Source organism: Trichosurus vulpecula, chromosome 7 (genome assembly GCF_011100635.1).
Source record: "Trichosurus vulpecula isolate mTriVul1 chromosome 7, mTriVul1.pri, whole genome shotgun sequence".
Taxonomy (NCBI): Eukaryota; Metazoa; Chordata; class Mammalia; order Diprotodontia; family Phalangeridae; genus Trichosurus; species Trichosurus vulpecula.
The window spans coordinates 62,427,674-62,499,762 of NC_050579.1; the positions used below are offsets into that span (position 1 = coordinate 62,427,674).

Below are 72,089 nucleotides of genomic sequence, written 5' to 3' on the forward strand. Positions count from 1 at the left end.
GAGAGACTCGAGCTCGGGGACTTGGAGCTCCCTGTGATTCCAGAGCCCTGCGCCACCATGCAAAACCAGTAGCAGTCCCCCAGTTCTGTCCTGCCCCACCTCGGGGAGCTGCCCTGCAGTAACTTGCCCTCCGCGGACAAACGGACGCTGGACTTTAAGGGCCTCTTCCTCCCTGCGTTCTGACAGCGCCCTGAAAATGTGCCCCTGCAGGACCCTGCTGACCCCGGCCGACCCCGAGGGAGCCATAGCTAGACCGGCAGAGCTTCCTATCCAGGACGCTCACCTCGGTGCAGAGGGGCTAAGTGAGCTCCGCAGCTCGCTGGCCGCTGTGCCGGAGCGGGTGCAGCGGCCCTGCCTCCGCGCGGACAGAAGTCTCGGGCCGCCTCGGTCCACAGCCCGAGCCGCCCCCGCGGCGGTAGTCGGCTGGGCCGGGCGAGGGGCAAGGCTGGGGCAGGGCCAAGGAGGGCAGGCTGGGAGGCCGGCTGGTGCCTGGAGGAGGCTTTTTCCACGTTCCCCAGGGTGTACCCCACTGCCTCTGGGCGCGATGCTCCGATGGGTGCGTGGCTTCGTGCTGACCGTCAGCAGTAACGACGAAGACGAAGAGTCCAACCGCCGGTATGAAAACTTGTTTCGGCAGCTGGACCGCAACGGGGACGGGAAGGTGGACATCATCGAGCTGCAGGAGGGTCTCGGGAAGTTGGGCGTTCCCCTAGGAAAAGACGCGCATGAGGTAGGCATAGATGAGCAGGTGAATAGCGGGCAAAACCACTCTTTTCCCCAACATCAAGCGAGACTCATAGCTCAAGTGAATTTCTTTATTAAGAAAAACACCTTTTCCCCATCCTCATTCTTATATTAATTTGATGAATGAAAAATAATGAAAATCTGACCTATCTTGACCTCCTTACCACATTAATCCATGATTTTGTGATGGAGTGAGCGAAAGTGCAAAGATTTCGATTTGGGAGTACCTTAAGAGTGTCTGCTGTGGTTGACAGTGATAACACACTGTAGCCTTCTCTAAGTGTGTTTCAGAAATTGTGAGGCTCTGGGAGAGGGGCTTCTTCAAAGTACTGACCGCTGCTTTTTAGGAAATCTCTTTAAGACATCTAGTGGCCTAAATATGTCTTCATGGCTGCTGCTTGCTGGGAGTACATATGAGAACTCATAGGTGTAGTACTGGAGCCCTTGATAAATGGCTTCCTAATGAAGAAAGTGCTGGGTAGGATCTGGGTTTGAATCCTTGTGGTACCCACTTATTATTACCTGGTGATCTTGGGTAAGTCACAACCTCTCTCTAGGCTTCCTTTTCTGTAAATGAGAGGATTGGATGAGAGGACTTCTAAGGTCCATCAAGACTTTTGTGCGATTAAACAAACGTTTGTTAAACAACTATTCTATGAAGAGCAATATGCTGGATGCTGGGTAAAAGACAAAGTTTTGATAAGAGGTTTCTGCTCTCATGAAACTTACAAGTAGGGGAAAAGACACATAGGACAAGTAGCTATAATACTAAGTGATATATGGTGAGCACATGGATGTGCCAGCAAAGTGATATATGGGGAGTAACGGGTGGAAAGATGTGGTAATAAGTCAAGGTTTCTTGGAGGAGGTGACACTTGAGAGAACTAGAGACTGGGGGTGGCCTAGAGGTAACCTCTTAATAGAGCTTACATTGCACTGGCTAAAGAGAATGGTAAAAATATGTGTGTTCCCTCGGTATCTGAATCCAGGATATTATTTCTCACATTCTCCCATTTTTCCATCCTTATAATGCTGGTGCTATTTCTCTTTCCCCTTTCTTCTTCAAATGCCACTTGGTATTTAATTAATTAAATTCAATAATCATTTATTAAGTACTTACTATTAACAAGTGCTGGGTGGTGGGGATACAACTGTGCTAGGTATTGGGATACAACTACCAAAACTGTAATCTCCCAGAACTGTTGTGAGGATTAAACTAGAGAATAATTGTAAAGCACTTAGCACAGTGCCTGACACATAGTAAATAATTTATTATATGTATGAACCACATTTTCCAACTTATTTTTTTTGCTATCTCTCCATATCTTTGCTTTAAAGTTCTCTAGTATTAAACTATGAATGCTTTTGTAGAGACGTGTTTAAAATTAAAAAAAAATATTGTTTGAGTAAAGTCATCATAATGGATTTGCTGGGTTGAAAAGCATTATAAGTTTTTTTAGTCACTATATGTTACTATATTGTTCTCCAAAATGTTTGCACTAGTCTTCAGTACTATAAATAATGTAATAGGGTACCTGTTTCCCCATAGTTCTACCAATATTAGATTTTTATAAATTTTTTTGTATTTTTCTATGAGATCACAACCTTGGTTGTCTTCACATTTCTCTGATTATTAGGAATTTGGTCTTTTAGCAACACTTTGCATTTTCTTGTCCCCACATTTCCTGTTTGTATCATTTGACTCTTGTTCCATTGGGGAATATTTATTTACATCAGTTCCTTCTAGATTCTTATGCACTTAATAGATATTTTTATATTTTGAGAGCAAATATTTTCCCAATCTGTTTCTTTTCTTTTAACTTTAGAGATATTGCTTTTTGTTTTACAAAGTCTTTCTATTCTTATATAACCAAACCCTTTTATTTTGTGTTCAATAAGTTCTATTTGTTTGATAAAAGTCCCTACTTCCAGCTAGGTAAGAAAAATATTTTTTCTTCCATTTTTTTAATGAATTAAAAAATTTAGATTGTGGATCCAGTTAATTTATTTTGATATGTGATATAAGATGTGTATCTAAACTCATTTTTTTTTTTTTTGCTGTATTGTCATCCATTTTTTTTTAAAGAGTTTCTTTTTTTGAATGGTGATTCTATTCCTAATGTTTCTAAAATGTGGGCTTATCAAACATCAAATCTTTCAAATTCATTGGGTTCTATTTCTTGGTCCTATTATGTTTCCTTGACTCTCCATTCTTTTCCCAGTACTAGACATTTAAAAAAAAAACTATTGCTTTGTAGCATTTTGAAATTTAGTGGTGTTAGCCCCACTTTGCTGCTTTTCTTTTTGACTATTCTTTGTGTTCTTGTTCATCTTTTTATCTCCCTACTTTAACACCTTCATTAACTCTTGTTGTTCAGTCATGTGTGACTCTTCATGACCCCATTTGGTGTTTTCTTGGCAAGGATACAAGAGTGGTTTGCCATTTCCTTCTCCAGTTCATTTTACAGATGAGGAAACTGAGGCAAACAGGGTTAAGTGACTTACCTAGGGTCACACAGCTAGTAAGTGTCGGAGGCCAGATTTGAAGTCAGGAAGATGAGTCTTCCTGACTTCAGTCCCGGCACTCTAGGCACTATGGCGCTGCCTAGCAGCTCTATCTTTGTAGCCTTTTTAAATAGTCTCCTGAGCTCCAATGTCTCCCTTCTTTAATTGATCCTTCTGATGGTTGCCAAAGTGATTTCAGTGTAGTGTGTTTATTGAATGTCTCTGCTGCTCAAAAATCCTTGAAAAACTCCCCACTGCCCTGTAAATAAAATAAAATATCAACTCCTAGACCTGGTATTTAAGGCCTACCATTCTCTGGCTTCAACCTACCTTTCCAGTGTGAGAGTGGCATAGTGGACAGAGAGGAGACTTTGAACAGGAAAGCTGGGATCAAGTCCTGACTCTAGCACATATTGGCTTGTGTCACCCTGGTCAAGTCATTTAACCTCTTTGTGTTCTAGACAACCCTCTAAGACTCTTAAGTTGCTAATGAGGTACTCAATTGGTAGAGAGGGAATTTTCTCATGTGGGAACTCTCTATCCTTGTGAAGATCACAGATGGAGTCCTTATCACCATTTTACCATATGACATTTGTTATGACTTTATCTAATTCAGTGAAATCACTTATTGGTATTTTACATGGTATTGTATTAAATCTGTAAGTTGGTTTGGGATATATTCCCTGTTTTTGCTATTTTTACTTGACCTGTACAGGCAGTATCTTGCTATTTAGTCATTTCTTCCTTGATTTCTGTTAAGGAAGTTGACTTTGTACAGGTTCCTTATATGCCTCAGGTCAATATTTGGTGCATTTTTTGATATTATAAAGGCTATTTTTCTTGCTATTAATTTTTTTATCCTTAATTCTGGCATATGGTACAGATGACTGGGGGGAATCATCTTATGTCTAATTTCTTTAGTAAAGTCATTGATCACCATTAATTTTGCTTGTTGTTGACTCCATTTTTTTAGATATATGATCATGTATAAAAAGCAGAGATATTTTAACCTCTTTGACAATGATTACTCTTTCAATTTCTTATTGCCTTATTGATAAGACTTCTAAAACTATAATAAATACAAACGGCATGTGAAAACTTCTCTTTTTAATGGGTATGCTTTAATGTTTTTCCATTTTCCATGATATTAGACCGTCACTTTGAAATATTAAAATTATGGAAATCCTCATTTGGTTTGTCCCTTCCCCACATTGCTCAGATTCCTTTTAATCTGACCAACTTTCTACATTTCATATCATTTCACAGTTAATCAGCTTTATAGCCACAAACAATTTTATTATACCAAGAAAACGAATAAAACATTTGTTAAGAGAGATTCTGTGGAAGGGTCAACTTAATCACCTTCCACCAATTCTCCTGGCCATTTCCCAAAGCAGAAAACCAGCTCCTGATGTCTTTTATACTTTCCCTGGGTAACGAATGGATTGATGGATTAAAGGAGTTTGGGGCCTTAATTAATGGGTGCAAGGAAACAATGTAGGAAGTAGAAGTTTGTCCTTCCTCTGTCTCTCCCAACCCCGCCCCCCCCCCCCCACCTCTGGTTTAATTTCATTTACTTATTTGTTACATTTTGTTTCAAAGTCTCCCTGTCTTTTCCCCCACCCCACACTAGAGAAGGCCACCATTTGATGTACACACACACACACACACATACATGTAAAACCATACTATGCATACTTCTATTTATCAGTTCGTTCTCTGGAGGTGGTAGCATCTTCCTTCATAGGTCCTTTGTAGTTGATTTGGGTATTTATAATACTAAGAATAACTTAGTCATTCACACTTATTCTTTTAACAGTATTGCTATTCCTGTATACAATGTTCTCTTGCTTCTGTTCTTTTGACTCTTCATGTCTTCCTTTCTTTGAGCAGCTGATAAGATTCTCAAAAGCTTTTAGTTCCAAGCTCGTTCATATCCTACCTTTCCAGCCTTCAGTTGTTTCAGTCGTGTCTGCCTCTTCCTGACCCCATTTAGGGTTTCCTTGGCAAAGAAACTGGAATGGTTTGTCATTTCCTTCTCCAGCTCATTTTACAGATGAGGAAACTGAGGCAAACAAGTGTCTGAGGCTGAATTTTAACTCATGAGGTTGTCTTCCCGATTCTAAGCCCAGTGAATTCAATGAACCACCTAGCCACCCCTTAGGCAGTATAAGTCATCTTTGCTTCTCACTTCCTCTATAACAAGCCACATTATGCAACTTTCAAGAAATGTTCCTTAAATGAATGAGGCCTAAGAGAAGGATAAAAAGAAAATGTTCCTCTCTTATGGGGGAAACACAAATGACAAATAGGATTAAAAAGGCAGGAGTTTTTTAATTCCATTTCTCCCTCATCGATCCTTGCAATAAAGATAATGCAGTTGTGGTCTGAGAATTGCAATGAGCAACACTGAAGTTTGGAGGGCAATGACTCAATCAGGAAACAGATTACTGACTCAGACTACTTAAACTACATGTGGTTGAAACCATAAGAACTGATGGTTTTTATCTTTAGAATATTAAAGAAAAATTGGTCAAAATCATCAGAATCACTTGAACTTTTGAGAATTTATGCCTTTTTAACTTTCTTAGGTTGAAGATGATAAATACCAAGGTAGGGATTGTGCATGCATTTTTACAAGAATGTTCTTAGAAATTATTCACCTGTGGCCTTAATTTATATGTCCACACAATAAATTGGTAGGAAGGAGAGGGAAAAAGAATTTATATAGCACTTACTACATGCCAGGCACTGTAGTAAATTCATTTACAACTATTATTTCATTTGACCTCCTTGACAACCCTGGGAGGTATGTGTTATTATTTTATAGTATACAGTGGAGGAATTTACAATTGAGGAAACCTAGGCAAATGAGGTTAAGTGACTTGCCTAGAGTCACACAATTAGTAATTGTCTGAGGCTAAATTTGAACTACTTCTAACTCCAGGCCCAGCACTTTATCCAGTGTACCACCAGCTGCCTCTGGAAAGAGTGTAAAAAATGAGGATCCTATCTCTACAACATTTTTTTTCTCGCAACATCAGATGTATGTGAGTTTATAAAAGGAAATTGCTCTAGTTCTGAAGAGTAAGGTTTATATACGGGTAGAGAAGAGGGAACAGGTGAAGAGTGTGTATCTGATAATAAGGAAAGTCATTAGATAAAAGGTATAAAGATAGTGCAGACAGCCAGGGATGTTTCTAATAGGCAAGTCAGTTAAAACTTGGTCTAGATATGGGTGAACCAAGCTGGGATAGAAAGAGCAAGTCATTTTGGCTTCAATAATATTTTATTGTGCCTTTTATTTGCAAATTTTTTATAGACAATTTATTGTTACATATTTTGAATCCTCTCTTCCATTCTACTATGCATATAACATGCTTTTTCCCCCCTTTCTTACTTTGTATTTAAGTGCCAATATTTAAGTTTATGATATGTTTTTTTCTTCTCTATTCTGCATTTGTGTTCTGGGGTTTGAGTCTAAAATATTATTTAAAAAAAATCTTCTCTTCAGTGGATTTTAGTGCCTCTTTTACCATTGGGCCTATCTTTTTTTTTTTGACTTCTTAGTCTTTTTAATTTTTTTTAAATTAAGATTTTTTTATTTTTAGTTTACAACACTCAGTTCTGCATGTTTTTGAGTTCCAGATTTTCTTCTCCTTCCTTTCCCCCCCCCCCCCAAGATGGCATGGAATCCAATATATCTTCTACATATACCTTTGCATTAAACTTATTTACACAATAGTCAAGTTGTAAAGAATTATCACTAATGGAATGAATCTTGAGAAAGAAGAAACAAAGCCAAAAAAAAAAACAAAAGAGGAAAAAAAAAAGAAAAAAAAGAGAAAATAGTATGCTCCAATCCTCATTCAGACTCCATGGTTCTTTCTCTGGATGTAGATAGCTCTTTCCATCATGAGTCCTTTGGAGTTGTCTTTGAACCTTGTGTTGCTGAGAAGAGCCAAGTCTATCAAAGTCAGTCATCACAGAATCAACATATCTGTGGTTGTGTACAATGTTCCCCTGGTTCTGCTCCACTCACTCAGCATCATATCATGTATGTCTTTCGAGGTTATTATGAAGTCTGTATCTTCCCCATTTCTTTTTTTTTTCTGTTAACAATTACTTTATTATTTAATATTTTAGTTTTCAACATTGATTTCCACAAGATTTTGAGTTACAAATTTTCTCCCCATTTCTACCCTCCCCCCCATTCCAAGATGACATATATTCTGATTGCCCCATTCCCCATTCAGCCCTCTCTTCTGTCACCCCACTCCCCCCACCCCTTTTCCCCTTACTTTCTTGAAGGGCTGGATAGATTTCTCTGCCCCATTCCCTATATATCTTATTTCTCAGTTGCATGCACAAACAGCTTTTTTTTTTGAGCATCTGTTTTTAAAACTTTGAGTTCTAAATTCTGTCCCCTCTTCCTTTCCCACCCACCCTCCCTAAGAAGGCAAGCAATTCAACATAGGCCACACATGTATCATTACACAAAACACTTTCACAATAATCATGTTGTGAAAGACTAATTATATTTCCTTCCATCCTATCCTGTTGCCCTTTATTCAATTTTCTCCCTTGACCCTGTTCCTTTTCAAAAGTGTTTGCTTTTGATTACCTCCTCCCCCATCTGCCCTCCCTTCTATCATTTCCCCTTTTTTATCCCCTTCCCCCTACTTTTCTGTGGGGTAAGATACCCAATTGAGTGTGTATGTTATTCCCTCCTCAAGTCAAATCCAATGACAGCAAGATTCACTCATTCCCCCTCACCTGCCCCATCCTCCCTTTCAACAGAAATACTTTTTCTTGCCACTTTTATGTGAAATAATTTACCCCATTATATCTCTCTCTTTATCCCTCTCTCAATATATTCCTCTCTCACCCCTTATTTTATTTTATTTTTTTAGATATCATCCCTTCATATTCAACTCACCCTGTGCCCTCTGTCTACATATATGTATATTCCCTTCAACTACCCTAGTACTGAGAAAGGTCTCATGAATTATACACATCACCTTGCCATGTAGGAATGTAAACAAAACAGTTCAACTTTAGTAAGTCCCTTATGATTTCTCTTTCTTGATTACCTTTTCATGCTTCTCTTGATTCTTGTGTTTGAAAGTCAAATTTTCTATTCAGCTCTGGTCTTTTCATTGAGAAAGTTTGAAAGTCCTCTATTTTATTGAAAATCCATATTTTGCCTTGGAGCATTATACTCAGTTTTGCTGCCTAGGTGGTTTTAATCCTAGCTCCTTTGACCCCTGGAATATCATATTCCAAGCCCTTTGATCCCTTAATGTAGAAGCTGCTAGATCTTGTGTTATCCTGATATGTTTCCACATACTCGAATTGTTTCTTTCTGGCTGCTTGAAATATTTTCTCCTTGACCTGGGAGTTCTGGAATTTGGCGACAATATTCCTAGGAGTTTTCTTTTGGGATCTTTTTCAAGAGGTGATTGGTGGATTCTTTCAATTTCTATTTTACCCTTTGGTTCTAGAATGTCAGGGAAGTTTTCCTTGATGATTTCTTGAAAGATGATATCTAGGCTTTTCTTTTTGATCATGGCTTTCAGGTAGTCCAATAATTTTTAAATCATCTCTCCTGGATCTATTTTCCAGGTCAGTGCTTTTTCCAATGAGATGTTTCACATTGTCTTCCATTTTTTCATTCCTTTGATTCTGTTTTATATCTTATTTCTCAAAAAGTCAGTAGCTTCCACTTGCTTCAGTCTAATCTTTGAGGTGATATTTTCTTCAGTGGTCTTTTGGACCTCTTTTTCCATTTGGCTAATTCTACCTTTTGAGGCATTCTTCTCCTCATTGGCTTTTTGGAGCTCTTTTGCCATTTGGGTTAGTCCATTTTTTAAGGTGTTATTTTCTTCAGTATTTTTTTGGGTCTCCTTTAGCCAGTCATTGACTTGTTTTTCATGGTTTTCTTGCATCACTCTTATTTCTCTTCCCAATTTTTCCTCTACTTCTCTAACTTGCTTTTCTAAATCCTTTTTGAGCTCTTCCATGGCCTGAGACCAATTCCTGTTTTTCTTGGAGGCTTTTGATGTAGGCTCTTTGACTTTATTGACTTGTTCTGGCTGTAAGTTTTGATCTTCTTTGTCACCAAAAAAGATTCTAGAGTCTGAGTCTAAGTATTCATCGTTTTTCACTGCCTGGCTATGTTCCCAGCCAACTACTTGACCTTTGAGCTTTTTGTCAGGGTATGACTGTAGAGAGTACTTTGTCCTAAGCTTTAGGGGCTGTGCTACTGTTTTCAGAGCTACTTCTACACCACTGTCACTGCAAGCTCTGCCACAGGAGCTCTCCTCCTCCCCCAAGAACCGCCAACCAGGATTTCGACCCAGATCCAAGCATGGCAAAGCAAGCCCTGCACTCCTGCTCTGATCTGCCTCTTGATTCCTCCCACCTGTGAGCCAGGGTCTTGGGAAGCAGCTGATACTGGAGCTCTGAAAGCAGCCACAGGAGCTTTCTGCTGCTGCTGCTGCTGCTGCTGCTACCACCACCACTGCACCACCTCCACCATCCCCAGGGCTGGGCTGGACTGCTCTCTAACCTGATCTAGCAGTTTTACCACTAACCTGTTCTGTGGTCTTTGGCATTTGTGGGTTGAGAAATCTGGTAACTGCCACAGCTCAATGATTTATGGCTCTAAAGCCTGCTCTGGCCCACTCTCAGTCTCATCTATCTTGGCGCAGCCCACGCTAGGCTGTGCTCCACTCCCAGCACTGTGCGATAGACCCTTCCCAGGGACCATCCAGGCTCTCCTGGACTGGAGACCTGCTTCCCTCTGCTATTTCGTGGGTTCTGCAGCTCTAGAATTTGTTCAGAGCCATTTTTTACAGGTGTTTGGAGGGATTTGGGGGAGAGCTTAAGCAAGTCCCTGCTTTCCAGCCACCATCTTGGCTCCACCCACTTCTATTTGCAAATTAATCTGTTAGGCATTGGGGATTCAGAGATAGTTGATGATACAGTCCCTGATCTCACTTAGCTACAGATTAGATTATACTACATTCACAGAGGAGACTATGAAATATTTGAGGAGAGGAGGATCAGGGGAGGCTTTAATGATGATAGCTGGTTTGAACAAGGAGAAAAATTTCAACTGGTGGATATATTGGGGGAATCTGTTCTGGTCATGTTGTTGTTCAGCCATTTTCCCATCATGTTCAAATCTTCGTGACCTCATCTGGGGTTTTCTTGGTGAAGAAAGTAGTTTGCCATTTTATTTTCCAGCCCATTTTACAGATGATGAAACTGAGGCAAACAGGGTTAAATGACTTGCCTAGGGTCACACAGCTAGTGTCTGATGCCAGATTTGAACTCAGGAAGAGCTGACTCCAGGCCTGATACTCTATCCACTGCATCACCTAGCTGCCCTTATGTCCTCTACATTTTCCTGGGGGCCTTTGGTGGGTCTCAAGTGGTATGTTGTCCAGGCCTGTTCTAGTCATTGGGGATGACCGTTACAAATTTAGGCAGGATGAGTCTTCTAGTTTCCTCTAGGAAGAAGAGACTTGTGACTTTGCTTCAGAGTACTGCTTTTGCTAATTAATGTGGCATTCAGGCAGCCCAAAGTAAACTGCAATAGTCATACTTTTGGGTGCTTTGTCCAGTTTCTTGTTTGTGCTAAGAGTATTCCAAGTCTATGCTGCCAATCTGTACTCAGAAGCACTATGAATACATAGTTGAAAAATAAAAGAAACTGATAGAATTCAAAATGCAACTTTCCTTTCCATTCTTATCTGGATGACCTAAATTCAGCATGGATTTATTATATCTAGTACATGGAAGACATTTAGTTTCTGAGGGTATAAGGACAAAAAACCAAATATAGGCCCTATGCTCAAGGGGCTTATGTTCTTCAGGAGCATACATAAGTAGTGGGTAATTAGATATGTAAACAGATGTGTAAGTACTCTAAGGACTATGTTTTTTCCACTGTATCATGCTGCCTCTTCTCTTAATTCTGTAAAATAAATAGGATGATTTGGGAATGGGATCTACATTTTGCAAAGAGGGGCATAGCCAGCAGAATGAAACCTGTGATATGCTTGGGCATCGGTTAGAAACATCTCTACCTTTACGACTTTTAATGTGCATATCAGAGAATTGAAGATATGACTATGATTTGAAAATATGCCTTTTATTATGCAAGTCTTGGCTTCATTGTTTCAATAAAGAATTCATTCTGAAACCTAGATTTGTTTGCATCTGATACAATGGTGATTTTTCCAGTGTTTTATAAAATTAAGAAACTGTGGAATGTCAAGTGAGAGGTTGGTCTAGGTGACTGTTAAAGTCACTTTTCATTCTAAAACAGAGGTGTCAAATATGGGGCATATGGCACACTCCTGAATGTGGCCCAAACCAGGTTAAAATGTAATTGGGAAATAAATAAACAAAATAAAGAAAAAGGCAATAAAACATGGATAATATTAACATGTAGATTTCTATGTCATCATGTAATCTACAGAGATTCTTATGTGGGATTTAGTGGTCCCTATTTCTGTATGAGTTAGACACCACTGTTCTGGAAGTCTGTAATTTTCATGTCTTTGGTTGGTTTAGACATGGCCTGACAAAATTGATTTACTTAATAGGACCAGTCCAGCTATACAATAGTATTGAAGAATTTCTCTAATGGTTTTCTTCTTTCTTGTAGGATCTTTTAAAGGCTAGTGATACTAACAAGGATGACCAGCTAGACTTTGAAGAATTTATGCAGTACCTTGAAGACCATGAGAAAAAAATGAGGTTGGCATTTAATAGCCTGGACAGAAATCAAGATGGTGAGTTTCATTTTTTCCATTTGCTACTGGCTTAAAATACACACACACACACATACATTTACATATACATATTTATGCATGTATTTGCTACCAGTATTGAAGGGTGTTTCATTGTCTAATATGAAAGCTTTTAGCTTTCTTCTTCCCCAGAGATTAGAATTAATCATCTATCTATCCATCCATTGATCCATCAATCCATCGATCCATTGATCCATCCATCCATCCAGAACCATTTATTAATGGTTCTATATGCCAAGTATGGTGCTGGGCACTAGAGATACAAAGACAAAAGTAAACTAGTCCCTGTACTCAAGAGCATAAATTCCATCTGGGGAAGGAGACACACATATGGATGCATATGTAAAATACAGGCAAAATAAATATAAGGTAACTTTTTTTTTGTAGAGTGGGGATGGAGTAGTGGAGGCTAGAGGTATTAGCCACTGGGGAATTCAGAAAGGCTTCATGTAGAAGGTGGTGCTTGAGCTGATTCTTGAAGGAAACAAGAGATTCAAAGAGTCAGAGATGAGGAGGGGGTACATTCCAGGGACCAAGGACAGCCAGTATGAAGGCGGGAGATTGAATGTCATATATGAACAATAGCAATAAAGACAGTTTGGTTGGCCTATAGAATGTGGCAAGGAGAGTAATGTATTAATACTGGACATATAGGGTAGGGCTGACTTCTGAAGGGCTTTAAATGTCTATTAAAAGAATTTATATTTTATCCTAGGAGTAATTGGATTTTATTGAACAAGTGAGTGAGATGGTCCAACCTGTGCTTTAAGAAAATCACTGGTGGCTGTATGGAAGATGGATTAGAGAGGCAACAGGCAAAATAGGGAGACCAGTTAGGAGGCTATTGCAGTAGTCCAGGTGAAAGATGGCTGCGTGAGTAGAGAGAATGGGACTGATAGACAAGATGATGTGTAGGTAGAAATGAGAATATTTGACAACAGTTACCACTGACATTCACTCTGAGCCAGGAAGGCCCAAATTATAGCCATTAAGTGGAGCTTGGCCAGGGACCTATTGTGATCTCATCTATAAGCTTCAGAGTGAAATGGGAAAGAAAGAAAGAAAGAAAGAAAGAAAGAAAGAAAGAAAGAAAGAAAGAAAGAAAGAAAGAAAGAAGGAAAGAAAGAAAGGCAGGAAGGCAGGAATATAGCCAGTAAACCCCAAGTTAATTGGGGAGCTTCCAGCCATCAAAATTTACCTCACTCAAAGTGAGAACCTGAAGAGGCCTTAGCCTGAAAGGGCTAGGGTCTCCCATTGCATCCTGGGCCATCTCCAGTTGTCCTGATGAATATCAGGCCACTGGACACAGATGGCTCTGGAGGAGAAAGTGAGGCTGGTGACCTTGCACAGACCCTCCCTCACTCAAATCAAAGTCAACTTCAAGTCATGTTATCATTTTCCTGATGTCGTGATCCTCTTAGAAAACGAAGGACAAACACAACAATTTGACAACTAATTAGATATGGGGAGCGAAAGAGAGAGAGTGAAGAGTCAGGGACAAAACCAAGGATGTTGAAATGGGTGATTAGAAGGATAGTGGTGGTCTGAAAGAAATAAGACATTTCAGAAAGAGGGGTATGTAATGGGCCCAACTATGGGTATACTGGGGGGAAATGATAAGGAGGGCTATTTTGGAAATGTTAAGTTTGAGATGCTTATGGGATATTTTGTATTAAATGTCCAATAAGCCTTTAGAGATACACAAAAGCTCAGGGGAGACATTTGTACTTCATATTTAGATCTGGGAGTCATCTGCATAGAGATGATCATAAAATCCATGTGATGGAACAGGATAGAGCCTTAGGATACACCCACAGCTAGGGTATATATTGCTGAGAATGACCCCCAGAGGAGACTGATGGCAGTTATCAGACTGGTAGGAGTAGAATCAAGAAAGCACAGGCTCATGAAAATCCAGAGAGGAGATGGTATCCAGGTGGAGAAGATAATCACCATTATCAAATACTGTAGAAAACTTGAGAAGGATGAAGGGTTGAGCAAAGGGCATTTTTTTGTAAATAGTATTTTATTTTTTCCAATTACATGTGAAGATAGTTTTCAATATTCATTTTTTATAAGATTTTGAGTTCCAATTTTTTTTCTCCCTCCCTCCCTTGTATCCCCTTTCCCTAAGATGGCAAGCAATCTGATACAGGTTATGTATGTGCAGTCATGTAGACATATTTCCACATTAGTCATGTTGTGAAAGAAGAAACAGAAGAAAAAATAGTATGCTTCAATCTGTTTTAAGACTCCTTAGTTCTTTCTCTGGATGTGGATAGCATTTCCGTCATGAGTCTTTTGGAATTGTTTTGGATCATTGTATTGCTGAGAAGAGCCAAGTCAATCATAGTTGGTCATTGCACAATATTGCTGTTACTGTGTACAGTGTTTTCTTGGTTCTGCTCATTTCCCTTTGCATCAATTCATGTAAGTCTTTCCAGGTTTTTCTGAAATTTGCCTGCTCATCATTTCTTATAGCACAATAATATTCCATTACATTCATATGCCACAACTTGTTCATCCATTCCTCAATTGATGGACATCCTCTCAATTTCCAATTCTTTGCTACCACAAAAAGGGCTGCCATAAATATTTTTGTACATGTAGCTCCTTTTCCCTTTTTTAATGATCGCTTTGGGATGTAGACCTAGTCGTGGTATTGCTGGATCAAAGGGTATGCACAGTTTGATTGCTCTTTGGGCATAGTTCCAAATTGCTCTCCAGAATGGTTGGATCAACTCATAACTCCATCAAGAGTGCATTAATGTTCCAATTTTTCCACATCTTCTCCAGCGTTTATCATTTTCCTTTTCTGTCATATTAACCAATCTGATATGTGTGAGGTGGTACCTCAGAGTTGTTTTGTTTTTGATTTCTCTAATCAATAGAGATTTAGAACATTTTTCATATGACTATAGATAGCTTTGATTTCTTCATCTGAAAATTGCCTGTCCATGTATTTTGACCATTTATCAATTGAGGAATACTTGTATTCTTACAGGTTTGATTCAGTTCTCTATGTATTTGAGAAATGAGGCCTTTATCCGAGACACTGGTTGTAAAAATTGTTTCCCATCTCTCTACTTTCCTTCTAATCTTGGTTGTACTGGTTTTGTTTGTGCAAAACCTTTTTAATTTAATCTAATAAAAGTTATCCATTTTGCATTTTGTAATGTTCTGTATCTCTCATTTGGTCATAAATTCTTCCCTTCTCTGTAGATCTGACAGGTAAACTATTCCTTGCTCTCCTAATTTGCTTATGGTTATTACCCTTTATGTCTAAATCATTTACCCATTTTGCCCTTATCTTGATACATGGTGTGAGATGTTGGTGTATGCCTAGTTTCTGCCGTACTATTTTCCAGTTTTGACAGCAGTTTTTTTTTTGAATAGTGAGTTCTTATCCCAGAAGCTAGAATCCTTGGATTTATCAAACAGTAGATTACTATAGTCATTTAATACTGTGTCTTGTATACCTAATCTATTCCACTGATCCACCATTCTCTTTCTTAACCAGAACCAAATAGTTTTGATGATTGCTTATTTATAATACAGTTTTAGATCTGGTATGGCTAGGCCATACCTTTGCATTTTTATTCATTAATTCCCTTGATGGTCTTGACTGAAAAAGGGCATTATTTTTGTCAATTAAGAGATCATGGGTAACTTTGGAAAGAATAGTTTCAGTTGAGTAATAAAGTTGGAAACCAGACTGCAAAGGATTGAGAGAAGTGAATGAAAAGAGAATGTGACAGGGAATGTAGATTGCTTTTTAAAGGAACTTGCCAGATAAAAGTAGGAGATATATCAGAGTATTACAGTCATGTAAGGTTTTTTTCTTTTCAAATTAAATTATTTTTTAAAAAATTAACCACTAATTTTCTCTCCCTTCCACATTTTCCAGTTCCCAGTAGCACTACGACAGAAAAGAAAAAAAAAACCACTCATAACAAATATTCATAGTCAAAGCATACTCTAGTATTGTGCCAGAGTGTATGCCTATTCTGTATGGTTAGTCCATCACCTAGCTTGCTTCATCTTTGGTCCTCTGGAATTGTGATTTGTCATTGCATTGATCTCAAGTCTTTGAGAATTATTTTTCTTTTTTTTTAACTAATTTTTTTTTCTGAAAATAACAAATACTAAGTAGAATAGACATTTTTATATTCACGGTGTAACAGAACAAGAGGATGGTACATGAAATTTTTTATACTTCATGATTTTTTTTACAGTATATAATAAGATCAGTCTGTAGCTTTGAAAGATATCCTGCTTGCCTGGACTTCCTTTTGTTCTTTTCTCTCCATTAAAAAAAATGCCTCAATGACTCTCTCTCTCTCTTTTTTTTTTTTTTTTTTTTGCTACTTTATGCTTGTCTCCTTCCTTCCCACCCTCTCTCCCATTGGAAAAAAAGAAAAAAGAAAAAAAGAAATCCTTTATAATAACTATGAACAGTCAAGCAAAACAAAATCCCATATTGTCTGCATCTGAAAATATATCTCGTTATGCATCTTGAGTTCATTATCTCTCTGTCAGGAGATGAGGAACACATTGAATTGTTCAGATTTCTTAAGTCTTTCAAAAGTCTTTTTCCCCATGTTACTATGTAACTAGTTTTTCTGGTTCTGCTCACTTCTGTCTACATAATTTCATACGGGACTTTTAAATTTTCTCTGAAATCAGCCATTTCATTATTTCTTGTGGTGTTCCATTCCATTCCATTTAAGTACTCTAAATTATTTAACTATTTCCTCAATAGATGGGAACCCCCTTAGTTTTGAGTTCATTGCTGCTACAATAAGAGATGATACATTTACTATTTCTTTGATCTCTTTGGAGGTAATAGATTTGGTAATGATCCATTGGTCAAAAGGTTTGGCACAGTTTGTTGCCTTTTTGTACATGGTAGTAAATTGCTTTCTGTAGTGACTGTACCAGTTCTTAGCTCTATTCTCAGTGTATTCGTGTGCCTGTTTAGCTCTAACAATTCTACTTTTCTTTTTTTTGTCATCGTTGTCAATCTGATGGATGTGAGGTAGAATCTCAGAATTACTTTGATTTCTTTAATTAGTTGTGATTTGAAGCATTTTTTTATGTTTGCTGGATTTTCTTCCTTTGAAAAATGCCAGTTTGGCGATTTTTGGAGGAAGAAATCTGAGCAACCAATAGCTGAGTCTTGTGTGCTGCTGACTGATTTCTTGATGCTTTGGATGATTGGTGAATTCTTTCTGCTTTCATTTTGCTCCCTAGTCCTAAGATATCTGGCAGTTTCTATTTATGATTTCTTGAAATATAATATACAAGCTTTTTTTGGTCATTATTTTCAAGTAGTCCATTTATTCTTTGATATTATTTTGTTTACCTGTTTTCTAGTCATGAACAATGAGTATTTCTCCAATTGTTTGGATCTATGTTTTCTTTTGTAAAAAAAAAAGTGTTTTGTAATTGTGTTCATACAGTTCCTGTGTGTGTCCTGGTAGGAAGGCCCCCAAGTATTTTTATTGTCTTTATTTATTTTAAATGGAATTTCTCTTTCAATCTCTTTGTGCTGAGTTTTGTTGGCAATATAAAGAAATGCTGATGATTTATGTAGGTTTATTTTGTATCCTGCAACTTTGCTAAAGTTGTTTATTGTTTGACTATTTTTAGTGTGTACTCTTGAGTTCTCTAAGTATACTATCATATTATCTGCAAAGCGTAATAATTTTGTTGGTTTTGGAATTGATGTGATCAATTATGCTTATAATTTTCCTAATATTGAGTAAGCCCCGCATTCCTAGTATAAATCCCATCTGGTCATAATGTATGATCTCTATGAGACATTATTATAGTTACCTTGCCTAGCAGTTTATTAAAAATTTTTGCATCAATATTCCTTAGGGAAATTGGTCTATAGTTTTCTTTCTTTGTTTTTGTTCTCCCTGGTTAAGGAATCAAAAACATATTTGCATCATAGAAGGAATTTGGTAAGACTCCTTTACTTATTTTTTCAAATAGTTCATATAATAGTAGAATTAATTGTTCATTAAATATATTGCAGAATTCACTTGTAAATCCATCTGGTCCTGGGGATTTTTTTCCCTTCTTAGGTAGCTCATTTATTGCTTGTTTAATTTCATTTTCTAGTGTAAGGTTGTTTAAGTATTCTATTTCATCTTCTGTTACTCTGGGAAATTTGTATTTTTGTAAATATTCATCTATTTCACTTAATCAGTTTTATTGCCATATAATTGGGCAAAATAACTCCTAATAATTGCTCTAATTTCATCTTCATTTGTGGTTTTCTTCTTTCCTTTTTTGATCAAATTAATGAATAGTTTGTCTATTTTATTGTTTTGTTTTCCATAAAACAAGCTCTTATTTGTATTTATTAGTTCAATAGTTTTTATTTTGATTTTATTAATCTCTCCTTTGATTTTTAGGATAACTATTTTGCTGTTTTAATATATTCTTTTTCTAGTTTTTTAGTTGCATGCCCAATTCATTGATCTGTAATTTATCTCTTTTGCTGATATGAACCTTTACAGATACAAATTTTCCTATAAGTACTGCTTTCACTGTAGTGAAATTTTGTTATGCTGCCTCATTGTTGTCATTTTCTTTAATGAAATTAGTGATTATTTTTATGATTTTTTTCTTTGACCCATTCATTCTTTAGGATTAGATTATTTAGTTTCCATTTAATTTTTAACTTATACTACCAAGACATTTTGCTGAATGTAATTTTTATTGTATTATGGTCTGAAAAGTGTACATTTAGTGTTTCAGCTCTTTTTTTGCATTTGTTTGTGGGTTTTTTAATGCCCCTATACATGTTCAGTTTTTATGAAGGTGCCAGGTACAGTTGAGAAAAAGGTATATGCCTTTTGATTCTCATCCAATTTTCTCTAGAGGTCTATCATATCTAATTTTTCTAAAATTCTATTCATCTCCTTACCTTATTCCTTATTTATTTTATGGTTAGACTTATTTAGTTCTGAGAGAAGAAAGTTGAGTTCTCCTATTATTATAATTTTACTGTCTATTTCCTCCTGTAGTTCATTTACTTTTTCTTTAAGAATTTGAGTGCTTTGAGGGATTCCCATCAATTAGAGAATGGCTGACCAAGTTGTGGTATATGACTGTTGATAAAGTACTTTTGTGCTATATGAAATGACAAGCAGGTTGATTTCAGAAAAACTGGAAAGACTTATAAGAACTTATATAAAGTGAAGTGAGCAGAAGCAGGAGAACATTGTACACAATAAACAGCAATATTGTATGATGATCAATTGTGAGTGACTAACTATTCTCAGCAATACAATGATCCAAGACAGTTCCAAAGAACTCATGATAAAAAATGCTATCCATATCCAGAGAAAGAATTGATGGAGTCTGAATGTAGATTGAAGCTTACCATTTTTCACTTTCTTTCTTGTGTGTGTGTGTGTGTGTGTGTGTGTGTGTCTTAGTCTATATTTTCTTTTGCAACATGACTAATATGGAAATATGTTTTGCATGATTGCACATGTATAACCTCTATCAGTTTGCTTACCATCTCAGGAAGGTGGGGAGATGAAAGAGATAGGGATAAAATTTAGAACTCAAAATTAAAAAAAAAATGAAAAAAATGTCTTTACATATAATTGGGAAAAAACAAAGTATTATTTAAAAAAAGAATTTAGATTCTATACCATTTGGTACATATATGTTTAGCATTGATATTACTTTATTGTCTATGGTACCTTTTATCAAAATGTAGTTTCCCTGATTATCTGTTTTTAAATAGGTCTGTTTTTGCTTTTGCTTTGTCTGAGATCATGATTGTTACCCTGCCTTTTTTCTTTTACTTCAGCTGAAGTATATAGATTCTTCTTCAGGCCTTTATTTTATTTTATTTTTTTTAGTTTATCTATCTATCCATTTATTTATATATCTATCTATCTATTTATTTATTTAATATATTTAGCTTTCAGCATTGATTTTCACAAGAGTTTGAATTACAAATTGTGTCCCCATTTCTACCCTCCCCCCCACTCCAAGATGGCATATATTCTAGTTGTCCTGTTCCCCAGTTAGCTCTCCCTTCTGTCACCCCACTCTCCTCCCATCCCCTTTTCCCTTCCTTTCTTGTAGGGCAAGATAAATTTCTACGCCCCATTACCTGTGTATCTTATTTTCTAGTTGCATGCAAAAACTTTTTTTTTGTTGTTTTTGAACATCTGTTTTTAAAACTTTCAGTTTCAAATTCTCTCCCCTCTTCCCTTCCCACCCACCCTCCCTAAGAAGTCAAGCAATTCAACATAGGCCACATGTGTATCATTATGCAACACCCTTCCACAATACTCATGTTGTGAAAGACTAACTATATTTGCTCCTTCCTGACCTATCCCCCTTTATTAAATTTTCTCCCTTGACCCTGTCCCTTTTTGAAAGTGTTTGTTTTTGATTACTTCCACCCCCATCTGCCCTCCCTTCTATCATCCTCCCTGTTTTTGATTTTCTTCCTCCTTCTTTCCTGTGGGGTAAGATACCCAATTGAGTATGTATGGTATTCCCTCCTCAGGTCAAATCTGATGAGAGCAAGATTCACTCAATCCCCCTCACCTGCCTTCTCTTCTGTTCCTACAGAACTGCTTTTTCTTGCCACTTTTATGCGAGATAATTTACCCCATTCGATCTCTCCCTATCTCCCTCTCTCAATATATTCCTCTCTCATCCCTTAATTTGATTTTATTTCTTTTACATATCTTCCCTTCATCTTCAACTTACCCTGTGCCTGCTCTCTCTCTGTCTCTCTCTCTATATATACACATACATATACACATACATACACACTCACATATACATATATACATAAACATATACATAAACATATATATATATATATATATATATATATATATATATATATATATATATATATATATATATATATATATACGCTAATACTGAGGTCTCATGAATCATGCACATCATCTTTCCATGTAGGAATGTAAACAAAACAGTTCAACTTTAGTAAGTCCCTTGCAATTTCTTTTTCTTGTTCTTTTTCTTGATTGCCTTTTTATGCTTCTCTTGATTCTTGTGTTTGAAAGTCAAATTTTCTATTCAGTTCTGGTCTTTTCACTGAGAAAGCTTAAAAGTCCTCTATTTTATTGAAAATCCATATTTTGCCTTGGAGCATGATACTCAGTTTTGCTGGGTAGGCGATTCTTGGTTTTAATCCTAGCTCTATTGACCTCCGGAATATCATATTCCAAGCCCTTTGATCTCTTAATGTAGAAGCTGCTAGATCTGGGGTTATTCTTATTGTGTTTCCACAATACTCAAATTGTTTCTTTCTGGCTGCTTGAAGTATTTTCTCCTTGAACTGGGAGCTCTGGGATTTGGCGACAATATTCCTAGGAGATTTCTTTTTGTGATCTATTTGAGGAGGCGATCGGTGGATTCTTTCAATTTCTATTTTGCCCTGTGGCTCTAGAATAGCAAGGCAGTTCTTCTTGATAATTTCTTGAAAGATGATATCTAGGCTCTTTTTTTGATCATGGCTTTTGGGTAGTCCAATAATTTTAAAATTATCTCTCTCCTGGATGTATTTTCCAGGTCAGTGGGTTTTCCAATGAGATATTTGACATTGTCTTCCATTTTTTCATTCCTTTGGTTCTGTTTTATAATATCTTGATTTCTCATCAAGGCACTAGCTTCCACTTGCTCCAATCTCATTTTTTTTTTTACATGAAAACTTTTTTACTATGACAAAGACATCATACAATTTTTATGATCTTGGTCTTTCCTTCTTGCCTTTGTACAAGGCCAGAAGAGAAACATTTGCAACTTTCACAACCTTGAATCGGACTCCAGGAATATCACCAACAGCATGACCTTTTCAACCAAATCCAGCAACCAAAACTTCATCATTTTCCTCAATAAAGTTCAAGCAGCCATCATTGGGAACAAAGGCAGTGATTTTTTTGCCATTCTTAATCAGCTGGACTCTCACACACTTCCTGATGGCAGAATTGGGCTGTTTGGCTTCCACACCAACTTTTTCCAAGACAATCCCTTTGGCATGAGATGCTCCTCCAAACGGGTTGGCCTTCAAGGCAGTGCCCAAATGAGCTTTCTTGTATTGTTTGTCATGCCACTTTTGGTCTCTCCTGTGGCTTCGGAGTTTTCGAGCAGTACGAAGACCACGGCACTTACCCATGCTGCTGCCGTCCGGGCCCAGAGAAAAGAGAGAAGCTCCAATCTCATTTTTAAGATAGTATTTTCTTCAGTGGTCTTTTGGACCTCCTTTTCCACTTGGCTAATTCTGCCTTTCAAGGCATTCTTCTCCTCACTGGCTTTTTGGAGCTCTTTTGCCATTTGAGTTAGTCTATTTTTTAAGGTGTTGTTTTCTTCAGTATATTTTTCAGTATTTTTTTGGGTCTCCTTTAGCAAGTCATTGACTTGTTTTTCATGGTTTTCTCACATCCTTCTCATTTCTCTTCCCAATTTTTCCTCTACTTCTCTAACTTGCCTTTCCAAATCCTTTTTGAGCTCTTCCGTGGCCTGAGATCAGTTCATGTTTTTCTTGGAGGCTTTTGTTGTAGGCTCTTTGACTTTTTTGACTTCTTCTGTCTGTATGTTTTGGTCTTCTTTGTCACCAAAGAAAGATTCCAAAGTCTGAGACTGAATCTGGGTGCGTTTTTGCTGCCTGGCCATGTTCCCAGCCAACTTACTTGACCCTTGAGGTTTTCAACGGGGTATGACTGCTTGTAGAGAAAAGAGTACTATGTTCCAAGCTTGGGGGGATGCGCCAGCCCTGCCACATCAGCACTCCTCCTTCCCCAAGAACCCCAACCCAGACTGGACTTAGATCTTCAGCAGGCTCTTCACTCCTGCTCTGATCCGCCACTTAATTCCTCCCACCAGTTGAGCCTGGGGCCAGAAGCAACTGCAGCTGCAGTTCTGCAGCTGCCCCACCTCTGTTCCCCCAGGGCGGTGGCTGACCCCAAACTCCATCTTTCACTCTATACCCAGCCTTTCCCACTAATCTTCTCTGTTGTCTTTGGTGTTTGTGGGTTGAGAAGTCTGGTAACTGCTGCAGCTCACTGATTCAGGGCGCTAGGGCACGCTCCGCCTGGCTCCTGGTCTGGTTGGTCCGTGCCACCCACATTGGGCTCTGCTCCACTCCACTCTGCTCTGCTCCCAGCTCTGTGCGGGATAGACCTTACCCAGAGACCATCCAGGCTGTCCTGGGCTGGAGCCCTGCTTCCCTCCGCTATTTTGTGGGTTCTGCAGTTCTTCTCTGTTGTCTTTGGTGTTTGTGGGTTGAGAAGTCTGGCAACTGCCACATCTCACTGATTCAGGGCGCTAGGGCATGCTCCGCCTGGCTCCTGGTCTAGTTGGTCTGCGGGACTCATGCTGGGCTCTTCTCCTCTCCGCTCTGCTCCCAGCTTCATGCACGAAAGACCTCACCCAACAACCATCCAGGCTGTCCTGGGCTGGAGCCCTGCTTCCCTCTGCTATTTTTTGGGTTCTGCAGTTCTAGAATTGGTTCAGAGCCATTTTTTATAGGTTTTTGTAGGGTTGGCGGGGAGCTCACGCTAGTCCCTGCTTTCCAGCCGCCATCTTGGCTCTTCCCAGGCCTTTATTTTTAACAGTGTGTGTGTGTGTGTGTGTGTGTGTGTGTGTCTTTCTATTTCAAGTGTGTTTCTTGAAAACAATATAGGGCTGGATTCTTGATTCTAATTCATTTTGCTGTCCAATTCCATTTTATGGGTGAGCTCATCCCATCCATATTCATAGTTATGATTGCTGACTGTATATTTCCCCCTATCCTATTTTCTTCTGTTTATTCTTCTCTCTCCCTCTCTCTCTGTTTTTAAATCCTGTCCCTCCTCAAAAATATTTTGCTTCTGACCACTGCCACCCTTAATTCACCTTCCCTTTTGTTACCCCCTTCCCTATTACCTTACCTCCTTTCTCTCCTGCTTCCCTGTTGGGTAAGATGAATTTCCATACTCAACTGAGTGTGTATATGTGTGTATAATGTGTGTGTGTGTGTGTGTGTGTGTGTGTGTGTGTGTGTGTGTATGTTCTTCCCTCTTTGAATCAATGAAGATGAGAGTGAGGTTCAAATGTTGCCCCCTCTCCCCATTTTCCTCTCCATTGTAAAAACCCTTCTTTGCATGCCTCTTTTAAGTGAGATAATTTTCCCCCTTTTTTTCTTTCCCTTCCTTCTTCTTCCAGTACATCCCTCTTTCTCAACTTTCACAACATAATAGACTTACTCATGTTCATTGTCTAAATAGACTTCTAACTGCCCCAATGATGGTAAAGTTCTTTGGGGTTACATGTATCATTTTCCCACTTGGGAATGTAAAAAGTTTAACCTAATTCTAGGTTCCTCATGATTTCTCACTCATGTTTACCTTTTTATGCCCCTCCTGACTCTTATGCTTGAGTATCCAATTTTCTGTTTAGCTCTGGTCTTTTCATCAGTAATACCTGGAAGTCCTCTATTTTAGTTGTTAAATTTGCATTTTTTTCTCCATTGCCTCTAAAGCAGACAGCTAATGTCTTCTGCTGTACTACACCTCCAGTCAGCCCTGACCCCAGCGCCACAAACCTCTCCTTCTGACCTTTCACATTGTCCTGGGCTGAAAAAATGTCTCACTCTGACCTTTTGTTGGTTATGGTGCTTTAGATTCAATTTGACATGGTTATTTTAAGGTTGTTTAGAGGAGAATTTTGGGAGGGCTTAGCTAGAAAGCTCCCTTTGCTTCATCATTTTGGCTCCACCAAGTTTTTTGCTTTCCTTTCCAGTAATCTTTTGTTTTATTTTCAGAATTTCTACTTTTGTGTTTAGTTGGAGCTTGTTAGTTTTCTAATTTTTTTTTTTAGCTCCATGCTCAATTCATTGTGTCTGTCTCTGTTTCCGTCTCTGTCTCTGTCCCTCCCTGCTCAGTTGCCCCGCCCCTTCCTTGGATGATGAATGTGTTTGGAGATATACATTTTCTCTAAATACTTCTTTGGCTGCATCCCAAGTGTTTTTGGTTTGTTGTTTCACTGTCGTAATTTTCTTTGATTAAATTTTCCATTGTTTCTAGGATTTGTTTTTTGACCCATCATTTTTTTTAAGGATTAAGTAACTTAGTTTCCAATTAATTTCTTAATACTTTCTTCAAAGTCCCTTTATTGAATATTATTTTTTATTGTATTGTAAAGGATATATTAGATATTGCATACTTATGAAGTTTTTATGCTTTATTACATGGCTAATATTTATATGGGTACTATTCTGTAAAGGTAATTTAAATTTGAAGATCTTTCCCACTCATTAATAGGCCCATGTGACCTGCTTATGTCACAGGCAGCCCAAGTCACATGTGGTAGGAGGAGCTTGCTGAATGAGTGGAACTGGAAGAGTGGAGCAGGAAATGCTCAGAGCAAGTTAGAACTGTAGGAGGGGAGGACATAGGCAAGCAGTCAGCTAGGATTTGTGAGTGAATGTTTATGGGAAGGCCCCAGCAGGGGGGGAAGGTTATGGGATGGCTTGGCTCCCTGCTGTGATATTGTGTTTTAAGTTCTTTGCTGTTATAATAAAGTGGACTTTGGTTTTGGTATTTGCTTGCTGCTTGGATGGGTTGGACTTATTGGTTTTGGGATCTGGTTCTCTGGTGTCTGAATAAATGTTTTACTTCTACCTTCTATATGGAGAGTCTCTTATATTTTGCAGTATAGAATTACACAGGCATATTCACAATTATCGTCAGTGTTGTGATTATTGCCTTGCTGATACACATGCACAGCTGAGAAATAGATATACACCTTTCTATTTCTATTCAGTAATCACCAGAGACTTTTCATATCTAACTTTTTTTGCTTATCTTTTGGTTAGATTTATTTTAGGTCTAAGATGGGTACATTAAGAGCCCCTAGTATTATAGTTTCACTCTATATTTCTCCTTATAAACTGACAAACTTTTCCTTTATTTATAATCTATATGTGTGTGTTTTATATATATGTATATACTCATTTATAGTATATACAAAATATTGATGCTAATTATCTATGGTCACTTTAAGAATAAGTAATTTTTCTTTATCTCTTTTAATCAATCGTATTTTTACAGTTGTCTTGTCTGAGACTATGTTTACTATCCCCGATATTTTGAGTTCATGTGAAGCATAATAGACTTTGCTCCAGCTCATTATTTTTAACTCTGTGGGAATCTTCATGTTTCAAGTGTTTTCTTGTAAATAATATATTGTTGCATTCCTTTCTTTGCCCACCAAACCTCCCTCTCTACAAAGAAGAGGGTAGTGAGAGAGGAGTATTCTTAGCTCTAACAATATATATTTTATTCAGTCTTCTTCCATTCTCTGTACCTCTTCTATCTTTGTCTAGTCCCCAGTCACAAGTTCTTACATTTTATTTCCTTTTATTCCCTTTTCACATTATCTACCCTCTGAAGTTGGAGTTTGTTTTGTTCATGATTAATTCTTTCTTGAATTTATTTTCTCTTTTAATCTTCACTGCCCCTCTGTCTGTTCCCACCTTATTCCCTATTGAGTTTAGTGTCTTTCTAGACCAAACTCTGTGTATATTTGTTTAACCCTCCCTTGTCTGGTTCAGATGAAAGGGAGGTTTTAGATGTAGTTCATTAATCTGTTCCTCCCACTCTTTTTTGATAGTTGTATGATCTTAGGAACCATGATTATGTGAGATAAAAAATAGTAACATCTTCCTCCATCTTTTTTTTCCCTAGTTGTATTCCTTTTTCTTCTCTTTGCTATTTTTCTTAAGATCTTAAAAATACATCTAAACTGTTCCCCAACTCTGTTTTATTTACGCTCTCTGTGACTCTTGAAGATATTAGATGATTACATTGAAAAATCATATGGCACATCAGATATCTTTCACACTTATGACTACAGGAGAATTTTTAACCAAATTATATGATATCAAAACTGGTAAAGGTCAGATATGCAAGATATAGAGGGATCTAACCAAAATACATAACATCAAGAGCCATTCTTTGATGGATAAGTGGTCATAGGATGAGGGAAAGTAGCTGTCAAGAGAACTGCAAACTATTAGCAGCCATGTGAAAAATTGTTCCAAATAACTACTAATAAAAGGAGGGTAAATCAAAGCAACCCTTCGGTGTCACTTAACAGCTGGCAAATTGTAAAAGGTGATGAAAGATGGGAATGGTCAGTTCTGGAGAGGTTGTGGAAAGGTAGGCACACTAATGGATTGTTGGTAAAACTGTGAATTAGTCTTACTATTCTGGAAAGCAATCTTGATTTAGGCTAATAAATCAACTAAGGTATCTCTGATCTTTGACCCAGAAGGCCCATTGCTAGGCATATGATATACTCCAAGGATGTGAGTGTTAAAAAGAAATGCCCCATATACACAAAAAGATTTATAGTGGCATTTTTCAGTATTAGAAAGAAGCAAAAGTAGATGTCTCTTAGGTTGAGAGTGTCTATACAAATTGTAGTACCTGAATGTAATGGAATGTTATTGTGTTATAAGAAATGATGAACATAGCTAGGTGACCCAGTTTGAAGTGTGGGACTTTGAGCCAGGAAGTCCTGAGTTCTTATTCTGTCTAAACTAGCTCTAAGCAAGTTACCTTATTGCTCTCAGTCTCATTTTCCTCGTGTGTAAAAAAAAGGAGTTGGTCTCTAAGAAGGTCCCTTCCAGCTCTAGAGCTTTGATACAATGAATATGAAGAATAAAGAGTGACAGGGGAACACTTGTACACTGATAAAAAACAAAGTAAGCAGAAGCAGGAAACTAGTATACAAACAATGGCTATACCATTGTAAATGGGAAAGAACAACAACAAAGAATCCATACTGACTGCTCTATAATTATAATGACCATTCTTGGTCCTGAAGAAGAGCTATGAAAATACGCCTCCCATCCTTCTTTACAGAAGGCTATATATAGATATATATCCATATATATGGATATATACACACACACATATATACCGCAGACATATGAAACACAGCATACAATTAATATCAGACTTTGTTAATGTGTTGGTTAGTTTTGTTAAACTGCTTTTTCCCCTTCATTATATGAAATGACAGCCTTGAAAGGTGAAGAGAGGAATACATTAGGAAATGAAGGTGATATGAAAATAAAAGATATCAATAAAAATATATACATACACATATACATATACATACACATGCATACATATATGCATGTATATAGAGCTGATTGTTTTCTTTGATGTTTCTCTACAAGTTCACATGGGGTCTTCATTTTTGATGCTTTATTTAACCTTTGCATATAAAGGCCAGGTACTATCATATCCCTTGGAATTTTATAGATTGTTATAGCAATGCCTCTAAAATGTTGGTATCAGTGTCTTTTCAAAGGCTTTCAAATGGAATATGTTTCTTTTCATTCTTTTAAAGGAGTAATTGAAACCTCAGAAATTATCCAGTCTCTCAAGATACTAGGTATAGAAATTTCTCAACGACAGGCAGAGAGAATTCTTCAAAGGTTAGCCCATATTTTTATTTTTGATAATTTTTTTAAAGCTTTCATTTCAGTGTTCCATAATAGAAGCTGTTATCCATAGAAATATGGTCCTTTCCCCCCTTTTCCTTAATCTAATGAAACGCTTATTTGACTCATGTATGTTGTTTATTGGGTTGACTCTGTTATGTGTGTATAATATATATGTATATAAATGCATATACTTAAATATACATATATATGGACTTGAAAAAAGATACTGTGCAAACTCAATCAGATAGTCAAAAGCATTTGTTATGCCCTTACTATGTGCCAGGCACTAAGTTAAGCAAAAAAAGGCAAAAACAATCCCTGCTCTCAAGTAGCTCACAGTCTAGTGAGAGAAACAACTTGTAAATAACTAAGTAATACAAGATATACAAGGTAAATGGAAGGTAATCTCAAAGGGGAGGGCACTAGCACGGAGGTGATTGGGAAAGGTTCCCTGCAGGGGATGGGAATTTGAGCTGTGTCTTGAATGAAGCCAGAGAAACCTAAGAGGCAGGGGAGAGAAGGGAGACAATCCAAGGCATGGGAGCCAGCTGGTTCAAAGGGAGGTGTAGTTTGCCAGCATCAGTAAGTAGGCTAATGTAGCTGGATTGTAGCAGTTCTGGAGGAGAGTTTAAGTGTAAGATAACTGGAATGCTATGGTAGGACAAGATTGTGAAGAATTTTAATGCCAAACAGAAGATTTTTTATTTGAACTGGAGGTCACAGGGAATCACTGGAGTTTATAGAGTACAGAGGTAGAGCCATCAGACCCATTCTTTTGGAAAATGCAAATATCCACCTTCCAACCTGAGGAGCTTTATTAGAATGAGCCAAAACTAAGTGCCACTAACCCAAAGATGCTAGTATATGAGGGCAGGGAGAGGGAAAAACAAACCCAAGATGATTAGGATCCCAGTAGATCAGAAGTCATGTTCCAAATGAGCCCAGTGAATGGGGCTTTCTTCAATAATAAGAACAACAGGGGGAAGGTTTTGCTCTGAAAGAGGACATTTGCTTCAGAAGGAAAGTGACTTCAGTTTATTTCAGTTAGCGGGTAGTGGTGGTTATGAAACTCCAGAGAAGATACCTGACCCAAGAATACTTTCAACTTTGTGGCTTGTAACAGAATGGTATATGGAAAACCAATTTTAACTTTGAATCATCAATGGAACATAACTATTTAAAAACTGGCTTTGAGTAGCCTGAGAGTGGGGAAAAATAAAACACCATTTCTTATGTTTAGCTTTTATTTTGCCTTTGATCTTCATCGACTCAGTTATAGTTGGTAAAGTGAGTTAACACACTTGAATTTTTTGTTTTTTATCCTTTAGTGGATTGGTGATCTCATCACCTGTTAATTCCTTCTACCAGCCAAAACGACTTCCTGCTTTCACCTTCTGTTTTTTCACTGTGTATATAGCTCTATATATGTATGGCTAACATTCCAGTCTCTGATGGACTTTATGAGAAAAGTAGAAATGGAGCAAGATGACAGAGATAGGAAGAGTAACTAGTCTTGACCAGGTATACAAAGAGGAACTTTATGCTATAGGCAACACATTTTGAAGGTGTTGAGTGAATGGCAATCGAGATATATGAAATAGGGGAGGGTCCTGAAAGATGGAAAAGAATTCACTAAGGAAAGGTGATCAAGAGAATACTAATTACTACTGACTCATCTGCCTACTTCTCTCTATAAAACCTTTGTGAAGACATTCCGCATATGTATTGAAGGTATCCTCACTAAAAGATGATAAGGGAGCAGGCAGGTTTTCACAAATAATATATACAGCAGATAGCAACTTCACATTCACATGTGTGACTGGTTAGACTTCATTGCATGGGAGATAGGGTATTGGCTTTGTAGTCACTGTGTTCAAGTTCCGACTCTAACAAATAGTAACCAGGTAAACAGAATAACTTCCTAGTACTCTAGGCATTTCTGTGTGTGTGTGTGTGTGTGTGTGTGTGTGTGTGTGTGTGTGTGTGTGTGTATGTGTGTATGTGTAGGGATGGGTAAAAAAATGGCCACATTTTCAGTCACACAATTAACTGAAAAGTACAGAGAATACAAGATCGTACTGTGCTTAATGTTTGTGGATTACTTTTTAAAAAACATTTAATTTGGTAGAGATAAATGCATCCTGAAGGTTTCTCCTTCAACAAGGTGTCTCCCATGATTAGATGAAGATCAAATAGGACTCCTTGTAAGATGCAACAGAAGAGCTCTATGACCCTCTAATTATCAATATCAAGCAAGGCATAAAACAGGAAGACGTGTAGGGCAAAAGTATTTGCTACTGTCTTGGAGGGCAGCCAACTCAAGGTTCAAGTGGAAGAGGAGCTCTCTGTAGAGATGAGGTTCCCCTAGAGGCTTCTAAGGGGGAGATTGTGCTCTTTTCATCAGGTCTTGGAATACTACAGAAATTCCCAAATAAACCCATAGGCACTCAAGAAAGTTCAGCCTAGCAGTCAACATAGGAAAGAAGAGGTGGATGAAGAATGCTGAGTGTCTAGACATGCAGTTGGCTGAACATTTAGGGTTGGTTCATTAATTTACTGATTTAGTTGGTCCATCAATTGATGTATCTTGGGTAGACACTTTGAATGGACAATGAGCTGGGCCCAGAACTGAATTAGAAGAGAATGGGATAAATTGCTTTTTGGAAACTGCACAGAACTCTCAACAATCCCAATCTTCTCTCTGAAACAAACTTTTTTCCCTTGAGTTTCCCCAAAACTCACCTTTTTAAAGCATTTTTTTTCTCCCAAGTCTTCAGGTCATGGAACAATGCTACATTTTCTAAAGAATCAAAATTGCTGTTGATCCAAAGGGTAAAAGAGCAACAAACATATTGTAATTGGAAGTAGGCAGCAGAACATTGCCATAAAAACTTATGCGAAAGAGATGGCCTAAGACATGTGATCTAGGAAATCTATGATTGGGAAAGGAAGTGGTGGGCAGTAGAACCCATGCAATGCCAGAAGGCCTAGAGAAAGGCCTTCTAAGGGAGGACACAGACAAGAATCACACAGGAAGGGAAGGGGTGGATGGGTACAGTCTGCATGGATGGAGAGGGATACCCACATCAGTGAAATCATGGATCCATTGAAATATGCATATATTTATACAGTTTGTTGTTTTGGGTTCATATCTATGATTTAATCAAGTAGAGGATACTTGTGATGTGGAAACACCTCCTTCAACTGATGCAGATTGACAACTTTTAGGGAGTTTGTAGGAAGATTGACTCACAGATATGGAGCAATGAGATACCTCAGAGGCCGTCTAGTTCAGCCCTCTCACTTTATAGTTGGGGAAACTGGGGCCTAGGGAGGTTAAGTGATTTGCTAAAAGTCACAAAGGTAGAAAGGGCCAGAGATGTCTGAAGCTCTGAGAATTTAAGTGACTTCTGTAGAGTCATACAGTTAGTAAGTATCTGAGACTGAATTTGGACTCAGGTCTTCCAGACTGGGTGTGACGGGTGTATGTATGTATGTATATATATATACACACAAACACACATGTGTGTTTGTATATGTATGTATATGTATATGTATGTATACATATTGTGTGTATGCTATATACATTTGGATTTAAACTATGCATACATGTATATGTGTACTTTTCTGGGGGGGGGGTTAAATTTATGATTTCCTGGGTAATAGGAGCTCCCTATGAGGAAACTCCCTCCACGGATGCAGATTGGCAAATGTTCTGTAAGTTGGAGCATTGAATAGTTAAGTGGTTTGCCCAGGGACACACAGCTAATTGGTGTCACAGGTCTTCTTGATTCATAGGCCAGTTTTCTGCAAATTATATCATGCTGCCACATAGTTTATGGAGAAATCCCGTGCTATTTTTTCTGGATGTCTTACTAATTTTTCAGTTCCGAGGCCTATACTGGTTTATCAGTGTTGATTACGTCATCCTAAGAGATAGCTGCCTTGTCAGTGAGTAAAGGAAATGTTATTCTCCCGAGCAGAAAGTCTTTTTAGGGTTTGCTCAAATTTTCGAAAACCAGAGGATGAGATTTCCTGTACCACTTCTCTGCCTTCCTTATCTACTGCATTCTCTTTGTTTCATTTCTTTTTTTTTCCTCCTAGTTTTGTTATTTGCACTTTTGTGTGTTTTATTTGTGTTTTTGTGATTTTGTTCCGTTAGATTATAAATTCCTTAAAGGCAGGTACCATGCCTCCACTTTTTTTTGGTGAATATTTCTCATTGATACATACTTCTGTGTATATATTATAATTGTTGATTAGAATACAATTCAGTAAGGCAATTTTCTTTAACACGCTAAGGACCTTACAATGAATGACAATTACAATGAAGGACAAAGCATTTATTAAGGACATATTGTGTTGGAAGGCACTATGCTAAAATGCTGGAGAAATGAATATTTAAACAGAGATAGGTAGACAGACATGAATAGATAGATAGATAGATAGATAGATAGATAGATAGATAGATAGATAAAGACAATCTTCAACCTTAAGGAGCTTTCATTCTAATAGGGAAAGACCGCACATACTGAGGAGAGAAGTTTTGTTCTGGGGAAGTGGAAGAGACTGAGATACCTCAGTGGTGGCAGAGAGTTGGTGATATGGTCTGCATGGATGACTAGATGGCTAGCTGAAATATGAAGCTAAAGCATAGCCTGATATCTAGTAGATATAGTTGCCTGAGTGGGCTAGTTTGCACACACTGTCCCAAATCAACTTGGTTGGACCTTAGGCACAGGAGCTCCAGAAACGAGTGGATTAACTTCCCCAGGGACCATGACCTCGGTCCTAGAAGATCTGGGTATAGAACTCCAGGTTTTAGGTTTGGTGTGGAGGGTACTAGACATGGTGGGAGGAGGACAAGGTCTGTGGTGACATATAGAAGGTGAGATGGCCTGAGTGGATGGCTAGATGGTTGAGTGGGGTGTAAGCTGAAGCCATTTAAATCTGGAGCTGGAGGAGAATTTTTGATGTAGTATCACCTTTCTTCTTTCAGACAAAAAGGGCTTAATGTGTGCCAGGCACTATACTAGGTCCTAGGAACCCCCAACCCAAAGGACAAAGTCTCTGTCTTCACAGTTTTCACTTGTACACAGATAAGTAAATGCTTAATAGACAACTCAAGATAATTTCAGGGTGGGGAGCACAAACAACTAGAAAAGTCAGAAAAAGCCTTCAGTAGGAGACATCTGTTAAACTGAGCTGTGAAGGGAGCAAGATGTTCCAAAAGGAGAGGAGGAGAAAATGCTAGAAAATCAAAATGGTTCTAGAGGAATGAGCTGTGATAGTCACCATAAATACATAGTATGGAGCTGTTTTCCATCTAGATGGATTAGTAATGCTAATTTATTTAATGCTAATTACTGATGCTAATTTTATTTATGAATTAGAGCATAGGCTTTAAGCGTGTCCTTATTGTTATTTCAGCATTGATACTGATGGGACAATGTCAGTGGACTGGAATGAATGGAGGGATTACTTTTTATTTAACCCAGCAACAAATGTTGAGGAAATTGCACGGTTTTGGAAACGTTCTACTGTAAGTGTGGTTTGTATTTTACCTATTTTTTTTGGAGGGGGGAAGGCAGGGAAATTGGGGTTAAGTGACTTACCCAAGGTCACACAGCTAGTGTGTCAAGTGTCTGAGGCTGGATTTGAACTCAGGTCCTCCTGACTCCAGGGTCGGTGCTCTACTCACTGCACCACCTAGCTGCCCCGTTCGTATTTTACCTCATGTTTATTTTATGCTATAAGCCAAAGGTATAGCTATCACGTAGGGAAACTCTAGGAAGCTTGGTAGAGCAGCCCCTTACCTAGCAAGTTTTGGACTGTGGAGGTCAGACTGATGAGACCAGGGGCCAGGCATATGGTTTCCAATTTTCCATCCTCCCTAGCCAGGGTTTTTTAATCTTTTTGTGTCACAGAACCAATTTGGCAGTCTGGTGAAGCCTATGGACACTTTTCCAGAATGTTTTTAGGATCATAAAGTAAAACAAACAAGATTTCAAAGAAAATTAAATTGAAATACAATTATCAAACTATTAAAAAAAAAGTCAGGGATCCCAGGTTCAGAATGTGTACACAGTTGATATTCCTTCAGAGAGCCCTGTGTTAAAATTGTGTCTTGTTCTGGTCCCCCTGATCACTCCCCCCCCAAGTATAAAGGGGCACTAGGGGCAACTAGGTGGCACAGCGGATAGAGTGCCAACATGAGTTCGAATCCAGCCTCAGACACTTACTAGCTGTGTGACCCTGGGCATGTCACTTAACCCTGTTTATCTAAGTTTCCTCATCTGTAAAATGAGCTGGAGAAGGGAATTGGGAACCACTCCAGTATCTTTGCCAAGAAAACCCCCAATGGGGTCACAAAGAGTCGAAAATGACTAAAATAACTGAATAGCAACATAAGAGGGCAATAGCAGGAGATAAGATTGCAAAGGGAATCTGGAAGTTGTATACAAACCATTCCAAAGATCGAAGAGGCATAATTTACAAAATGTATCACATATTAACCAAAAATCACATCCTGGTAATGTGTAGCCTCAAGAGAAACCATCAAGGTGTTCCTGTCAAGGTTGTTGATCCATATTACACCACCCCACCCCACCCCCGTGTAAGGTAGGGGAAAGTTGATCCACATAGGAAGAAAATGGTGCTTTTTTATGGGGGAAAGGGTGATTTATAATTGAAATTAATCCCAATTCTATGGGAACTGACATTGCATTTATTTTTACTCATGTGCATACCTCTATTTGACTGTGCTTATTTGTGCAAATTTATTTCCCTAACTACATTGGAAGCTCCTTAAGGACAGGGATTGTATTGTATTTAACTTTATACACCTAATACAGTGCCTTGCATCATAATAGGCAGCTGTATGGAAATTATTTTTTGTTATGGTCCCTATGACCAGATGTCCCATAGTGTAGCATGTAAGTAGCCAGTGTAAGGTAACAATAAATAGGACATAGAAACTAAGAGTGTAAAGAGAAACACAGAAGCCACTTGCTAAAACTGCTTCTCAAATTAAGGCTACATCCAGACTCTGTGTACTAAATTAAGAGAAGGCAGCTAGACCCCAATAAATGGCTCTTGGTCTGTGTGGAAAAACCAGATAAACGTTATACTAATAAGGCAACCCTAAGATGGAATGGATGAGACTTAGCCTGTCCTTGTCACTGGAACCCTATAAGAATGAGATTGAAACAGGATCTGACCTCAGGCCCTCTGACTTTCAGGCTCTTCCCCCACTACTTCATGCTGCCTTCTTGAGAGGATCCATTTTTAATTTAAATAATATGGTAACTTCCTTTTCATTTAGGGGATCGACATAGGGGATAGTGTAACTATTCCTGATGACTTCACAGAAGAAGAAAGAGAATCTGGCAAGTGGTGGAGACACCTGCTGGCAGGTGGGATAGCTGGTGCAGTCGCTAGAACCTGCACAGCACCCCTAGATCGGCTGAAAATCATCATGCAGGTAGGTGGGTTTCATGGTTCACCTGTCTGTGTTTCCAGGTAATAGTACCAAGGGCTTGGTACTATTTTAAAAAAAGTATTTCAGATCTCAGTAGTGCTTTTGATACTGAGTTAGACTTTATTAGGGAAATACAATTTAATATTGACTTAAATACAATTTAATATTAATTTAGGCTTCTCAATGGCTCTTGATGTGTGACACTTGGGCTATGTAAATTAAGCATTTTATTAGAAATTGTGATAAGATCCATAAGAACATGACTTTTAGTGCTTGGAGGTTGGAATATTGGGCTTCCTTAAAGAATAATTTCATGTCGTTTCATGTAGTGAAATCTGTCACATTATAAGTGCAGGCACCTTTTCCTACATCCATGCAGATCACAGCCCCTCCAAGACTCCTCAGTCTCAGATATTTCATGTTGTTTCATGTAGTGAAATCTGTTACATTATAAGTACAGTCACCTTTTCCTACATCCATGCAGATTACAGCCCCTCCATGCCTCATCAGTCTCAGATGTTTTGATTCTTGTCCTTGTTTTTCCACAGATCTTTCATAAGTGTTTACCAAACTTGTTATTTTGTATCCTGTAGGGGACTGGTGTGTTCCCAAGGTCTTAGCCAGAATTTATAACTGTTTTCCATCATGTCTGACTCCTCATGACCTCATTTGAGATTTTCTTGGCAAAGATACTGGAGTGGTTTGTCATTTTCTTCAGATGAGTAATAGATGAGTAACCGAGGCAAACAGAGTTAAGTGATTTGCTTGGGGTCACACAGCTAGTAGGTGTGTGAGACTGGATTTGAACTTAGGGAGATGAGTCTTCCTGACTCCAGACCTGGCACTCTATGTACTATGGTGCCACCTAGTCACCTTATGAATTTATGACTAGTTCACCTTATTTTCTGATCAAACATTTTCTTGATAACATTTATGCTACTTCTTTCACAGAAGTCAGTCCATGAGGAAAATGAAAGGGGTTGTATTATAAAAGAGGCCTCTGAGGAAACTTTCAGCTCTCCATCTATGATAACATGCTTGAGTTTGAATGAATATTTCATGAATCTTTCAATTACCTTTGGGCTGGTTGTCAGTTTTATTCTGAAAATTCTGGAGATCTTTCTCCTAGTCATCCATGTTTACAATATCAGTGTTTGTAATCTCGAGTTTGTTTTTTTCCTTCAAAATTTTTTTATTCTGAACTTAAAAAACACCAAAAAATTTTTTCCATGCACAAAGTAGAATATCAAAAGGGGATTTTTATGAAGCTGTGGACCTTAATTACATACCACTTGTTTTGAAAAGCATATAATAAATTCAATGTATTACTTTTAAAGTTGGACTGCAATATATGTTTTCTTCTGAATTTCCTTCCATTCTCTTTTATGCATTAATAAAGTTTCCAAAATATCCCTGTGTAACAAATGAGCATAGTTAAGAAAAACAAATCCACCCAGTGGATGTTATTTTTTTTAAAAGTATGTCCTTTTTTTCACCTTGAGTCCTTTATTATTGGGCCTCTGTTGGTCATTGTGTTGATCAGAGTTCTTAAGTCTTTCAATGCTGTTTATCTTTACAATGTTGTAAACTGTATAAACTGTTCTTTCAGGTCTTCTTATATCATTCTGCATCAATTGTATAAGCCTTCTAAGGTTTCTTTGAAATCATCTCTAATCATTTATTGTAGCACAATAATATTTCTTTACATTCCTAAATGATAATTTGTTCAGCTATTCCGCAATAGATTTGTAGCTTTTAGTTTCCATTCTTTTCCTTTTTCTTTTTCATCCTCCCTCTTCAGAATTAGGAAGTTTGTTTTGCTATGACTAGTCCCTCTCTGGTATTATCCTCCCTCTTAACTACCCCCATCCCTATTCCTAGCTGCTTCTCTGTTGAGTTTGGTGTATTTGTACACCAAATATTTTGTGTGTTTATGAGTGCGTTGAGCCATTAAGAGACAGTAGGCTGCACCTACTCCCTTTTCCATATTTGTATGCTCTTTAGCAATATCCACCCCCTTCTTCCTCCTTTCTATACTAGTATATTTCTTTTACCTTTCCTCCTCTTTCTCCTCTTAAAAGTCCCAGAACAGAACCAATCTACCCTTAGGTCCTCTGTTTTTCTTATTTAACTCCCTCAAAACTCTTTGAAGATGAGTTCTGAAGGGGCACTCGTGTCTTCTCCTCCATTTTAATATTAACATCACTATACAGCCCTTTCCAATTGCTTAAACCAATTTATATTTCTAGGTTTCTCTTGACTGTTATGCTTATTTTCCAAAGTTCCAACTCAGAGCTGGTCCTTTCATCAGAAATGCATAAAAGTCCTTTATTCCATTGAGAAGCCATTTTTGCCCCTGTAAGATTACATTTGACTTTGTAGGGTAAGTTATTTTTGACTGTAAGTTGATTCCTTTTGGAATACCATCTTTCAAGATCTCTGCTCCTTTATAGTAGTAGTAGCTGCCAGGTTGCATGTGATCTGGAATCGGTTTCCTTGGTACTTGAACTGCTACTTGTGTTATTTTTTCTTTGCTATAGAAGCTATGGATTTTGACTAAGATATTCCTGGGACTTTTATTTTGGGGGTTCCTTTCAGGTGGTGATCATTCTGTTCTTTCTATTTCCACTTTACTTTCTGCTTATATAGATCAGCACAGTTTTCCCTAATTATTTTTTTTGGAATATAGTGTCCAGGCTTTTTAAAAATCTTAGTTTTCGGAGAGTCTAATGATTCTTAAATGATCATTCCTTGATCTATTTTCTACATCAGATATTTTTGGTAGCAGATTCCTTACATTTTCTTCTGTTTTTTCTATCTTTTGATTTTGTTCCAATATTTCTTGTCTCGTGAAGTAATTGATTTCTGCTTGGCCTACTCTAATTTTCAGAGAGTCCATTAACTGTATTAGGCTTACCATTTTCTCTTCTAAGCTATTTATTCTCCTTCCATTTCTTTCCTTCGAAGATTTTATTTGAAGTAATCTCTAAGGATGGTGCTGAGTGAGCAATCTCATTTTTCTGACAAGAAGGCTAGATTCTGGAGTTATACAACCTAGGAAATTCAAATCCCCCTCCTCTACACATAAGGTTGGGGTTCAGGAATATTGTCCATGAACTTCCCTTTTGGGTAAATGTATGTTGTTTCTGCCTTGTGCTTCTGCAGGAACTTTATAGTTGCCCTGACCATGGGCATATCTTGGGATAGGAATTTCCATTCTATAGAATTTAACTTCTGGGCCATTTGGATAAGCATACATATGATTCTTTCCCCAAATGCCATTTACCAGTTCTCATGGAGAGGAAAAAGAGAAATCCCATTTTTTACTCTACTTCACTCCATTCCACTATGAAAGACTGATTCCAGGGTAAAGACAAAAGGTCAGATAAGGCAAAAAGTATATAGTATATTGCTTTCTTTGATAGACTAGCAAAGAGGTTAATTCCTCCAACCAGAATCCATCCTTCTGAGTTCCAGTGAGCTATTCATATTGGAGCGTCTCAATCACTGAGAACCAATCAAGAATTGTCTACATCCTCACCATCAGTGGGCATACTGACCATCTTACTGTTTTGGGGGAGAAAGTATGTTGAAATTAGCTGGGGTTGGGGAGGGGATTACTCTCTCAACACTCTTCTCCTCTTATAAAGCTACTTGTGAAGGAGTTCTATTAATGTTGGATTAAGAAATACACATGTAGGAAAATTGGTTTTAGGAAATAGAAGTATTTCTTTAGGAAATAAAAGTAATTCTTAAGTCCTATGTCTTAAAACTATAATATTACTTATTTAGATATACAGAGATACTTCAATTAGAGATTCTTCTAGGAACAGACCACGTTTTCTTTTAAATGAATTCAACCATCTGCTATTAAAATTATATTCCTTTGAAGGTCTGAATAGAGTAAATGGTATTCTGGTAGATATAACAAACACATGTGGCTACCCTTAGAGATAACACCAGGACATGTTACTTGTTTGATTCCAATGATCCAAACTTTCAAGTGTAGGGGTCAGCCAGTAAGTTGATAAACATTTATGAAGTGCTGCCCCATGTGCCAGAAACTTCACTACATGCATACAAAGACAGGTAAACACAGTCACTGCCCTCAGAGAGCTTACAGTCAAATGGAGAAGACAACATGTAAATAACTATGCACATAGATGATCTACACAAAATATATGGCAAGTAATCTCAGAGGAAAAGGTGCTAAAAGGTGGGAGCAATCACAGGTAGGGATATAAGTCCTTGGCAGGGGGCAAAAATGTCCTCAGAAAGGGGATAAATGGAAACAGAGTGAACAGCATTGGGGTCTGTCAGAGATGAGACATCAGGAATCAAGGACAGATGGGAAAGTGGAATCAAGAACAGTGGGGGGAAAGATGAAGGGAAATGAGAGGACCCAGAATGGGTAGAGAAAAAAGGAGAGAAACATGGGGAAGTGAGAAGAAGAAAAGAAAGAACTGGGATAGGTAAAGAGAAGAGGACAGAAGTAGGGTAGAAAAGATGGGAATGGAAAGAAATGGAAGGAGGATAGAAGACAAGGATTCAATTGTTATATGCTGAATAGATGAAAGAAATGGTTTTTTTTTTCTCTTCGGTGTGCTGTTCAGTTCTTCTATGACATCTTAGAATGTATTCTTATGTCTTCTATATTAATCCTCTCTCATGACATTTTGTTTGTACCTTTCTGATGCACATTACTATTGTTATTATTATTTGTGAAGCAATTGGAGTTAAATGACTTGCCCAGGGACACAGAGCTAGTAAGTGTCTGAGGCCAGATTTGCACTCTATCCATTGCTCCATTCTGATGCATTTATTGTCCATTTCACATTCGGGTTCATTATGTATCTCATCATTTCCTCTGCTAGATTTTTAATTCCTTGAAGGCAGTGATTAGCTCCACCTCTCTGGTCAGTCCTGTCTTCCTCCCTCCCCCCTAACTCAATGGCTTAGCACATGGTAAACACAATTCAACAAGAAGAAACACATTTATTAACAGTGTTTCTGACTACAAAGTTTATCATTAGACCATAGCCACTTTATTAATAGAGCTATGGGTAAGCTTTCACACAACAGAAGGAAAGATATGCATGTAATGGAAATGAGAAATACTCTCTACTAATAAAAGTCATTTTCATGAGTTACAACTGTATTAATGCCTGCCAAAGTTAGTTGTTCCTTTAAAGAGGACTTATGGCAATTTTTTTTGGGAGGTGATCAGGGTTAGGTGACTTGCCCAGGGTCACACAGCTAGTATCAAGTGTCTGAGGCTGAATTTGAACTCCAGGGCCAGTTGTCTGTCCACTGTGCCAGCCCCTACTATACTTTGCAGTAACTGTGCTATTTTAAGAGTAGTCGTACATTTCATATAAGCTCAAAATGACTAAATAATGAGATAAAATCAAAAAAAGATAATTGTAAACTGCTTTGCTCAGCATCTGGCACATAGTAAGCACTATATAATGTTCATTATTCTTATTGTTATTAGTTGAAATGGACTACGGGCTGCTGTAAAGCACATTGAAAGTAGAAGGTGCCATATGCAAGTGCTTTGTAAAGAATAACAACACCAAGGCCATTTCTTTTCTTTTTTATAGGTCCAGGGCGTAGACTCAAAGCAAATTCATATTGTTGATGGATTTAAGTTTATGTTGAGAGAGGGAGGCATCCTATCCTTTTGGAGGGGAAATGGTGTGAATGTTTTAAAAATTGCACCAGAAACAGCTGTTAAGGTCTTAGCATATGACCAGGTAAGGTATTACCAAAATTCATTAAAAAGAAACAACTTTTGAGTTTTAAAAAACCTTAAGAACATTTTAGCAGAATGATGAATGTCATTTTTAATGTAACAAATTAGTCAATTGCCTTATTTTTCTTAACATTTATCATAGCTCTATTAATCATCCTATTTATAAAATAACTAAAATAAGTCTTTGAATAATTCTGAGAAGGCTGGCATTACAAATTTTGGCTAAAATTCTTTGGTTTAGAAATCAAAGCTTCCTACAGTAACCTAGCAGGTTTTATTAGATTGTCACTGCCTGGTCTCCAAGAAAAAATCCATTCAAATCAAATATCCTTGCATAAAAAAGCTATTGCCATCCATCGCATTGTTAGCATTACTTCTGAATCCACTTTGCTATCAAAAGGTGCATATGAGATGCAGCCCCTCCCTCTTTTAAGTTTCTGTGCTTTTATTTCAAACATGGTATCTTATATTTGACTGTGCATGCACAGCAATAGTAATGTGACACGGAAAAAAATGAGGCCCAAGGTAGGTAATTTACTTAATATTCTAGTGAATTAAACATACATACATTTAAACTATACCTATTTCGCTGGGTGTGGGCTCATAATAAATGATATAATATATAATGATATTTATATAGACATATTATATCTTCAATAGAGAATATATTATATAATAGTTATAAATAATATTATATAATGTAATAACAAAAATAATAGTTAACATTTACGTACTTTACAAATTTATGTTAGTAAAGCCCTGTAATGTTATCTCATTTAATCATAATAATAGTTCATATTAAATAAGTGGCATTCTTCTTGGAACTAATCTCTCTTATTTCAACTTTAATATATATGTGAACCCTTTTATTTACATACACAGTATAAGAAGTTGTTTACTCAGGACATTACCAAAATTAACAATATTGAGAGATTTGTTTCTGGTTCTTTGGCTGGAGCGACTGCACAGACGTTTGTCTACCCCATGGAGGTAAGGAGCATTGTGAAAAATTGATTGCTGGAATTGATGACTTTAATGTAAATTGTAAAATGTGTTTCTTTCTAATGAAACCCAGATTAGGTTTTTGAACTTTAAATCTAAGCAGAGGAACGGTAGGATTCGAAGCTTATGCCATCAGGGCCTTGAATGTCTAATATTCAAGCCAAGTTCTTCCACAGTCTGGCACCATCCCCACCACATATTATTTCTCTTTGAGCATTCTTTATTGTCTCTATGCAGATGACTCCCAGATCTGTGTTTCTAGCTGTAGGTAGGCTCTTTCTTATGCTTTGGATCGACTTTACCCCATTGACTATTGTACATTTCAAACTAGATGTTCCAAAGGTATCTCAAACTCAAAATACCTCAGATGGAGCCCATTATCTTTCCTTCTCTTTGCCAATGTGTATTCCCTTAATTTCCATACCTGGCTTGTATTCTTCTTTTCTCCCTCAACCCCTGATCTCATACGCTCCAGACTTCAACATATATGTGAATATTCCCCTCAACACCCCCGTTCCCCAATCCATTAGTTTCCTCAGTTCTAATGCCTTGTGCTTTTGTACTACCTTCATGACACGCAGCAGTTAACCCTTTAACCTTCATCCATCACTATTCTATTCCATGATACAGAAATGTGGCGTTCCTGTCTTTGATCACAACTTCATATTCTTCATCCATCCCCTCTACCTTGCTCCAGAACCTAGTCTTTGTTCTTATTACGATATCTAGTTATTCTAGCCCTCTTGGCTCTCTCAGCCAATTGCTTTCCTCCCTTTTCAGCACTGACTCTAGGATTAACCAATTCAACTATACACTGTCGTCTACTGTGAAATCCTTTGTCTCTGTCAGTCTCACTGCTCGTGCCTTACTAAACCACAAATGTGGCTTGCACTCCTATCCTCCTCTCCTGCTGGAGGAAGTTGCAAACCACGCCAACTGGATCCACCACAAATTGATGCTACCTAATCTCAAATGGTCCCTCAATGCTACATGGAATACCACACTGAATTCAGACAGAAAGACATTAGTCTGAAACTTGGATTACTGTCTGCATGACCTTGGATAAGTCATTAAGCCAATCTAAGCCTCAGTTTTTTCATCTTTAAAATTAGGAGGTTGAACTGGATGACTCTAAGGTTCTGTCTGGCTCTAAATGTAGGGTTCTATGTTCTCTTGTACTCCCCACAACCAGCTGCTGGAAATGTTGTCTTCAAGCCCTCCCACACTGCCCCTTTTCTTCTCCCTCTCAGCAGAAGCTTTTGCCTCTTAATTCTCTTGAAAAAAATAAAGGCTACCTGACCTGATCTTCTTGTTCTCCCCTCTTTTATGTATCAACATCATTCCCTATCATTCTTTGCTCTAGTCTCTGACAAAGAAGTGGCCCTTCTCTTGGCCATACCTTCTACTCATGCCAGTAATAGATTCACCATTTATTTAACTACTGATCATAAGTCTCTATTTTTTCTTCAGATTCTCTTTTCCAACCAGCCAGATTGAATCATGTGACAAGACAGCAAAATAAAAGTACATCTACTTAAAATAGAGTTTAAGATGTAAAACAAGAAATGAGTCAAGCAGCAAACATTCTCACCACTCATTTCCCAAGGCACAACAACCTTCTGAACTTGCAGGGAATGTGTGTTATGAGGCCTCCCGGCTCTTCTTCCCACGCTGGCTTATTGGCCTTGCCTTGTAAGCTAATAAGTAGAACAAGAAAACTGGAAGACAGTTTTGTGTACTAACTCTTTGTGCGCCCCTGTAGCTGCTCCAGCAACGTGTTGTAGCAACCTGAGGAAAGGGAAAAGAGATGTTTGCAGCTTGCCCAGAGCGAATCTGGCAACCTTAGATTCTGAAAGGTCTTGCTTCTCGGTGCCAGATCAGTGACGTCTTGAAGTTTTGCAAATGTGGCTTCTCAGAGCAAGCTGTCCATTTGAGAGGATGTCTGGAGCTGTCGTTTGTGGACATGGAAAAGGGAAAGTCTCTTGTTAGTGGTGGTGGGAATTAGAAACCACTATGTGACAGCTTTCTGTCTCCCTGTCCATTTTCTTCCTCTATCTTTTCCAGAATACTGCCAAAATCCTATCACTTCTGAGAGTTTGGATTCATTCTCCTACTAGCTGTGTTGCAAAATCTTTTGCCCAATTGAAATCGTCCTAGGGGTGGTGTCTGACATCACCTGTTGCATTTTGGATCACAGAACTGGAGCTGGAAGGGATGTCAGAGGCTATATATAGTCCAACCCTTTTATTTTATAGATGAAGAAATTGAGGCTGAGGAGAGGTTAAGTGTCATTCTTGTCACATGACAAAGTCATCAGAGACAGGATTTGAACCCAGGTCCTCTGTCTCTAGAACCTGTCTCTTTCCACTGTCTCTCACTGCCTCCTACTTCATGCAGTCCTGTGGGGGATGCAGCTCTTAAGGGGAACATGTCCCACACACACTTTGAGTTAGTTTATGCACTCATCTCCATTGGTAGTCTTCTGAAACTTCTGCATGATGCCATCAATTTCTCCCTTGTTCTTTGGGTCACTTGCCATCTTGATGATGCTCCATGATGAAGATTAAGTTGGGAAGAGGAACCCAATAATACCTGAACCAAATATGCTCAGAAATAAATTTGCAGGCACCAAGGGATCATTGTTCAGGATACTTCAAAGCAGGGAAGATACCACATAAAAAAAACCACATGGAGGTCTGAGGCCATTGAGAAGACTGGACGTTATTGACCTATATGAATATTTTCCCATTTCTAAAAAATCAGTGTGAGACTAGTCTATGGATACATTGATGATAATATGAGAAAGCAACAGACAGGCTTAGCTAGTCAATTTTCTGTAGTAGCACAAATCTCCAAAATCATACAACTGGTAGAAAGGCATGGAGAATACGGGGTGTTTATTGAAGATCCTATTGCTTTTGGTATTTATTGATTATAGAAGATTTGGTTCAGTAAGGCAAAGGCGAAGACTCCAAAATGGAGTCTCTTAGGCATGTGTTAAGATCATATAAGATTCTTAGGGAGATGCAAACAGTGGGATAACTTTGTTCAGCAATCTTCTGAATATCAACATGAAGTGAACGCCACAAAATGGAGACATGTGAGTGCTAAAGGTATTTGCCACTATCATGGAACATGTCTTTTGTAGGGTCCTAATGGACTCTGGGGAGTCCCTAGAGAACCCATTTTTAAGTATACAACAACTGCCTTTCTTTTTCTTTTTAAAGATTTATTTATTTAACGTTTTAAAAAATGTTTGAGTTCCAAATTCTCTCCCTCTCTCCAGTCTCTCCCCCATCCACCAAGAAGGGAAGAAATATAATATCCATTATCAACTGACTTTCTTGTCCATGTCACCTTATGAACTTTCTTCTGCTCTATTCAGCGTATGGTTAATGCACTTCATTGATATGCTTTTCTTTCTTTTTGTTTGTATCATTATCATTACCTCCTTCCCCAATACAACAGTTTCTTTTCCCAATAATGGCACTCTATTGTAACAAATAAGTATAGTAAAAAAAAAAAGAAGTGGTATTGGTTATGCCTGAAAACCAGTGTCCCATTCCGTACGTCTCTCCCATCGCCTTTCTGCCAGGAGACGGGAAGCATGCTCCATCATCAGTCTTCTGGATTTGTGACTGGCCATTGCATTCATTAGAGTTCTTAAGTCTTTCAAAGTTGTTGTTCCTTGCAGTAGTGTACCCAGTGGTTCAATTGTTCTCCTGGTTCTGCTCACTTAATAATAGTAATAAGAATAGCTAGCCTTTGCACAGCACTGTGCAAATCTTAACTCATTTAAACCTCACCGCACCTCTGTGATGTAGGTGCTGTTATTACCCCCATTTTACAGATGAGGAAACTGAGGCAGACAGAAATTAAGGTGACTTGACCAGGGTCACACCACTAGGAAGTGTCTGGGGTCACATTTGAACCCAGGTCTTCCTGATTCCAGGTCTAGCACTCAATAATAATAATAATAGCTAGCATTCATGTAGCACTTATGTGCCTGCCATTTTGATAAGCTCTTTGCAATTATTATCTCATTTGATCCTTGTGACAATCCTAGGTGAAAGGTCTGTTACTTTCCCATTTTACAGATGAGGAAACTGAGGCCACTTCGCCACCTAGCTTATACCACTTTATCTCGGTTCATACAAATCTCCCCAAGTTTCTCTTCATTTCTTACAAACAAATAATATTCCATTATATTTATTTACATATCATAGTTTGTTCAGTTATTCCAAAATTGATAGGCACTAACTTTCTTTCCAGGTCTTTGCTGTAGGTAAAAGAGTTACTATATATATATATATATATATATATATATATATATATATATATATATATATATATATATATATATATATATTTTAGTTATGGATTCTTTCCCTATTTTGTAGAGTGTGGTATTGCTCTGTCAAAGGATCTATATATACAGTTTAGTGACTTTTGGGCATAATTCCAAATTTCCTTCTAGAACCATTAGACTATATCACAGGTCCACCCACTGTGCATCAACATGCCTGTCCTGCCACAGAACCTTTTGACAATTCTTGTTATCTGTTTTTGTCATCTTTTCTAGCATGATGGTGTGAGGTAGAACCTCAGAGTTGTTTAAATATTCATTTCTCTTAGTACTACAGATTTGGAACATGTTATATGTACTTCCAAGTCTCTTTCCTTATTCCCTAGTAAATTCAGTACCTGGCTCACAGTCTTCTTTACTGAGACTCCTACCTTCTTTACATACCTGGGCCTCCCAGTTCATCAACTTTGTCAGCTCTCATGGCTTCTGCCTCCAGTTTGCTTTGGTTCCTGTCTACAGGAATCCTGCCCCTTCCCTGCCTTAGGGAATTTGTCCCATAATTCTTAATTATGACTCTAAGTAATATGCATTTATGGTGGACTCATGCTTTCATGACTTCCTTGAGTAGAATTGAAGTCAGCAGATGTTGGCAGTGACCCCAGGTTGAAGATTGGCAGTAGACGAATAATAGAAGGGGGAGGGGAATAGTGATTCAGGGAGATCGGGCAGTGTCTTGTTGAATAGTTACATTTAAGGTTAGTCTTATAAGGTCAAGACTATGAAGGGAAGAAAATGATGTTAGAATAGGGGTGATAGAATGAGAGAGCATCGAGGTGTGGAGGAACTCAAGATCACAGGAAGAGTGAAGAGAGAGAAATGAGTTAGTAAGAGGGGCAGAAAGGCATCAGAGAGGGGAATTTCAGAGTTCAAGATCGTTGGTATGCTGGTGAGATCAAAAATGTGACCACCTTGGTGGATGGCTAAAGTAGAGTGATGCTGGGGTTGGGGCAAGTTGAGGATGTCAGCAGACTAAGAGAACAGGGTGTTCTAAAGGACATAAACATGAATATTGGCATTTCCAAGAATGAAGGTAGAGGATAGGATAGAGAAGATTGAGTCAGCTGGTTAAGACATTGAGGAAAAGAAAGAGAGTGGCCTGAAGGTTAGTAGATGATAGCAACAAGGATCTAGGCATGGATGGATGGAGTGAACATCAAAGGAAAAATTGCTGAGTGTCAGCAAGTGGGTCTGCAAGTAGCAGTGTAGAACAAGAAGTAGGCTTATTGTTCTGTCTGGGCCGGTATGCTGAGGAGCATGAGAGTAGGAGAAGCTGGCAATGGAAAAGGGAACAGGGGAGAGCCACATTTCCAGGAACTCTAGAAGATGGGAAAAATATAATATGAATAAATCTATTAATAATAAATAATAATTATACATAAATTATATCTTCTACATGCTGTATGCAATAGATATTATATATGTTATCTAATAAGAAATAATAAATATATAAAATAATAAAGTAAAAGGGAGTTTTCTAGTAGAGTCGTTACAGAAGGCACAGTGAAAAGACAGAGATACTAGATTGAAGAGGGAAGACTGAGCTCGATAGGAATGAGAGTATGGGGAGAGTTATCAGAGAAAAAAATCACTGTGGCAGCTTCTGAATCATAAGGATTAGAGGAGCAGTAGCAGAATGTACTGTCCATAAGGTAGGTGAAATAACAAGAATATGAATATGCCAGTAACTCATGGAACTTTGATTATTAACCATAATCACTAATATTCATGTAGCACTTTCATGCTTCAAAGCACTTAACATACTTTATTTCATTTTGTCTTTTAAACAATCTATCTTTCTAGTCTTCTTTCATATTATTCCCTTCCATGTCCTTTGTGATTCTGCCATACTGGTTTATTTGTCGCTTCTTATACATGCTTCTGGGCCTTTGTACTGGCTATTCTCCATGCCCACAGTGCTCTGCCTGCTCACTTTTGCCTCTTAGAATCTCTAGCTTCCTCTAAGACTCAACTTCCATATCACATTTTGGGGGAATCCTTTCCCAGTATCCCATGGAACCACAGCAAGATTCACCAAGCTCAGTTTGAACAGTCTTGCTGTAGACAGTTACATAGATACGCAGCTAAGAAAATGATTCGCTGTAAGATTTCTTCCTTTCTGGAATTCTGTATGATATCAGTGAGAATAATCCATTAGATTGTGAGTTCCTTGAGGGCAGGGATGGTCTTTTGCCTCTTTTTGTATCTCTAATGCTTAGTACAGTGCCTGGTATATGGTAGATGCTTAATGTTTATTGACTGACTGAAATGACATAATTAATTAGGGTTCCTTGGGTTTAATAAATCTGATCAGAGATTTGACTATATTCTTTTGTATTCAGGTTGTAAGGACCAGGCTGGCTCTAAGTAAAACTGGACAATACTCAGGGATGTTTAATTGTGCCTTGCAAATTGCGAAGAATGAACACCTTGCAGCTTTTTACAAAGGCTATATCCCTAATTTTCTGAGCATCCTTCCTTACGCAGGCATAGATTTATCTGTCTATGAGGTGAGTTTACTCCCAAGGTGAGTTATAGCAATTGAGTTAAGAAGAAATCTAATCTTCAATTATATTTAAAGAAACATACTAGGCCACTTTGGCTTTTGATAACAGACCACTTTGGACAGAACAATATCTATTTTGTCTCTTTAATATTTTGAGTCTCTTTTTGTTAATGGTACTCATTTTTTGGTTATCGTTGTGAATTATTTTTGGCTTTAATGATGCTTGACCCCAAACATATATGTATATATGTATACGCACACACATATGTATATGTATATATATGTATATATACACACATACACACGCATATGCTCAAATTTAAAGATGAGGAAGAAAAGAAGGCAGTAGTAGAACATTGTCTATTAGAGTTGGTTAAAAGATGATGTTGATCAAACACCATGGCCAAGATCTCTTATTTTGATTTCTCTATAGTCTATTTGATTTTAAGTGGTTTGATGGCCACAGCCTTTTCCCTGAATCCTGATAGGTCATCTCAAAAGTACATATTACTGGTCAGGATGATCAGGGAAGAATAGATCAGGCAATTAGAGTAGCACAAATGCATTAACCCTACTGGAAAGCCAATCCAAACACAGGCCCACTGGTGGTTTTGCCATATTCTTTGTGAAGTGTAGCATGTTCTTGTAGTTTGTGGTGATTAAAAAGGTAAGGAATTCATAATTTCTGGGTAATTTAATATTTTTTTTTTTTTGCTTTTTGGCAGGGCAATTGGGGTTAAGTGACTTGCCCAAGGTCACACAGCTAGTACATATGTCAAGTATCTGAGGCTGGATTTGAACTCAGGTCCTCCTGACTCCAGGACTGCTGCTCTACTCACTGAGCCACCTGGCTGCCCCAATTTAATAATTTTATTAATAAGGCCAGCATGTTATTAATAAAAGGATGGTTGTTTGGCTGTCTGTCTTAGACCAAAGACAATCATGGTGATGGGCTCACAGTTTATATACCCTTCAGAGAGAAAGTTCCTGAGGTGTAGCAATCAGCTCTGACTGGATAACACAATAGGAGGTGAACTGTATTAAAATGAAGGGCTGACCACCCCCACCTTTGGGCTATCTAGGCAAAAGGACGTGTCTCTACTCTAGCTTGATTGAATGGGATTCACTTGAACTAGGGATTCTTGTAGGGTTGGGTTGGATCAGATAGAGGAGAAGTTAATTCAATCCTTATCAGTAATGTCCTTCAAGAGACTGAACTTCTTTTAAAAATCAGGAGTTTAGAAGAAGGGGAGAACTCTGGATCTTCCCAAGGTATTGGTCATTACTAATTATTTCTCCCAGGTTGTTCGTGGAAAGCTGCAATTTCATTTGTACAGGGAACTCCCAGTGAGGAAATACACTCTTAACAATACAGATCAGCACCTGCTTTGCAATTTCTAGTGTTTGGAAAATTGCCTGGGGGTATTGAGAGTTTAAATAACTTACCTGGGCAGTTAGGTGGTGCAGTGGATAAAGTGTCTGGCCTGGAATCAGGAAGACTATCTTCCTGAGTTCAAATCTGGCCTCAGATACTTGCTAACTATGTGACCCTGGATGAGTCACTTACCCTTGTTTGCCTCAGTTTCCTCATCTGTAAAATGAGCTGGAGAAATAAATGGCAAACCACTCCAGTATCTTTTCCAAGAAAACCCCAAACAGGGTGACGAAGAATCAGATGTGACTGAAATGACTGAACAGTAACAACCCAGGATCATGTAGGGGGAACTTCCAGATTCTAAAACTAGATCTCTACCCTTTAAGCCTCTCTATTATTGCTTTTTAGGCCTTAATGTAATACATTTATAGTTTTATACAATTTTAAAGCATTAACTTTTAGGAGAGGCAGTGTGGCAGATTGGATTTGTCTTTGAAGGTAGGAAGACCCGGGTTTGGGTCTCACTTCTGTGGGTCTAGCTGTGGCCTAGGTAAGTCATTTAATCTTTTAATGCTCTAGAGAATTTCTTGAGACTAAAGTGCAGAGAAGGTGCTGACCTGCATTGGTAAAAGGAATATTCTTGTTGGGAATTCCCTATCCAAATGAAATGACAAGTCCGATCCCTATCCTAAATTTTCTGAATGCATTTTTTTCTTTTGCCTTCTTTGACCTACTTTGTATTCTAGTGTGAATGTCAGACTACTTCCATCCTTGCATCTCAGCTCATCTAAACATTTTGCCTCCAGATATAGCTTGACCCAGACTCTGATGACTTTATCTAAAATAATAAACACTGGATAAAGACACTCGAATTTAGTTATTTATTCTCTCAATTTTACGAAATTATACTATTTTCAATAATGACTCCAGGACTCAAGTATAAAGTTCAACATCCTTCAAGAAAACAGAGACAATTTAAAATATCTGTCAGTATAGTGGTCCTTTCAAACAAGTTTTAGACATTATAATTGTAGACACCATCTATAATCCAGGCTATAGATGATTCCATCTATAGCCATTTCGAAGTCACAGAACATTTTAGATGGAAGCTTCCCAGATTGGCTTGCCCTGAAGAAACAGTGGTTAGCAGAAATAGTTTTGATATATTGGGTTTGAAAACAATTTCAAGGAGTCAAAAAAGCTTTATTCTAAAATGTGGGCAACTATAATTGCTAGAATGATACATAGGGAGTGAGGGAATTGATAATTCAGTTTTATCAAGCTTTCATTTTACTTCTAAGTCGGCAGAGGAGCTAGTGAAGAGTCTGAGAACTATGCATGCTTACAGCTTCCCATGCTTCATCATTGAATTGCTATATCCTACAGTAGCTGGAGAAATAACTCCTCCCTTTCTCCCCTACTCTCTTTTGGCAATAATCTAGCCTACAAAATCAGTCAGCATGGCAGATGGCAAGGATTTCATATGAAAGAGGAAAAGTTTTAGTAGTTGGTTTTTCATCGCTATTCTGTGTTGCTTCTGTGTTCTCTGACAGAGTTTGAAGAATTACTGGCTAAATAATTACGCTGAAGACTCTGTAAACCCTGGGGTGTTGCTGCTGCTGCTATGTAGTGCTTCATCTAACTTTTGTGGTCAATTAGCCAGCTACCCTCTGAACCTAGTGAGGACTCGGATGCAGGCCGAAGGTGAGTTTCCATCCAAGGCCACACAGATAGTAAGGGGCAAAGCCAGCATTTAAAGCCCAGCCTTCCGACTACCAATTGAATACATTTTCCTAATAGCCAGATTGGGGGCACCAGAAAAACAATAAATATAGATGTAAAGGATGAAAATTAGAAGTTACAGATCTAGCTGATGAAGGTATAGTTATCCCTTCTGTATCGTGACTTTCCCCATTGAGGTTTTGTTGTGTTGTGGGTCAGCATAAGAAATTAAATGAGAATTTTGGGGGAGTTTTGCTTGAAGCCATAGATGACACAAGAAGGTCAGCTGACGACAAAGAGCCTATGACCTAATACTTAACTCAAATTTTACAGTAAGGTACTGTAAATACACCACAAAACAAAAAGAAAGAATTCAGACTTCTTTTCTGGTACAAAGAGAGGATCAAAAAATTTTATATAGATTTTCCAGATTATGGGGGCACTGTGCCCCTAGCACCCATGATGTGGAAGAGATAACTGCATATAGGGAAGAGGACAAGCATTTAAGAACCTCCTGTGTACATAGTATGTGCTCTGCAAATGTTAGCCATTTTTATACTATGTACTTGGCACTATGCTAAATGCTTTAAAGTGAATTATTTTAGTTTGTCCTCACAACAACCCTAGGAGGTAGGTACTATTATTAACCCCATTTTTACAGTTGAGGAAAATGAGGCAGAAGTTAAGTGATTTGCCCAGGGTCACACAGCTAGCAGTGTCTGAGGCAGGCTTTGAACTCAAATCTTCTTGAGAAGCCATGCCCAGTGCTCTATCCACTGGACCATCTAGCTGCCTACATGGGTACTGTTTCAACAGTTTGGCTAGCAGCTGCTGTCGGGGTGAAAAACGAACACAAGCCCAACAACAGGAATGCTGCAAGCCCAGGTTCTTTTGATCTGCTTTACCAAGGAAAGAGTTAAGGGGTTAACTATCTTACTTTAATCCAGCATACAAATATCATTCACTTAGTTCAGGGGAAAAAGCCAGCCCCCGAAATTCAGAGCAAACACAAACAAATTACAAACATCAACAGACAGATCTTGTCTGATTCAAATCTCGATTCATAGTTACTAGAGTTTAAGTCCAAACATCCGGGTTTACAAGCTGGAGGGCTCTTAACTACAGCTGCCCAGAGTCTCCACATCATCACTCCGCCAAGACTGAGCGCCTTAAGCAAATAGCTCTGTCTTCTCTTTTTATGCACTCTTTAGCTCTCATCAAATGGGTGACCAGAACTTAAGCCCTTACTATTGGCTCTGGTCTTAGCAACTCCCCTTAGGACCCTGGGGGCTTCAGGCCCACATCAGCTTAGCACCTAGTAGCTAGGGGTTTTGAGCCTATAACCAGACCTCCCTTCATGGGCCCCACCTGGAGTCCCACCTTAGTTACCAATGCAGGTACACGCAGAGAAGAGCTGGGAGTTGAATGTATGTTTGGTGGATTATTTTCTCAGTGTGGTTTAAGAATAGGAATCAGCATCTAAGGAACTCAGGCCATCACATCAGCTGGACTACAGGAAGCTGAATGAATGAAAAAGCATTTACTAAGTGCTTTCTGGCAATGTAAGGTCCTAGGGTGGTCCATAAAGAGCTAAGACTTTGGGGTAGGGGGAGGGACCAAGAGGCCAGCAACCTGTGGCAGGGACAATAGAACTTGCGTAGAGGATGATGGGAGGTTAGTGAGGAAGGTGAGTTGTAGTTTAAAACAATAACAGCTGGGGAGAATATTACTCCTGAACCTCTAGTGGAATGAACTGGTATATGTTGGGGATGGGATGTTGAGGACTGACGGCTGCTGTAAGGAAGTTAGACCGCTTCTCTGGGGTATCTGATATAGGCAGCCTACTTCACAGTGTAGAAAAGGCACCGGGGACACCAGCCAGAGACATTCGGGCTATGCTAGCTAGCTCCTTGTTTCAGTGGGGTAGATTATGTGCACCAACAGCCTGGACACTTTTACTCAATCTTATTCAAGAAAACCCTTTATATCCTCATTTCTAACAAACCTCTGTTTGGGAAGCTAAATTCTGAGGAAGAGGAAAATGAGGGGGAATGGGAGGGTTTGATCAGTCAAGAGGAAGGAAGCAATATTTCACCATCATAACTGCTTCCATGGAGTCACCTTCTATTTCTTTTAAAAACATTTCTTATTGATACTTTTTGCTTTGTATACCACAAGTATTTCCTAACAACCCTTCCCTGGCCCAAAGAATAACAGTTAAACATTGATAGTTTGTGACAGGGTATATAGCATTTTATATCCATAGCTCAGGGAAGCTAGGTGGCTCAGTGGATAGAGCGCTGGGCTTGGAGTCAGGAGGGCCTGAGTTCAAATCTGCCTTCAGACCCTTACAAGCTATGTGACCCTGGGCAAGTCACTTCACCCTGTTTGCCTTAGTTTCCTCATCTGTAAAATGAGCTAAAGAAAGAAATGGCAAACCTGTCTAATATCTTTGCCAAGAAAACCCTGAATGGGGTCACAAAGGGTTAGACATGACTGAAAAACAACATATCCATAGCTCACCATCTAATTACCAAGAATCTGGAAGTCATCTGTTATTTCTATACCCAATAAATAGAGAAACAGAAGGGGTCAAAAATTGGTTAACGTATTATGTTAGCTAAGGGAGAGAGGGTTACTTCGGATCAGAATAGGGACTAGACCTATGATTTAATTGGTATATGGAACTCTCAATGGGGAAACTACAAATACAGCTTGGCATCTTCCCTGTAACTTACAGCATTAGAGAGCTGCCTAGATGACTAACAGGTTAAGTGACTTGCCCAAGGTCACATAGCCAATATATGTCAGAGACAGGATTTGAACCTAGCTCTTCCTGGTTTCAAGGCTGGTTCCCTATTCCAACATGCTGCCTCATCCATATGTATCATAATAACAGTTTTATTGTAAATAGTTACATTTACATAGTTTTAAAGATTTGTAGATGCTTTATATACATTATCTTATTCAATCCTTACAACAACCATTTGAGATGCACACTATTGTTATCCTCATTTTACAAAAAAAAAAAAACTCAGAGGTTAAGTGATTTGCCCGGAGTCATAACACTGTTAAGTGGCTGAGATGTGTTGGCACATAGAAGGTGCTTAATAAATGATTATTGATAATTTATTGACCACAGATCTTCCTTCCTCCAAGTACCTCATGTTCTCTACTTGGACACCTTGCACATGGGATGGGATTCTCTTTGAGTTCTTTAGGATTTTGCAGGTTTTGAGTTACTGTAATTGTTGGTATGGTATGATCCTGAGACCTGGACTTGATGGAGTAGTTTCTTGAAAAACGAAGTTCAGTCACCTTGAAGATCTGCTTTTTCCTTGCTCATTGTTGATACCTAACATAAGAACCTATAGGTAGTGATGACTTTATTTCCTGGATAGTTTTGTCAGAGGAAGTGCAAGCTTCAGACGTCTTTCTGGTGCATTGTGGTTAATACCACTGTGTTTAACTTTATTTAGGGTAATGATAGAATTAGCTTGGGAAAATCAAAATTTTGCAATTAATTTATACTATATACAATAGGATTCATATATGATTAGAAAAAAATTTTTAAATTGTTTTGATCTGTGATTTCATTCTCTCAGTGCAGATACACAGCTGTTCTTCAACTTTAGAGACTTGTCTGGGGACACCAAGTGCTTGAATGTTTTGCTCCAGAGCAGGGGTGGGGAACCAAGGAGAAAAAGCCATGTGTGGCCCTCTAGGTCCTCAATGCTGCCCTTTGACTGAATCTAAACTTCACAGAACAAATCCCTTTAATGAAAGGATTTGTTCTGTAAAGTTTGGACTCAGTCAAAGGCCATACCCAAGGGCCTAGAAGGCTGCATGTTGCCTTGAGGCCACAGGTTCCCTACCCCTGCTCCAGAGTCACACAGTCAATATGTGTCAGAAGTGAGACTTAAACCCTTGAGGCTGGCTCTCCATCTGCCATAACCCTTGGAATACCATAATAAAATTCTGTTACAAGAAAATATCAGCAATATCTAATGGAATTTGACATTTTGAAGACCCTCTTGTGAATGGTATAGGTTTTTAAAGAGAATTAGAAAATGTCCCTGCCATTTACTGCAATCAATGGGCCTGTTCCAAAATGTCTTAAGAGGTTGTCTACAGTACCACAAAGATCCAAGCCAACTGGCATCACAAAGAAAAAAAGGCAAAATAAGAGTTGAGAAACCAGGAATCCAATTGTCACTAAAACAACCATCTAATATCCATAACTGTTGTCTTTCACACGGGCCCTTGAGGAGAGATGCTCATTGTCAGCTTGTACTTACATTCCAAGCTTTTAAAAAATTTGGGTACTGTGCAACACAATAGTGCAACTATATTATATGAACGTACTAGGTTAAAATAACATTAAAAACATGCAAAAACAGACTTGGAAATTAGTGTTTAAGTAGTCTGATTTTTTTTTTTCGTTTTTTGTCTTCCATTAAAGGAGCTCCACAAAAGAATGTCTTTTATTTCTTTCAAGAAATAATTTTCAAAGATGGGCTAACAGGCTTATTCAGGGGCATCACTCCAAACTTTGTGAAGTTGTTTCCAGCAGTCGGCATCAGCTGTTTGGTTTTTGAAAAAGTAAAATACTTTGTGGGAGCACACTAGAAATGAAATGTGTGAACTATTGGCACTGAGCAGAAGGGCTTAAAAACATGACAATTCATGGATTGACTTTTTCTTTTAAACTGTAACAGGTCCATGTGAAGAGGTGTGGTATCTTTATCCAAGAGGAAGGAAGGTATCAAATGCCACACAATCTCTTACTTTAATTTTGTATATGCTAGAATTTAATAATTAAATCATAGATTTGAAGTTATTTATAAACTAAATCCTTAATATGTTTAGAATTCTATTTGCCTTCCTGACTGAGATCCCCTGAGTCCTAACATGAAGCTTGCATATTGAAACCAAAACACACTTTAGGATGAGGTTTATAGATATAGATTATACATTTATAGATTTTTATTAAACAGAGGTATATAAAATATACCTATTATATAGGTAAATAAATTATAAAAGTTTTGGTCTGCCTTTCCAGTTGATGTTAAAAGTTTTATAGCTTAACTCTTCAAAGGCTGCGTGTTGAAATACTACCTACATAAAAACCTCATTGCTTCAATGGATCTCTACATTTGGGTGTTCCTGTCAATGGTATAGATCACAAGCCTGGCACAGTTTCCTCTCCTGTGTCACTGTGTCACTCCTCTTGTCACTTGAACTTCTCCACTGGTGGTCCCCCCACGGCATCAGGGCCTTTCCTCTAGATCTCTCGACTTTTTGTGGGTTAACAGTGTGGGCTGTCCCTTGTTACCCCTCTCTCTTGCTACCCAAATGACCTACTCGCTTTGCCAGTTATGCATCTGCATAGATCTCCATTGCTAGTATGCTACAGCCTACTCACACACATCGTGCTGTACTCTGGGGCCATTTGGAACTTTTGTTCTTTGAGGCTGTGGTGTTCTATGCCTCACAGCAACACATCACCACCAGAAGAATATTAATATTACAAAGATAGCCTTTTATTTCCAGGGTCTTTAAACCTGTTGTATAATTTCCTTACTGTAATCTAGCCCACTCTGTTCCTCCTACTTACTTCTGAAATCATTTCTGTGTCTGTCCAGGATAAATGTAGTGATGGGTTAACCTATGGGTTAACCAGCCATCCAACTGCATATCATAGTTTGGACAACAGGCATTCTTTATGTAGCTTGGCTAGGTGTGGAGAAGGGATCTGATTGATGGTTACTAATGAAACCAATTCATTACTCTGAACATTTCAGATTTTTTGAAATGAGTATTAATAATGAAGATGATAAGTACAGTATATTCCTGAAACAAGTTGGATTTAGAGAAGCAGTGCACTGTAGTGAATACAGGGCTGGGTTTTGGATTTAGGAAAACCTGACTTCATATTCTGTCTTTGAGAGGTGCAAGCTCTGTGATCATGGCCAAATCACATATCTCTCAGTGCCTGGGGCAACTCTTTAAGACTGAAAATGACAGTAGATTTTTGTTGTTGGTCATTCATTTGTTTTTGTCTGATTCTTTGTGAGCTTATTTGGGGTTTTCTTGGCAAAGATACTGGAGTAGTTTGCCATTTCTTTCTCCAGGTCATTTTACAGATGAGGAAACTGAGGCAAACAGGGCTAAGTGACTTTCCCAGGGTCACACAGCTCTTAGGTATCTGATGACCTTAGGAAGATGAGTCTTTCTGATTCCAAGCCTGGTGCTCTATCTACTGCAGTACAGCTGCTTATAGTAGATTGACTAATCTGTATTAGTGGAGGAAATTTCCACCAGGAGGTCTCCAGGTAGATAAAATCATACGTCTGACTAAACAAGTTTTGGTTTGACATAACCCAATTTTCTAGACAGTTGTCTTTTTCTTTCCCAAATTTTGTGACTAGGACTTAGAAAATATCAACCAGTTGAAGGAGTCTTATGGGTTTATAATTCAGTTCCTAAAACTCATGCCAATAAACTTGATGACTCCTGATAAGGTTTGTTATAAAATATTGGAGCACATATCAAAGTCCAATTATAATGAATATTTGTTGATTTAAATGACTTTCTGAATTTTTTGAATCACAGAGAAATAATGCATCTGAAACACATTTTAAAATGTCAATTTTAATCATATAGATGAAATCATATAGACCTCTGTTTATAACAGAGGAGTTCTAGGGCACCCAATTTCAACTTTCAACTGTTCCACTGTACCTGGGAATAAACATTCTAAATAGCAATGTGTAAGATTCAGGTTTTGGCTGTTTACTAAAAGATGTATGTGAGTGGACAATTCAGTTATCTGTTGAAATTTTTGTCTGTAGAAAATGAAAGTATTTGTGCCTTCATTTGTTACCATTTCTCAAAGGCATTTAATTTAATTTCCAAGGAATGAAAGTGATTTACATGCAATTGATACATCTGGACTTCAGATCAGTCTCTTTTTAACAATTAAACGGTGTTATCAGTTGATATTAATAATTCACCTGTGGTCTCCACTACCTAAAAACCCAATATATTAAGTGGTGAAAAGGCACTAAGTGAAATCCAAGATTTGCTAGACCTGACCAAGTACACTTAGAAGAAATTTTGCTGGAGGTGATGTAATCCTAAAGGCATTCCAGAGATTGATTTTCAAGATGTCTCAAAGGTAGAAGATTCTAAAAGACTGGACAAATTGTAGATGGAGAATTGAAAAGATGCCAGCAGCTTACTACTATGTGCCTGCTTTCGCATCTTGAGGACATCTTTATTGATTCTTAATGACTCAAGAGTGTCTATCATGAAAATGTAAGAAGGGAATAGGCAGATTTTTGTAGAGGATTTTCTATAGCTGACCACATCTTCCTATTCACATCACTGATGGGGAGGTGTAGAGGATATATGTTCCTGCAGTGTTTATTGTTTTCTGATTATGAAAAAAACTTAAAATATCTTCCTGAGTTTGAGAAAGTGAAAGCTTGAAGTCTCTTATTAAATATCTCTCCTTTGAGACCAGACCATGTAAAATTCTCTAACAGCCAACATTTATACAGCCCTTTAAGGTTTGCAAAGCACTTTACATATATTATTTCATTTGATCCTCACCACAACCCTATATGCTAGGTGCTATTACTATCTGAATTTTACAGGGGAAGAAACTGAGGCTGAGAGAGGTTAAGTGACTTGCCTAAGGTCAAGCAGCTAGAAAGTGTCTGAGGCAGGATTCAAATTCAGGTCTTTCTGCCCATCTCAGTGAGATTCAGGGTCATCCAGAAGAGGTATACTTAGCCATCCAAATGGGAAACACAAAGTGGATGGAGAATGTATACTACCCAGTTATGAATTATAGTTGGACAGGCAACCCTTGAGTTACTTTATCAGTACATGCATTTTGTACAGGTACAACAGATGGCTAGTGAAGAAAGCCCAAAACGGAAAAGGAAGAGGATGGGCCAGGAGAAAGCTCAGAACACTCACTGATTCTAAGCTGCTGTCACAAACCCATCTTTTTTAACACCACTGTTCTCTCGTGTTGCTATGTTGCTGTGAATCATGAAGCACTACATTTCTCAGAATCACATTTGTAGGTGACTCAAAAGGCATTGGAAATATGCATGGTGTCCAAACATGCTGTGGGATTTGATCAGTGATGACTTCTGAGCAAAAGTGTCATCGAAGACAGATAGAAAGAAGTGTGACTGAAAAAGGAGGTGGGCTGGCTACTTAGCAAGGGCAAGATAGAACAGATGGGTAGCCTGAATAGAGCAGGAGTATTCATGCTATATTTAAAGAGCTAGAGAAACACCTCCAGTGTGTTGGGTAGATCTGGAGCTTTTAGACGAAGTTATGGACAAGAATCACACAGGCTGGGAGGGCATGGATATATTTTTATATGTACCATTGGGGAAGGTATCTGTGGGAAAGAAAGCATGGATCTAGTGAAACACAAATACATCTTTTTGTATAATAATGTTTCATTGGTAGCTTTTGTTTTTTAAATATCACCAAAACTTCTCCCTTTATCTTTCTACCTCCTCCTCTCAGCCATCTCATATAACAAACAATATTTTTGAAGAACAAAAAGAAAAAGAAGAGGAAGAAAATCAACACAATTAATACATTGAAAAAAGTGTGAAGACAATAATAGCTTTCATATAGTGCTTTAAAATTTGCAAAACACTTTACAAACACTAATTCCTTTTTTTCTCACAACAACCCTCAGAATTAGGTGCTATTATTATCCTTGTTTTACAGATGAGGAAACTGAGGCAAACAGAGGTTTGACTTTCCCAGGGATACACAGCTAGTATCTGAGGCTGGATCTGAACTTGGGTCTTCCTCAATCCAAGACCAGCATTTTATCTACTCTGCCACCTAGCTGCTTCTGTATGCAAGTTACCATATGTGTGGATCTCCCACTTCTACAAAGGAGTGGGGTGGGGTGTATTCTCATGTCTCTCCTTTGGAACCATGCTTATTCTTAGTAATTTTGCAAAATTTGCTTTTGATTGTTTTGAGGTTGTTCTTTTCTATTTGCAGTGTTGTAGTTACTGTATGTACTATTTTAATGACTGCTTCACTCTATATGAAATCATGTGAATGCTTCATCATGCTTCTCTGTCTTCATCATATTTGTCATTTCTTACATCTCAGTAATAGTCAACTGCCTTCAGGCACCATAATTTATTTAGTCATTCCTGAACCCATGATTCTCCACTTTCTAATTTGCTACTATAAAATTCTGCTACAAATATTTTGGTGTATATGGTGACTTTGTTCTTACTATAACCTTTTTGAAGGTGGGAATGTCTTAGGGCACTAGGTGATGCAGTGGATAGAGTGCTGGGCCTAGAGTCAGGAAAACTCATCTCTCCGAGGTCAAATCTGTCCTCGGACACTTACTAGCTGTGAGATCCTGGGCAAGTCACTTCACCCTGTTTGCCTCAGTTTCCTCATCTGTAAAATGATCTGGAGAAGAAAATGGCAAACCAGTCTACTATCTTTGCCAAGAAAACCCTAAACGGTGTGGTGAAGGGTTGGACGTGACTGAAAAACGACTAAACGACATATACATAGCTCACCATGCCAGGAATCTAGAAGTTGTCTGTTATTTCTATACCCATTAGATACAAAGACAGAGAAGGTCAAAAATTGGTTAAAGTATTATGTTAGCTAAGGGAGAAAGAGGATAGCGACCAGACCTGTGATTTAACTGGGATAAGGAACTCTCAATAGGGAAACTACCATTGCAGCTTGGCACTTTCCCTGTAACTTACAGCACTAGAGGGCTGCCTAGAGGACTAACAGGTTAAGTGACTCGCCCAAGGTCATATAGCCAATATGTGTCAGAGGCAGGATTTGAACTTAGCTCTTCCTGGTTTCAAGGCTGGTTTCCTATTCCAACAGGCTGCCTCATCCATATGTATCATAATAATATTTTTATTGTAAATAGTTACATTTATATAGTTTTTAAGATTTTTCAATCCTCACAACAACCATTTGAGATGCACACTATTATTATCCTCATTTTACAAAAGAAGAAATAGACTCAGAGGTTCGATGATTTGCCCGGGGTCATAAGACTGTTAAGTGGCTGAGATGTGTTGGCACATAGAAGGTGCTTAATTAATGATTATTGATAATTTATTGACCACAGATCTTCCTTCTTCCAAGTACCTCATGTTCTCTGCTTGGACGCCTTACATATGGGATGGGATTCTCTCTGAGTTCTTTAGGATTTTGCAGGTTTTGAGTTACTACAGTTGTTGGTATGGTATGATCCTGAGACCTGGACTTGACTGAATAGTCAACTTCAATAAGGAAGTTCAAGCATCTTGAAGAGCTGATTTTCTTTTTCCTGGATAATTTTGTCAGAGAAAGTGCAAGTTTCAAATGTCTTTCTGGTGCATTGTGGTTAATATCACTGTGTTTAACTTCATGTAGGGTGATGATAGAATTAGGTTTAGTAGGTTAGAATTTTACAGGTAATTTCCACTATATAATAGAATAGTATATAATTAAAAAAACTTTTTTTAAATAGTTTTGATCTGTGATTTCATTCTCTCAGTGCAGATACACAGCTGTTCTTTAACTTTAGAGACTTGTCTGGGGACACCAAGTGCTTAAATGTTTCGCTCCAGAGCAGGGGTGGGGAACCTGTGGCCTAGAGGTCATGTGTGGCCCTCTTGGTCCTCAGGTGCTGCCCTTTGACTGAATCCAAACTTCACAGAAAAAATCCCTTCGATAAAAGGATTAGTTCTGTAAAATTTGGACTCAGTCAAAAGGCTGCACCCAAGGACCTAGAAGGCCACATGTGGCCTTGAGGCCCCAGGTTCCCCACCCCTGCACCAGAGTCACACAGTCAATATGTGTCACAAGTGAGACTTAAACCCTTGAGGCTGGCCCTCCATGTGCCATAACCCTTGGAATACCATAACAAAATTCTATTACAAGAAAATATTAGCAATATCTAATAGAATTTGACATTGTGAAGACCTCTTTGTGAATGATGTAGGTTTTAAAAGAGAATTAGAAAATGTCCCTGCCATTTACTACAATCAATGGGCCTGTTCCAAAATGTCTTAAGAGGTTGTCTACAGTACTACCAAGATCCAAGCCAAACTCCCTGGCATCACAAAGGAAAAAAGCAAAATAAGAGTTGAAAAACCAGGAATCTAAGTGTCACTAAAACAACCATCTAATAGCCATAACTGTTGTTCACACGAGCTCTTGAGGGGGATACTCATTGTCAGCTTGTACTTACATTCCAAGCTTTTAAAAAAATTTTGGTATTATACTCTACAATATTATATAAATGTACTATGTTAAAATAACATTAAAAATGTACAAAACAGACTTAGAAATTAGTGTTAAAATAGTCTGATTTATTTTTCATTTTTTATCTTCCATAAAAGGAGCTCCACAGAGGAACGTCTTTTATTTCTTGCAAGAAATAATTGTCAAGGATGGGCTAAGAGGCTTATTCAGGGGCATCGCTCTAAACTTTGTGAAGTTGTTTCCAGCAATCGGCATCAGCCGTTTGGTTTTTGAAAAAATACAGTACTTTGTGGGAGCATCCTAGAAATGAAATGTGTGAACTATTGGCTCTGAGCAGAAGGGCTTAAAAACATGACAGTTCCTGGATTGACTTTTTCTTTTAAACTGTAACAGGTCCTTGTGAAGAGATGTGGTATCTTTATCCAAGAGGAAGGAAGGTATCAAATACTATACAACATCTTTAATTTTGTATATGCTGGAATTTAATAACTAAATTATAGATTTGATGTTATTTATAAACTAAATCCTTAATATGTTTAGAATTCTATATAGATTACACATTTATAGATTTCTATATATATCATATAGGTATATAAAAATACCTATTATGTAGGTAAGTAAATTATAAAAGTTTTGGTCTGCCTTACCAGTTGATGTTAAATGTTTTATACCTTAACTCTTCAAAGGCTGTATGCTGAAATACTACATACATAAAGCCTTTAAAAATCTCATTGCTTCAAAGGATCTCTACATTTGCGTGTCCCTGTCAATGGTGTAGATCACAAGCCTAGCACAGATTCCTCTCCTGTGTGTCTCTTGTCACTTGAACTTCTCCCTTGGTGGTCCTCCCATGGTGTCAGGGCCTTTCCTCTAGATCTCTCAACTTTTTGTGGGTTACCAATGTGGACTGTCCCTTGTAACTCCTCTCTCTTGCTACCTGAATGACCTTCTTCCTTTGCCAATTATGCATCTCTGTTTATGCTTCTGCACTCCATTGCTAGTATGCTACAGCCTACTCACACACATTGTGCTATACTCTGGGGCCATTTGGAACTTTTGATCTTTACAGACTCCAGCATTCCATACTTCGCAGCTAAACATCACCACCAGAAGAATATTAATATTACAAAGATAGCCTTTTATTTCCAGGGTCTTTAAACCTGTTGTATAATTTCCTTACTGTAATCTAGCCCACTCTGTTCCTCCTACTTACTTCTGAAATCATTTCTGTGTCTGTCCAGGATAAATGCAGTGATGGGTTAACCTATGGGTTAACCAGCCATCCAACTGCATATCATAGTTTGGACAACAGGCATTCTTTATGTAGCTTGGCTAGGTGTGGAGAAGGGATCTGATTGATGGTTACTAATGAAACCAATTCATTACTCTGAACATTTCAGATTTTTTGAAATGAGTATTAATAATGAAGATGATAAGTACAGTATATTTCTGAAACAAGTTGGATTTAGAGAAGCAGTGCACTGTAGTGAATACAGGGCTGGGTTTTGGATTTAGGAAAACCTGACTTCACATTCTGTCTTTGAGAGGTGCAAGCTCTGTGATCATGGCCAAATCACATATCTCTCAGTGCCTGGGGCAACTCTTTAAGACTGAAAATGACAGTAGATTTTTGTTGTTGGTCAGTCATTTGTTTCTGTCTGATTCTTTGTGAGCTTATTTGGGGTTTTCTTGGCAAAGATACTGGAGTAGTTTGCCATTTCTTTCTCCAGGTCATTTTACAGATGAGGAAACTGAGGCAAACAGGGCTAAGTGACTTTCCCAGGGTCACACAGCTCTTAGGTATCTGATGACCTTAGGAAGATGAGTCTTTCTGATTCTAAGCCTGGTGCTCTATCTACTGCAGTACAGCTGCTTATAGTAGATTGACTAATCTGTATTAGTGGAGGAAATTTCCACCAGGAGGTCTCTAGGTAGATAAAATCGTAGGTCTGACTAAACAAGTTTTGGTTTGACATAACCCAATTTTCTAGACGTTGTCTTTTTCTTTCCCAACTTTTGTGACTAGGACTTAGAAAATATCAACCAGTTGAAGGAGTCTCATGGGTTTATAATTCAGTTCCTAAAACTCATGCCAATAAACTTGATGACTCCTGATAAGGTTTGTTATAAAATATTGGAGCACATATCAAAGTCCAATTATAATGAATATTTGTTGATTTAAATGACTTTCTGAATTTTTTTGAATCAAAGAGAAATAATGCATCTAAAACACATTTTAAAATGTCACTTGTTTTGCTCGGATGAAATCATGCCTGATATAGACCTCTGTTTATAACAGAGGAGTTCTAGGGCACCCAATTTCAACTTTCAACTGTTCCATTGTACCTGGGAATAAACGTTCTAAATAGCAATGAGTAAGATTCAGGTTTTGGCTGTTCACTAAAAGATGTATGAGAATGGACAATTCAGTTATCTGTTGAAATTTTTGTCTGTAGAAAATGAAAGTATTTGTGCCTTCATTTGTTACCATTTCTCAAAGACATTTAATTTAATTTCCAAGGAATGAAAGTGATTTACATGCAGTTGATACATCTGGACTTCAGATCAGTCTCTTTCTAACAATTAAACTGTGTTATCAGTTTATATTAATAATTCACCTGTGGTCTCCACTACCTAAAAACCCAATGTATTAAGTGGTGAAAAGGCACTAAGTGAAATCCAAGATTTGCTAGACCTGACCAAGTACACTTAGAAGAAATTTTGCTGGAGGTGATGTAATCCTAAAGGCATTCCAGAGATGGATTTTCAAGATGTCTCAAAGGTAGAAGATTCTAAAAGACTGGACAAATTGTAGATGGAGAATTGAAAAGATGCCAGCAACTTACTACTATGTGCCTACTTTCTCATCTTGAGGACATCTTTATTGATTCCTAATGACTTGAGTATCTATCATGAAAATGTAAGAAGGGAATAGGCAGCTTTTTGTAGGGGATTTTTATTTAATATTTTAGTTTTCAGCATTGATTTTCACAAGAGTTTGAATTACAGGTTTTCTCCCATTTCTATCCTCTCCCTCACTCCAAGATGGCATATATTCTGATTTCCCCGTTCCCCAGTCAGTCCTACCTTCTGTCACCCCACCACCCCTCATCCCCTTTTCCTTTACTTTCTTGTAGGGCAAGATAGATTTCTATGCCCCATTGCCTGTATATCTTATTTCCTAGTTGCATGCAAAAACTTTTTTTTGAACATCTGCTTTAAAAACTTTGAGTTCCAAATTCTCTCCCCTCTTCCCTCCCCACCCACTCTCCCTAAGAAGGCAAGCAATTCAAGATAGGCCACATGTGTGTCATAGGGGATTTTCTATAGCTGAACACATCTTTCTATTCACATCACTGATGGGGAGGTGTAGAGGATATATGTTCCTGCAGTGTTTATTGTCTTCTGATCATGCAAAAAACTTAAAATATCTTCCTGAGTATGAGAAAGTAAAAGCTTGAAGTCTTTTCTTAAATATCTCTCCTTTGAAACAAGACCATGTAAAATTCTCTAACAACCAACATTTATACAGCCCTTTAAGGTTTGCAAAGCACTTTACATATATTATTTCATTTGATCCTCACCACAACCCTGTAAGGTAAATGCTATTATTATCTGAATTTTATAGGGGAAGAAATTGAGGCTGAGAGAAGTTAAGTGACTTGCCTGAGGTCAAGCAGCTAGAAAGTGTCTGAGGCAGGATTCAAATTCAGCTCTTCCTGCCCATCTCAGTGAGATTCAGGGTCATCCAGAAGAGATAGACTTAGCCATCCAAATGGGAAACACAAAGTGAATGGAGAATGTATACTACCCAGTTGTGATTTATAGTTGGACAGGCAACCCATGAGTTACTTTATCAGGATATGCATTTTATACAGGTAGCTAGGGGAAGAACAGATGGCTAGTGATGAAAACCCAAAACTGAAAAGGAAGAGGATGGGCCAGGAGAAAGCTCAGAACACTCACTGATTCTAAACTGCTAGCTGTTACAAACTCATCTTTTTTAACACCACTGTTCTCTCGTGTTGCTATGTTGCTGTGAATCATGAAGCACTACATTTCTCAGAATCACATTTGTAGGTGACTCAAAAGGCATTGGAAATATGCATGGTGTCCAAACATGCTGTGGGATTTGATCAGTGATGACTTCTGAGCAAAAGTGTCATCGAAGACAGATAGAAAGAAGTGTGACTGAAAAAGGAGGTGGGCTGGCTACTTAGCAAGGGCAAGATAGAACAGATGGGTAGCCTGAATAGAGCAGGAGTATTCATGATATATCTAAAGAGCTAGAGAAACACCTCCAGTGTGTTGGGTAGATCTGGAGCTTTTAGACGAAGTTATGGACGAGAATCACACAGGCTGGGAGGGCATGGATACATTTTTATATGTACTATTGGGGAAGGTATCTGTGGGAAAGAAAGCATGGATCTAGTGAAACACAAATATATCTTTTTGTATAATAATGTTTCATTGGTAGCTTTAGTTTTTTAAATATCACCAAAACTTCTCCCTTTATCTTTCTACCTCCTCCTCTCAGAGAGCCATCTCATATAACAAACAGTATTTTTGAAGAACAAAAAGAAAAAGAGGAAAAAAATCAACACAACACATTGAAAAAAGTGTGAAGACAATAATAGCTTTCATATAGTGCTTTAAAATTTACAAAACACTTTACAAACATTAATTCCTTTTTTTCCCACAACAACCCTCAGAGATAGGTGCTATTATTATCCTTATTTTACAGATGAGGAAACTGAGGCAAACAGAGGTTTGACTTTCCCAGGGATACACAGCTAGTATCTGAGGCTGGATCTGAACTTGGGTCTTCCTCAATCCAAGACCAGCTTTTTATCTACTCTGCCACCTAGCTGCTTCTGTATGCAAGTTACCATATGTGTGGATCTCCCACTTCTACAAAGGAGTGGGGTGGGGCGTATTCTCATGTCTCTTCTTTGGAACCATGCTTATTCTTAGTAATTTTGCAAAATTTGCTTTTGATTGTTTTGAGGTTGTTCTTTTCTATTTGCAGTGTTGTAGTTACTGTATGTACTATTTTAATGACTGCTTCACTCTATATGAAATCATGTGAATGCTTCATCATGCTTCTCTGTCTTCATCATATTTGTCATTTCTTACATCTCAGTAATAGTCAACTGCCTTCAGGTACCATAATTTATTTAGTCATTCCTGAACCCATGATTCTCCACTTTCTAATTTGCTACTACAAGATTCTGCTACAAATATTTTGGTGTATATGGTGACTTTCTTCTGTTTGCCTCTGTGCCTCATGTGTAAAATGAGCTGGAGAAGGCTGGAGAAGCCACTGCAGTAGCTTTGCCAAAATATCTCCTAATGAGGTCACCAAAGATCTGACACAACTAAAAAATATCTCGATAATCCTTTGGTCAAAGCCTATGGGCATTTTAGTCACAATATTTGTATGATTCCAAATTCTTTTCCAAAATATTTTTTAAAATCAATTCACAGCTTCACCAACTACCACCAGTGTGCTGTTCTTCCCATAGTCCCTCCAACATTGACTATTGCTATCTTTCATCATCACTGCCAGTTTCCAACAACTTTAGCATTGTTTTGATTTGAATTTCTCATATTATTAGTGATCTGGAGTATTCTTTCATGTGATGTTAATTGTTTGCAATTTCTCTTACACAAGTGTATCTTTAAACTGTTTTTTCTCTTCTCATTATTCTGTTAATAGAGCTAGAACTATCTCTATATACAGAATCCTCAGAGGTTCATGTGTGATACATCCCATTAGCCCTGATCCTGTTAGTCAGGGAAGGAGCATATTAGTGACTAGTGAACTGCATCTAGCAGTTAGGAAAAGCTGTTAGTTCCCCAGAGAGATTTGGTCATTAGAATCAGGAGCAGAGACAAGAGATGGTAGTCAAGATACAAGTAGTCCAACGTGGAGATGGAGATTATGCTGGGTCTTGTACTCTCCTGGGTTCTTTAAAGGGACAAAATGTCAATATAAGCACTTTTGTAAGGGTGGTTACACTTATGTTGGTTGGTTGGTTGTTGTTCTTTGTTGTTGAAGAGGATCCAAAATGACATTGCTATGTTGGGGTCAAGGTACAGTGTGCCCAACTGTGGCTGATCAGACCCTTACCACTGGTTGGGTACAAATAATCCATATGAACATTTGGGGTGGAGATGCCTCTAAATGTGCACATCTCACGTTTCTTTTGAGATATTGCAATTCTGTTTTGCTCATGGAGCACAGTGCCTTTTTTGATGTAGGCATGCCATGCTGGGCAATCCTGTACCAGTGGCTCCCCTTTCTCATAATCAATACCAGAGTTCTTCTGAGGGACCTTGAGAATGTCCTTGTATCGCTTCTTTTGACCTCCATGTAGGTGCTTGCTTTGTATGAGTTTTCCCCAAAAGAATCTTTTAGGCAAATGTATTTTTGGCATTCAAACAATGTGGCCAGCCCATCAGAGTTGTGTTCTCTGTGGTACAGTTTGAAAACTTGGCACTTCAGTTCAAGAAAGGACCTCAGTCCAGTACCTTCTCTTGCCCAGTAAACTTCAGAATCTTCCTGAGCCAATTCTAATGGAAGTGATTCAGTTTCCTTGCATGGTGCTGGTATGTTGTCCATGTTTCATAGGCATACAACAATGAAGTCAGCACAACGACTCTGTAGACCTTCAGTTTGGTAGGCAGTCTAATGCATTTCTTTCTCACACTTTCCTTTGGAGTCTCTCAAACCCTGGATAAGCTCTGGCAATGTGTGTGTCAACCTCATCATCTATGTGTACATCCCTGGAAAGTATACCACCAAGGTAATTGAACTTATTATCCACAGCATTCAAAATTTCTCTATTTGTTGTAATCAATGGTTCCATGTAAGGATGATGTAGTGTTGGTTGGTGGAGAACTTCTGTTTTCTTGCCTAATGGCAATCATAACCTCTTCTTCATTTGGAAATTCAGCTGATGAGGTATTGACTTCAACCTGAGGTATATGGTGAATGGCTTCAGCATAGACTGATGATGGTCTGTTGAGAATATTAGCCCATCTCTCCAGGATCTTTTCCTTATCATAATCAATGAGATCAAAGTTGAGATGTACCATAGGTCTTTGGCTCATAAATAGCTTTCAGGGCCTCATAAAAGTGCTTTGGATTGTTAATAGCATCAAATTGAATTTCATCTGTCTTCTTACTGAGCCAAGCATCTTGCATCTCTCCAGGCTTTGCTTGCACTTTACTTTTGATGGAGTTAAATGCTGCCTTCTTAGAGACAGATGAACTATCCTGCTGGTAAAGCCTGTGGAGTTCTCATTTTTTTATTTAGCAACTTCTGAATTTCCCCATCATTTTCATCGAACCAACCTTGATGTTTGTGAGTGTCCTGGCCAAGATGAGTAAGTGTGGTGCTGTACACCAAATATCTGAAGCTGCCTGCTCCTTTTCTGCTCCATTGTTGCCAAATGTGTGTTGGCTTAGCTTTCCCTGTAAGTCAGTAACAAATTGTTCACACATGGAGAAATGCTCTAATCTGCTGACATTGAGTTTTCTGGCGGTCATCTTGCCTTGGGGCCACAGCTTTGTTAAATGTGAATGCTTAGTTTGGAGAGGATAAGTCTATAATCAGTCCATCATCCGACACCTCCCATTGCCTTCATCACTCTCACATCCTGTCTGTCTCTTCTCCTTACAATGACATAGTCTATTAAATGCCAGTGTTTGCTGCAAGAGTGTGTCCATAAAGTTTTATTGCATTTAGGTAAACAGAAGACAGTGTTGGTGATGAGAAGGTCATGAAACATACAGGTCTTTAGTAGGTATGTGTCTGAGGTAATATCTGAACTCTGGTCTTCATGACTCGAGGTCCAGCACTCTGTGCACTATGGTGTCACCTAGTGGTCTTATGCTTAGTAGTTCATTTAGTCTCTCAGGTTTTTTAATCAAGCCAGTAATCTCCCAGTCAATAAGGTACTAGGGTATTTAGAGCTTAAGATCTCTTTAACGATAAGCTTTTC

The 72,089-nt window shown here is 38.2% G+C and overlaps 1 protein-coding gene and 1 pseudogene across 1 annotated transcript; one reads left to right on the forward strand and one right to left on the reverse strand.

Annotated features, from left to right (window-relative positions):
* Positions 1 to 544: 544 nt before the first annotated feature.
* On the forward strand, positions 545 to 57,419 carry LOC118857536 (calcium-binding mitochondrial carrier protein SCaMC-1-like). The gene is made up of 10 exons (XM_036768192.1): positions 545 to 730; positions 11,930 to 12,056; positions 28,491 to 28,578; positions 34,018 to 34,129; positions 35,912 to 36,070; positions 41,671 to 41,823; positions 42,705 to 42,812; positions 49,530 to 49,697; positions 52,622 to 52,772; positions 57,253 to 57,419. Exons 1-10 carry the CDS (start codon positions 545 to 547, stop codon positions 57,417 to 57,419), a joined length of 1,419 nt encoding a protein of 472 aa, XP_036624087.1.
* Positions 21,782 to 22,266, reverse strand: LOC118856902 (annotated as a pseudogene).
* Positions 57,420 to 72,089: the final 14,670 nt, after the last annotated feature.

Bases quoted from the DNA above. Each gene is read 5' to 3' on its own strand.
- LOC118857536 (XM_036768192.1), top strand. From the start codon at position 545: ATGCTCCGATGGGTGCGTGGCTTCGTGCTGACCGTCAGCAGTAACGAC. The intron at 731-11,929 runs GTAGGCATAGAT...TCTTTCTTGTAG, and splicing joins TAGGAAAAGACGCGCATGAG to GATCTTTTAAAGGCTAGTGA. The intron at 49,698-52,621 runs GTGAGTTTACTC...GTTCTCTGACAG, and splicing joins TAGATTTATCTGTCTATGAG to AGTTTGAAGAATTACTGGCT.